Here is a 72,089-nt window from a genome sequence, read left to right as displayed (position 1 = left end):
TAAAGCTGTGAAAATGGGACATTTTTCCTATCAATGCTTTAATAATCTGCCGTGCAAGGCAGGGTTAAATTTTCTCTTTCATCACATGCCAGTCACTCCAGGTGTTGCTAATGTCTGAAATAAAATCTCAGTGTCTTCCCAGCTCAAGTGATGCTCTGGGCCTCTTTTCTCTTTGGGTTCCCATCCCCCGGAACCTGTCACCACATTAAATATGTATTGTTTAGGTTGGCCTGTGGGAGAAACAGTGACTGTGTCATGTACTAACAACTGTATTTTTAGGGGGATTACCTCCCAGGGTTGTATCTTGGCCAGTGACACATTGCCTGAGAGTGTAATGGTAATGAGCAGATTTGCACCTGACTTTGTAAAAGATTATTACTCATTTGCTATTTTTATTTGCTCTCCTTAATCCCCTCTGCCCTTCCTCCTTGTGCTGCGGGATGCTGTGAGGATGCAGGGAAGCTCACTGAGCCCCGCACTATGGCTCTGCTGTGTGCATGTACACACAAAGCAGGACCAACCTCCCCACTACAAAAAAAGCTGGGAAATAGCAACATCTTGCATTTTCCCTCCCAGACACAGGCCTTAAAGGGCCCTGATATGCCTCAGTGGCATTTTTACATCAACCTGGAAGCAGAATCCAGACTTGAATAAACAGATCTTTTTCGCCTTTGGGTTCTCAGCAGGGGTTATTTGTGCCGTCAGAGTCTAGGGAAGACAGAGGTAAATACTTGCTTAAGAGGAACCCCAGGCAGACAGAAGGAGAGGTAGACTGGTCAGACACCAAGTGGTCTGAAGTGTCCCCACAGTGGTGGAAGCACAGATCCCAGGGAGCTCCACTCTATGGCTTGGAATAGGACGTGTCCTATTTTGTTTCATTATAGTAACGCTTCCTACAGCTGGACATAGTCGAACCACAGAAAGATACAGGTTCAGCTGCTTTTTTCTTCATGAGATTTGGAGGGTCTCACCATATTTGTTGGATACCTGCTACTTTTGCCAAAGCACTGGAGGGAAAATCTGTATCTCCCAGAACAACAAGAAAGAATTTCTTAGGTTTTGGCTAAGATTTGAGTAGGTGTGCGCTACCTACAAACTCGCGCAGTTTACAGAAATGTCTGTTAGCTTCAAGAGGACCAACTAATGAGCACAAATTACAACATACCACCCAAAAGTTGTTTGACTGATGACCCACTGGGAGCTAATTTTACTTCTAGTCCTGTGAAAGAACAGTACATTCCCACTGTAAACTCACATCACCTTGCTATGACATTTGTTCAAAGCAAATGAGGTCTCAAGTTTGTTCCACTGCTTTCTCATTTTTTTTTCAAGGTTCTAGCTTCAATTCCCAGTTCTTCCAAATCTTTCTTCACCGGTTTTCATACTGTTGTGAAAATATGTGATAGTGGAAGAGTTTGCTCTAAATAAGGAGTGGAAGAAGCTGAAGCAACAGTCTGCACACTGGCTTTCTCAGCTCAAGCATGGACACAGCTAGCTGTCAGCATTTCAGTGGCCCCAGGGCCTGCTGGTCTTCTGGTGAGGATATGGGCATGAGGATGGGGAGACATGAAAGTGTGGGTAGGTCCAGGGCAGAGCAGCACATCCAGAAGGTAAGAAGGTGCTTAGGCATAATCATCATCCTGCCATGCCAGGGGTGTAAAGAAGGCCACATGGAGCCAGGGCACTTACCTCTGCCCGCTCCTTTGGGTGTTGAGGGTCAATTCATAGCCATCTATCTGCAAGCAGCACTTCACCTTCAGAGTCCCACCACCTGCTGCAATGTTTTTGGTAGGTGAGATATTTTCCTGCACAAGCGTAACACAGCCCAGCTCATCTTAGATTTTGAAGTTTCTTGGAAGTCAGCAGAAATGGAGAAGTAACCTCACCCTGGCCTTCTGTCCTTGATAAACTATAACCAAAGAGTTCAGCAAAAGTGCCCCTATGTTGTCTTTCTCTATGATTACCTTCTCTTAAAAGTCAACATTCAACTGAAGGCAACAAAAAGTTGGAAAGAATGGTCAGGTATGAAGAAGACATATATTTCCTTAGGAGGCAGAACTCTGGGGAGGGTAATGGGGGCCAGTCGATAAAGAAAATTTTTGCAGAAAACAACTTGGGTGGATGAAGGTCTATGCCATGAAGAGGTGTTTCAGATCTCAAAATGCAGCAGCCAAAGTAAATAAAAAGTCAGACCTTTGCAAAATTGTAGTTACATCTAATAAGGTCTGTTACTCGATTCTTAATCCAGTTTCAAGGGCTTGCCATCACTTGAAATCTTCTGTTGAAATACATCTGATTTTTGTTGCATTCTCTGAAATTTGAGAAGAAGCCACTTGAAAGACAAGCTAAAAACTCTGCAATAAATTAAGGAATTTTTTACATTTTTGCCTGTGTAACTGGAGAAGCCAGGATTGATAGACTGAGACCACTGCTCATAGAACTCAGTGCAGGGCATTCACAGTAAATTTAAATCAGTAAATAAATAGGGGCAATTTTGAAGAGTTCCCGTTAACATGATAGATAAATCCAAAACACAAAAGCAGATTGAAGAAGCTGAAGCCACAGTATTTCAACAAGCAAAGGACAGGTCCATTCTGACCTTACTCATTAAAAATTAGTAAAAAGGAAGAAAGAATTAGGAAAAGACACTGACAGGAAGGAAGTTAAGAAGCCAAGAGTAAAGCGCTAGAACACGCACCACCATATCATTTATGGAGGGGAAGATTTATGAATCACAGAGGACTGCAGTAGGCCATTTGCAGACAAAATTAAACAACAGTCATTTCTTTCCTAAAGAACTGCCAGTCCAATGCCAACTACTGAAAATTATGAAAACCAAAATGATTAATGGGACAAGAAAGATGGATGTTTCCTGTTCCATTGGTGTACAGCCTTAAAAAATCAAAGGCAGGCTACACTGTACCCTCCAAAGCATATCCAGAGCGTTCAGTGGTTTTATTTGGATAAAACAGGCACAGAAACAAAAGGGGAAAAGCAATCTTAAACATAACCTTATCACCACACTTCCTAATCAGCAACCACCTACCAAAACATTTTGACTACTTTTCTGGTCTTCTTCCTTTTCTAATTTCTAATTTTCAGATGGGAGAGACCAAGATCATTGAAGGAGTCTCGGGATCTGGATCCTTGACTGGCCATTGCCTCTGCCTACCTCCGTCTTTCTCTGACCTCAGGGAATTGATATGTCCCTCTTTGATTCTAGTTAGTATATACTGTGAAAGAAATAACATTTATTTACTTCAGATGGGTGTCAGGACCTGTAAGAACTCTAGAGAAATGCAGGTGCTTCTGAAAGGACAGTGTGAATATAATGAAATACAATAGAAAATACCAACAATTAGGCCAACATTGTCCAACATTGGTGCTGATGCTTACATTTCTAGACATTAGTAATAAGAAATTTGTTTCACCATTGAAGTCAGTGGGCAATTAAAGTGCTCATCACATTAGTATGAGACCACTTACTTACATGCCTCACCAGAGATAAAGACTAAAGTCTCTGTGTTTCAAAATCCTGGCCTTGGTTATGAGCCAAACTGTGTTATACCTCCTTTTTTTTAGCACAGGAAGATTCTGCGCTAACTCTGACTGCAGGAGCAAGCAATTATCTATGACTGTTACTCTGTAACTTGGTGTCCTTAAGAAAAATAATTTTACAAAATAGCTGAAGAAATCAACTGTTTTTTCTTGGCAAAAAAATGGCTGAGAGGGGATGTGACTGCTGAGTGTAAATACATCAAGGAGCAGTAAACCTGAGGGAGGTGAAATGAGCTATTTAAGCTAAAAAGTAACCTTGGCACATGAACAAACAAATGCTAACTGGCCATGAATAAAATTAGGAAAAGTAGAAGCACGTTGCCAGTGATCCAAACAATGAGAGAAGGAAGGACCTTCCCAATAGAAGAAAAGCAAGCACAATACCAAAGTACTTCTTTTTAAAAAGGAGTTTTAACTAGTTCCTGAAAGGGAATAAAAGCATTCAGCTGGTTGCTGTGGCTAAGCAGACCGGCCTGGTGTCACTTCCATGTCAGGTTGATATTCAGGTTGGATAACCTCTTTCTCCCACCTCCTTGCATCCTGTTTTACATCAACAAAGAGAGCGAGGCCAGCAGCAGAAGGCAAAGTAAGAAGGGTGATGGCACAGCATGCCTCAGTTAGATCTCTTTCCTGGAAATTCAGGGAATCAAGAATTCAGTCAATGCTGCAGAGTGAACCCTCACCTAGGTCTCCCTTGTGATACTGAAGGACTGTAGTAACATGCTCACAAAGTTGCCTTTTCTGTTTCTGTCAGTTAATACTCCTGTATTTTCTATATTTAGAAGATATTTAAAGAAAACTCCCCCACATTATATATACATAAAAAAGCAAGACCTCCCACACATACTTTGTTATCATGATGCCAGACGTGCTGAGAGAGATGATCATTCCAACAGCTAAATAGCAAATCTTTAGTTAATTAAACAACTGTTGATTATTAAACTGAACACCTGACTGTGATCCTTACAAGGCTCTGTAGGACCACAGGAAAGCTCTGATCCTTTGACTGGCACACTGATGTGACTTTTCCTCTTTGAAGAATATGACTTTTATGGATGCCACATCACTGCTCAAGTGTTTGTTCTGTTTCCTGACTTGATTTTTACCCTGTCACTGTAAAAGCTCCTTAATTACATGTACTGGTTTGTTATATATAACGAACACAGCAACAGCTTCTACCCTGTCAAGTGAAATTGCACCAGGTAAAAAAAGATCGTCTAAAAAGTAGAGTTTGACGATTGATGTTTAATGTGACACACGTCTTATTCAGCTGCAGGCAATGTTACTCTATTCTTTCTAAAATGATGAACCTGTCTGCTTGTACTGATAAAATAATTAGAGCTAAAGTGTGATGATCAAATTGAGTTTACAAAGCTATTTTCTAGCTTTTTCCAAAACTGCCAGACAGACTACTAAGCCTCAAATGTCTCACATACCATACCATCATTTACTTTACCATCAAACTTCTAGCTGGAAAGGTCATTCATTTTCTCACCAAGAGGTCCCATGACTTGAAGTTTCTACCATGAGAATATTGTCTGCAACTTTTATGTGATGTTGTCACTTTTTTTGCCTTGCTTCTGTCCCTTGGCTAACTGACAAGCCAGTTTTGTATCGAGCAATACAAGGCTAAAGTCCTCATTCCTTGGACGAGCAGCTCTCCCACATTCAGACAAAGCCTTGTGGAGACAGTTACCCATCACATTGCTTGGGCACTGGTGCCCAGCCACTTACCTCAGGAAACGAAAGCAAAGACTCCAGTCTCACCATCATCATGAGGAGGATCTTTTCACTGTCCCTGTGAGCAGGTGTTGATTAACCTCATTTCCTGGGTGCAGGGTGTGCAGACAGCCTTTGTGTCCTTGGGAAGTGATCCATGCACAACTCTGTCACTTCTCAGGTCCATTATCATCAACTCTTCCTCTTTGCTGATCCTTTGGAAAGGGGATAATTTTTTTCCCAGGCTGTTCATTACTGTGAACAAGAGGAGGAGGGGCAGAAACAGCAGCCACAGTTTGACAAATGACCCTTAGTAACAGATTAAACAAATGGTAAAAATTAGCTGTGCTACAAACTCCCTTAACTCCCGCTCCTTTCACTTCTGCACAAGCCCCTTCCTTCCCACCTGCATCCATATAATAGGCTGAAAGAGATCTTCTCAGGGTCCTTAATTAGCAAGAACACATTAATGGAGAGGAAGGATGACCAAAGCACACACAATTAGTCACTGAATATAATTGTAATTCAGGACAGATTCAGTGACTAATTGATTCTCAAATCCAGTATCACCCAGGCACCAATAAGAATGCCCGGCATGGGAGTGCTCTGCCTCTAGTAATCACTTTCATACCAAAAACTGTGTCACAATGACTTATACCAACAAAAACAATCAGTATATTTGCAGCTGAGTCAATTGTTAACCTACCCCATGCAATGGATCTTCTCACTCCCTGGAAAAGAAAAGGTATGGCATTGGTTCAGACCTTCTAGCTCCCACCTGGAGCTGAGGAGGCAGCTGGAGTTTCATCATCATCAGTCAGTTTAGGAGCACAGGACTGGCCCAGTTCCTCCTAACTCTGTCAGACAGTTTTGAAACACCTCCTCTTGCAGGAATATATTTACACCTAGAGCTTGAACACAAAAATAGCGGCTCTGCATCTGGAAATCTCTAAGGTCAAGATTAGTAGAGGCTGAGAAAATAGACCTCTGGCCTTACCCAGATTGGTCATTCTTATGATCTCATAGCGGAGGCTGTGCGGGCACACCTGCCTTGCTGCTCAGCCTGCCCCATCACGTCTCTGCATACAACCAGCCAGCTGGTAGGGGAACCTAGCACTGGGGCACACCTCTTATCCTGTGCATGATCATGCTGACTTCTCATCTTTTTCTAAGCTTCATCTGACAAGAGCCCTTTTATCTCCTGCTGTTGCTTTATATTTGTCTTCTAGTGCATTTAATGGTAGTATTTGAGTGGAAGTAGTCAATGAGGTCAAGCTCTCTTCTGTTGCCTTTTCATTTTTTATTAAGGTGCACAAGTTCTGCCCTGTTGTTAAACAGGTGCATCTTTTAACCTCACTAGGGATTATTCTGTTTCTTTCAGCAAGTTTGAGGGCAAATCCTTTGAATGATACTCTCCTTGAATCCCTTGAATGAAAACAAAGACCAAGCCCATCAGTGATGGTGGTAGATCCTCTGGGATAATGTATTTAAGAAGGGGAAAAGAACCTGTGCAATAAATTGCAGCTAGAGACAGGAAGGAGTGAGAGTAGGCGAGAGCAACAACTCTGTAGACACCAAGGTCAGTGAAGGAGCGGCAGGAGGAGGCAGGTTTGCTGGCAGGACCTGTGGCCCCATGGGGGACCCACGCTGGAGCAGTGTGTTCCTGAAGGGCTGCACCCTGTGGGAGGGACCCACACTGGGGCAGTTCATGGAGGACTGCCTCCCATGAGAGGGACCCCACACTGGAGCAGGGGAAGAGTGTGAGGAGGAAGGAGCGGCAGAGACAGTGTGTGAGGGACTGATCGCAGCTCCCATTCCCCATCCCCCTGCGCCACTCAGGGGGAGGAGGTAGAGAAATTGGGAGTGAAGGTGAGCCTGGGAAGAAGGGAGAGGTGGAAGGAAGGTGGTTTTAAGTTTTGGTTTAATTTCTCATTATCCTGCTCTGATTTGATTGGTAATAAATTAATTTCCCCAAGTCAAGTCTGCCTGTGACGGTAATTGGTGAGCGATCTCTCCCTGCCCTTGTCTCAGCCCACAGATTTTTGCACAGTATCCAGAAAGGTCTGAGGGTTTTGGGGTGCAAAGGAAAGACCAGGACAATGTCTGAGCTCCCATCGCAGACCATGGCCAATGCCAGCACACCTCTAGGAATGGGACCATCCTCGGGCCACTTGCCCTCTGTCCTTTGCTGCCAAGTCAGGGAAGGAGAAAGGTCTACAGGAGATCTCAGCAGATCTCTGAGATTTCCTTTCAGCTCATGGAAATAGCTCTGCAGAGAGCGCACACAATCATCTTGTAAATAACTACTCTACCGAATCTGGGTCTGTTAGGAGTGATGAAGGCTTGACTCCTGACAAAAGCATGAGGGGAACATTTTGGGGTGAAGAGTGAAAATCTGCCAACTCACTTCAAGTGAAATCCCTGAAAGATGGCCTTGTTGGACTAAGTGTCTGTGCAACCCAGCTTATCTATTTTCTTATCCAAAGTCATAAAGTAGGATTTTAATAGACCACCTACCCCCTCATCCTCCTGGATAAAGGCTTGATTCGGAGCTGACAAATAGTTAATTTCAATGTAAACCTGTTCAAGGAACACTGCTGCTTACACAGGGCTCTATTTTTGTTCAGACAGATGATTAAATCCTCAGTTTTGTTTGCCATTAGCAATGCAAATAACAGTGTGTGGCTGAGTCATCGCTAACCCAACACTGTTTCAGGAAAACTGTAGTCAAGCCTGTCATGAGTGCTTACCTCCATGTGATGTTCCTGTACACCCCTATTGTCCCCAGACATTCAGCCCTGCTGGAGGCTGTGGGTATCATCACAGTCACCATGGTGGAAGCATTTAGCCTCTGCAGCCTGCAGTGCTCCAGAGGAGACTGCTTTTCTCAGGCATGGCCTTTTGCTCACTTACATCAAGAGTATAACACTGACTTGGCATAATGGGTCAACTGCTCAGCTGTATAAATCACTTCAGCTCCCTTTATTTGCTGTACCAGCTAACTCCAAGGATGGGTCATCTACCACCTCTCTGAGCAACTTGTTCCAGTGTTGCACCACCCTCATTGTAAAAAATTTCTTCCTTGTATCTAGTTTAAATCTACCCTCTTTTTGTTTAAAACCATTACCCCTTATTCTATAGCAACAGGCCCTGCTAAAATGTCCTCATCTTTCTTACAGGGATGTTCGACAGGAGTACAGAAATCACTCTGAAGTGCTGTGTTCAGCATCTGGGTCTTGGGATCCCCTAAGGTGGCCAGCATTCATGCTCACACTATTCACAATTGTTGTGTGCAAGGCAAGTACTTTTAGTGTGAAGTCTGGGGCTCTCCACAGGTTGCAAATAGCCAGGAAAGTTTGCTATAGTTGTGGTCTGATATTTCTACTGCTCTTCTGAGGCCAGGTCCACCCTTAGTAAAGTGTTCCACGGAAAGGAATTGCCTCACAAAGGGCCAAGTTTCTAAAGAAGCAAGAAACCGAGAACTGAGTCATTGCCCATTACAAAGTCAGGTAACATCACTCCAAAGTTTTATCAGAAGAAGCACATAGAATCACAAAATCATTTAAGTTGGAAAAGACCCTTAAGATCATTGAGTCCAAACACACACCACCTTCTTTTTTTCCTCTGAAGGATTAAGCTGACACAAAAACATTTATTTCATAGACCTAGCATAAATTACAATCTTATCTGACTGTGCAAGCCAGGAATCTCACAATAATGTTTCCCAGTAAGATTTCCAAAACATTGCTTTTAGGTTTGAATTTTGTGAGAATAACCCTTTTTTCCTGGTATTTTGGTGCTCTTTCTTCAAGTCAAAAGCAGAAGCACAGAATGCTAAAAATGAGAGGGAGAATTCCAGCAAAATGGGAGTCAAATGGGAACTTGCTAAAAGGCTCAGTTTGGTATGATTTGGCGATGAAATGGGCAGAACTAGCTTGGTCTTCACAGAACCCTGTCCCAGCTGGGTCTGTGTTCATGCTGGTCCGTATCCCATCAGCGAGGATGGCCTACAGGGTTCAGTCCTGCCTGTTTGCAGAGTCTTGTAAAGGCAGCCTTCTTTTGCACAGAGAGAAGCTGTTAACAGCTCTGTTGAGATCCGAGCTTCAGCGAGTTGACTCACAGCTCACCTCTGAATTTGGCCCTGTGAACTAACTCTGGTATCTCTTTGATGAAAATGTTTTAAAACAACATATCAGCAAAAAAGTACGGTAAAAGCTAAGTGGTTTGCAGAAAGTTTTGTCTACCCCTTCAAAGCTAGAAACTCTAAGCAAATATTTACAGTCTGCCTATTAAGAGTTTAGATACAAACCTACCAGACCTATTTACAGTCTGCTCGTTAGGAGTTTAGATACACACTGATATCAGCCCTCGAGAATTAGTCACTCTTCCTTTTCCCATTCTGCAATGGATTCAAGAGAAAAGCTTCCTCCTCTGATGTTTGCTGTGGGGAAGGTACATTTAACCATGAGGGGTAACTTGGTCAGTGATGCAGAGGTCCCACCTCACTAGCATCCTAGGCAGTGTTATGTGAACAGTGGGAATCCTTCAAAGTAAGTGTCTGGCTGTGGCAGGACTTCCACACACCCCAGCAAGATGCCTTGATTCCCTTTTTATGGGGTTATTCTTGAAAGTGGTTGAATTGAGAGTAGTTTGACAGCAGAAGAAACCAGTCGGAGGCCTCCCACATGAACACCAGCTCTGTCCATGGCTCTGTTTTCCATGTCACCTGTGCATGCACCAAATGCTCGCAGCTGCCCACTCTCCACACTGCTCAGTAACTGCAAAGAAATTAAGCAAGCAAGCCAGAAGCCACAGGCAGGCTCTCTTTGCCCCTGTCCCATAAACCAGTACCGTATATCACAGTATATCACAGCTCGTACTTCACTCCTGCACATGTGCTTACCACTTCACATTAACCCCTGCAGACTTTGCATGTGTTCACCATGCGCATGTTGGGAAAAAGCCTTTGGGAAACACAGCTCTATAATAGAAAAGATTCTGAAATACAGTTGTAAGAATAGTTAGCTTTTTTATTTTCCTCACAGTGTTACTTATATTCATCTTTAACAAGGCAAAAAGCTTCTACAGGAATCACTCCATTAGAGGACAAAGAAGAGTGAGCTTGAAACGCAGCCCAAGCAGGTGCATGTTGCCCTCCTGAATGCTGTTTCCCTTCTTCCCCAGCTCCTTTTTCCTCCGACATAAGCTGTTTTCTTAGCAAACTGGAATGTAAGAGTGTTGTGGTCTGAAGCAGGATAATTTTGGGCAGCCATGAGTTAAGAATTAGTTAATATTACTTAAAGTAAACAGCGCTATTAGTTTTACCTTTCCAAAATGTGATAATAAAACAATAATGTAAGCCACCGATTCCTGGCCTTTCTCCAGTATTCTGAAGTTTTGTTATGATTTACTGGATACAACAATGTCAGGCAAATCTATTACCTTTCAGATGGCTGTTTATCTCAAGCCTGGTCTCCAGACCTGGCTGTTTTTTTCAAGGCATGCAGCTTTATCTTGAATTCACAGAGATTGACCTGTCTGACTCCTGCTAGAATATGCTATGGTTACTTTCCAAACTATACACAAATATATACATGAAAAGCAAAAAAGAAGCATATAGTGATGCCAGAATTTTGTGTTGGGGCAAGTTTGATTTTATTGTTTTTAATGTCTTTGGTGGAATGAAACCGGTGGTATACAATTGCATGCCTACATCAAAACATTGACAGATATATTAAGTGATAACATTGTAGTTCCTAATTCCACTGACATAAACTCCAGTGTGGATCACCTTCTTCTCTTGTTACTCATTACAAGTTCCACTTTTGCTTTTTGTTTTGTTGGTTTTGTGTGTTTGGTTGGTTGTTTTTTTTTTAAAATCTGGGATTTGAACCTATTGCATTGAAAGAAATGAGACATCAGTAAGATTAGCTTCAGGCCCCAATGTCTTAAAGGTGGGGTAACTGCAGTGTGCAATTACTTTACACAAGGTAGGTAATTACAGTGTGTGGTTCCAGGCCTGGTTTAGAGCTGTCTGCAGGTGTCTAACTGAAGAGGACTCATAGCTAGGTCTGAAAACATTTATTGGAGGCTATCTGGCTCCCAAACTTGCTATGAGATCCATCTACTCAGGTGGCGTGCTTTCTCCTTCCCACTGCAGTGGTTCAGTAAGTCCTTTCTGTCCATCACGTTAGTTTATCAAGCAATTTATCGCAGGGTTGACTGTTCTGTAAAAAAAGCATCACCCCACAAGCTATAGCATGGGAGCACACCTGTTTGGAAGCATGGGGTGTAGAGAACATAGATTTTGCATTCTGTGGTATAATTGCTTAGATATAAGCATTTTCATAGTTAAGCAAAAAGGTGATATTAAATAGGAGAGCACTTAAAACACTGGGTTCATGTTATTCTTTGATGCCCAGCATACAGAGAGGATTTTTTGTTATTTATTAAGTGTTGATTAACTCTGCCAAAGGGTAGAGTTTCCTGGGGCTCAGAAGAACATTTTCTGCTTCCAGAACCAGGACCACAACATCAAATGGGCACCAGAGGGCAATAACCCACCTGACGTCTTCCTGCTTCTTTACAACACCTCAGCAAACTTTTCAGTCTAAAGCTGTGGCCCTACCTTTTTGTCTCCTTTGATATACGCCAGTAGCACATATTTGCAAAAAAAAATGAGCTATTGCAAAATTGCAATTATATTTTTATTTCATGACAACACACTGGGAACTGAGGACATGTCTTTGGCGATGACAACCTAATTGTCTCATCCTTGACAATGCAACTGTGGAGGAGGATGCTGAAAGGACATCTCCTTTGGGTTTATATTTGCAACAGTACAATGGAGAGATGAATTGTCCTGGAGAAGTTCTTGTGCTGTCTCTCTGTTACAGTCACATGCAGAAGAACCACATTGCGTATGAACCTTGAATGTGTATGATGACTTCTTCTTAGGCTTACAGCTGATTTCTCCTTCAGAGAGCTAAAGTAAACAGAGTGTTGATGAATTTTTAACTTGGTTATCTAAGAGATATGTCAAACCATGCTTAGTAGTTTGGGAGGAGCAAAGGGTGCCCACAGCTGTGGGAGGCATAACCCAGGAGCTGACCGTAGGTACATCTATTGCTGGTCTTGCTTTTCGCAAGAACATCTGTCCTTCCCCAGCTTCTTCAGTGGGGCTTCCCCTGAGCTCTGACCTGGACAGTGAATGAGGAAATAGCCAGCCTGCAGCCACATTGCCCAGCCATTTGTCCCACCATCTCTGTTGAGCAGGAAATGTGATGGAAAATGGCAATGCCATTGCCTGTTTTGCTCACCAGGCTCCTCTGGCTTGAAAGATGCAAGTCATCAGATGCCCCGGACTGAGGCTGAAGGCAGGATGTGAAACCTTTATGTCTCCTCAACTACTGTGTCCAAGGCAAAGTTAAAATCATTGTTTCTTCGGTAGACTGACGAAGCCATGTCAAGGCTATATATACTTCTGCCTGTATTTTTTCCCAAACAGCGAAGAGTTTAACCATGGAGCTTGTGGCTAGTATCCTGCGTACTGACAGAGGTCAGGCACTGGCTGTATTATGTCCTGGTTTTTTTCACGCAACACCTGTTTTCTTTTGGAAAGAGCATACTGGATGTGTCACATAGCATATTTTCTTTCTTCTTTTAAGCCATCATCTTTCTAATAGCAGCAGCTGCAGAGGTTTTGTGTGTGATCTGAGTGAAATCCTAGTAGCCCCACACTTTCGTCCTGTGCCTAAAACTCAGGGAACAGGAATCTTTACAGAGGGCAGTGGCCAACTGCATTTTCATAATTGGTATTTTACTATTAGCAAAAACCAGCAACAAGGCTACCCCTCTTGTGTCTATGAACTGCTGTGATAAGCTGTAGCTGCTCTCCTCCAGCAGCAGAGAGCAGAGGAAAGGCTTGTGAGCAAACTTGTCCTGGCGAACCAGCTTTGCCAGGTGTAGGCATTTTCCAACTGGATGTTGCAAGGCATGTACTGACTGAAAGGTTTGGTGTGATTGGGAAGCAGCTTGTGCCATAGATGCTGAGGAACAGCAGCCCGCTTCATGGTTCTTGTATAGGACTAATGGTTTGATCCTTTTTGATCAGGAGCTGGTTTGATCAGGAGCTACTGAAAGGAGCTGGACAGAAAACCTTTTCCCTAAGGTGCTGGGGGAAGGTTGAATATATTCCACTAAAACCAGCAGTAGATTCAAGACAAAATATTATAATTGGGGTGGGAAGGAATCACAAAGAGATTGTGTTATTTCCATTGAGGCAGTCTTCCTTCAGTTCCTGAGCCCTAATGCTAAGGCTGGATGTCAGCCTGTCATGCTTTCATTGGGTTATTCCTGGAGAATGACACCAAGTATTGCCTCTAGAAATGGAAAAGAGCCAGAAATGGTGGTTTTACACAGCTTGCTTTAAAATACTGCTAGTAGATTCTAAATGTAAAGCAGGAAAATGCAAATACTTGCCAGGCAATTAAGCTGGAGTTAAAATTTACCTTCTGTTGTCATTACAGAGATAATTTTCTCCATCTTTCAGTGAAGTCTCTGCTACCAACCTAGCAGTTTCCTGGCTTGCCTGTTAGATGCAAATGGCTGCCCTTGAACTCCCATCTGACTCCCCAGGGCTAGATATCATGCTGCCATGTGCCTTTGCAAGACAGTTGTCCCAGATTTGCAATGATATCCTTCTTTGAATGCTGCACTCCTGATCACAAGGTTTGGGGGGCATTCCTACTTTTGCTCCTTGAAGGACATTAAAATCTGACCAGTTTATCCACAGAAAAATACCCCTGGTTGAACTGCATTTGGTGTGTCTTATTCTTTTTTTTTTTTTTTTTTTGGAGGGGGGGGCGTTAATTGTGATTCTCTAAACCAGTCAACATCATCTGGGAACGGCTGCAAACACCAACATTTTTTAATTATATGCACACATAATAGTGAACAAAGATTTGTCAGTGATCCTCCCGTTGGCACATCTCTGCTCAAAAGAAACGTCTGTCTTTTAACCATACCCCTCTAAGCCTTTCTTTTATGAGGCATCCTGTTATGCAAGACCTTGGCTGCGATCCAAACCATATTGGGCCCCTTTTAAGCATCCCTTTTACAACCTATCTTTTACAGTAACACACCAGTCCCTTGTTTCCCAACAACAACTTTCTGTACAGAAAGCTTTCAGTCCCAAAGAAGCCTTTAGACCCAGCGGTCGTGCGATTTTCACCATAAATAACAGCTCTTATTAATCAGCAGCATTAATCTATAAAGGCATTATTCCCCAAACTTGCAGCTTTTCAGAATTTGCTGAGAACGCTGCTAGAACAGTAACACCTAGAAAATCCCTTGGATTTGATTAGTGTTGACTTTCTTTTGGGTTGTAATGTTCAGTGCTGTTAAGATATCCTCAGTCGCCACTTTGGTTGACCTAGAGGACACAGTGTATACATTAGCCATCTACTGATCTCCAGAGAAATTCTCCTGAACTAATCACTGAGCCCGTTATGGGCTTATTTCACAAAGACTTAAGAACTGAGAATGTGGAGATCTCGATATCCCGTTACACACCCGCCTTGCGCTGCCAGCTGGTTAACAAGCCACTACCCAGGAAAGTAATTCGTCAATCCATAGGTCTCCATGAAGAAGGCAAAGAGAATGAATTTCTGAATGAAATTCAAAATCAGATCATTATTTAGGATATGGAAGAAATCAGAAAAAAAGAAGGCACCACCCAAGACTTGTATCTCTTGCAGTAGATGGAAATGTAAAATTTAGCAGCCTAGTTAAGAAACATTTCTGTCCTGTAGACAGAATACCACCTGTTCATTACAGTGGCCCACCTCTAAATAGCATGAATGAGTTTTAAACTGTTAATATCTTGATTTTTCAAGTATTTTGATTTTGCAAACGTAATAGGTACATATGGATGCTTTGCTAGGGAAATTACAGTTGCTGCCTTGCAGATTATGACTCAGACATAGGCCTGGAGGAGATGGTATTTTGGCAGGAGGGTAAAATATCACTGGATGTTTTCATTATCATTGAGTATAAAGGTAAAATGAGCACATTTTATGCCTGGGCTGGTAAATTTTCAGGCCAAATTAAAAGCTGAATTACAATACCTAGTACAGAAATTGCTTATTGGACCATGCTAGCCATAGTCTCTAGTGGGAATTTGGAGAAGTCTGCCTTTGAAAGACTGGGAAATAAACCATAATGGATTATTAGCAGCAACTGTGTTACAGTGACAAGCAAAATGGTGATCTGCTATCATGTTCTTGGTCCTGTGACACACCCAAAAAATCCTTTGGTCTGACTTTTCTTAGAGTTATGGTGGTGTAATTTAGAGATGATGAGTTGGATGGGAAAGGAGAATCAGAATCCAAATCTGGCATTCCTGCCACTTACATGGACATCTATAGAAGGATGTTATGGATCACATCAATGTATGTACACCTTTGTTGTATGTTCAGTATTGTCCAGATCAGACTGTCTCAGGTTTGCTACTCCTCACTGACCTTAGAACCTGGTCTCTCCACACACTGAGCCAAGGGCAGCTGGTGAAGGGGAACCTCACTTTCTTTTTTAATATGCACATCTTACCGCTATATCCAGTCGGGGTCGCTGATTCTGCTTTGGGGGTAGCCTCAGGAGAGTGACGCTCACAGCTCTGTGTAATGGAAAAAATCAGCCACTGTTTGTATCTGCATTGTGCAACTTCAGGACCTCTTGCAGTCCTCTCCAGGCTCTCTCCAGCCTCACCAAAAACATTTTAATTAATTTGTGAGGCTAGCCTGGTCTTGCTAATGTATTTGGGAGCAGTTTTCAAGCTAGATTATTAAATATATTTTTGGAAGGGAGTGGGAATAGAAACAGGGGAAGGGCATTTTTCCTATTAGTTCTTCAACTGAAGCTATCATTGTACAAACATGATTGGAAAAAAACCAAGAATAAGCAAATACATGACTTCAGCAGGGCTTTAATTTCTTTGGTGTCAGGTATTAATTTAAGCTGCAACTAAAACAATGGGCAGTTGGGTGCTATTGGTGCAGCCGAAAGCCTGGTGCACATGACTTTTCCACTGGAATGCTTTCAAGGTCTTTTTCCTCTTCCTATCCTAGCTTCAAAACCTTTATGCAAACGGTCTTAGTCACAATTAGATTACATCAAAGAATGTTTGTCTTGGTTTCAAGCCTGCTTGGGCTAAAACCAAGATAAATTGCAAATTGGCTAAAACCACCAAAAAACACCCACTTTTTCTGGTCATTACAGATGAGGAATGTACAGTGCCTTTAGGTCTTATATTTCCACCGCCCTATCCTGTCCTTAGTCAGCAATTTGTTAGGTAATTGGAAAACAAAGTTCAATAGACTGTCTCAGAGCGGGTGGGGATTTTTTCTTTCCTCTTTTGGCTTTTGTGCGTCACAGAGTACTTACAAAGGAATCAGCTTATAACTGGACACATGTAAAAGCAGCCACATGTGAAGCACAAAGAGAGGAGGCATCCCTCAGTGCATAATCCTTGAAGGCAAGTAAAACTTAATATGACAAACGACAAGGGAAGGCAACCCTTTTCTGCCTCCTCCTCTCCCTCCGCAGTCACAACTGAGGAAGGTAAAGAGTTACCGAGCGAGTTTGTTTTCCCTTGCTAATGTAAAGCTGCCACCCTCAAAATTGTCTGCAGGCTACAAAACTAGATCGGGATCCTTTCAGCAGCCACTAAAAGAGAGATGCCTCTGGAGGGACACACCACACCATGGCACAGCAAAGCTCCAGGTGGGAGCCGCAGAAAGGCTGGTGAGGGTGGAATTAAACACCCTGCAATCAGCCAAGCAGGGATGTGAAGAATGCATTAACACAACTATTTTTTGCGGGCCTTGCCATGAGATAGGTAGTGAAGTTGAGAGCCAGGACTGACTTCACAGCCCATGGACTGGAAATGAAAAGTCACTGTTGGTGTAAATGGAGTTTTGCTTCTGGAGGCTGAAGGGGGCCATGCAATCCCACCCTGTTAGGGCTGTGCTGTTCACCTCTCTCTGCCCCATGCCAATTTCACTACTTAAGTTTTAAATCTGTGTAGCTCAGTAGACACTCGAAGAGTTATTCTAGACTTATACCATTAGTTTTTAATAGAGGTGGCCAGAAAAAATAAATATGATCCATGAAAAAAGTTTAAAGTACAAAAATACCCTTGGCTAGATATTTACCATGAGGAATATTTGCTCCTTGATATTTACGTTGGCCAATCAGCCCAAAATAGAAAATTTTCCAAGAAAAAAATCCATGAAGGTACATTTTCAGAGACATTTTTTTCAGACTTTTTCCCTTAAGTATTCCTGCCAGAGCTCAAGGTGGCTGCCACGGCTGCTAGTGCCATGCTGAAATCTCTGCCATTTAATCACAGGGTGGCATAAAGGCTGTGCAGAAAATCCTAACAGCTGGAAATTCAGGATGTCAGACAGTAGTTTCAGCTGTGTGCTGCTGCATGCAGTCAATTAATACACTCCTCTGGAATGCAGAACAACCATAATTATCACTTAGCCCAAACTGAATGAGAGAAGTGGGACTGATCATCTTCCCAGGTATGTGCAACTGTCTGCTTCCTCACTTTTCCTTTCCAAGCCTTTATCCACCTCAGTTCCACGTCCTTCACACCAGAAGTTCCCCTGGGTTTTGGTATTTTCACCCACCACCATTCTTTTAAAAGCATCAAGCTTATTCTAAAGAGTAATGTAATCCTCTGCAGTCAGAGCAGAGGCACGAAAACTGGTCCCTGAGCTAGGATGGAAATCACAGTTTTAAACATGAAATAGATCCAGCTTTTAGCAAGTAAATGTGTTAGTACATTTTCATTTTACATGAATGGTAACTGGTAAGCTAAAGGTCACTTTGAACATTTCATGGTGGATTTTCTCTAAGAGGTTCTGGTTTACATGGCGAACTGATGCTGAGTTCAGTGGGGTAGAAAATGGCTCATACTGCTCCCAAGAGTAACTCTTCCAGTAACTGTGCTGATATTGGTACACAGCATGGCCTGGTCTGGAACAGTAACAAGGACTGCAAATGGATGTTTTCATCTTCATAGTCACTGAAGCTGTCACCAGAGACTAAGCAAAAATGTGATCTGTCAGAAAATACCCCGAAACACTTTTTGAACAAATTTGTGAAATATAATCCCAGCAGATTGACTAGACATGCGAGCCTACAATGAGCATTGAATTAATCTGTATTGTCCATTTAGACCCGTGTTCAACATGCAGCACAATGTGCCCTGGCGTCTTGGCCACCTCCAGCCGTGCAGGGGGCACAGTGGCAAAAGAAACCTGACAGAGGAGGACAGCTAGTGCCCAAATCTCAATCAGAGAAGAGTCCTTAGGTGGGCTCGGTGCTGCACCCGGACTGGGGGACTGTCTCCCAGCTGTGAAAACACAGATGTAGCCTAGGTTATAATGGATACCTCTACTTGACATAATGTGAAAGTTAGGTACAAGCTGATAGGTAACCAATCCCAGTGCATTATTTTCTGATGGAAGAAAAGGTTTTAAAATTAATTTAGCGCCTTCCACAGGCTTTGAAAGCCCTCATGATTTACTAACCATATAGGCATTTTCTCCAAAAACTTGAAAAAGCAAAGTAGCACTCTAAAAAGTACAACTGACATTAAAGAGAACAGTTGTTGCTATTATGAAGTGTTCGGTTTCTAAGGAGTTGGCAAATGCTTCTTCCCTGATGCTTTGATAATGAAGTAGAAATTAAGACTTTCAAAAAGTATGGGTGGTTGGGGGTGAGTTGTGTCTGTGTGTCAAACTGGTGTCTCATTTCAGGCCTGATTTTCAGAAATGCTCAGAAATGCCTCTCTGAAAAACGACCCATCTAACACTGTTGAAAATCTCAGAGTTCGGATCCAAACATAGTTACAAATTTCAGGAGTGATTAAGTCAGTGGTCTGGTTTTTATCCTTTACAATTATTGTGATGACTTATGAGGCTGGGATCTGATTCCAGATTTCCCGAAAGTGTGTGACAGTTTTGATCTGGCATGTCCTAAGGCCATGTGCCCATTTAAATTACTTGACTGAAAAGCGTGGATTAAAATAACATACTAGCTTTTAAAGATAAAGCATCAGCAAGCTACTGCAGCCTACGTACATATGTGATTGCCAACCAGCAAAATGTTTGCAGATTCAAAGACAAGGCAATGAGAAGGGTTCGTTACAATCATTGAGTAAGAAATTTTACAGAGCTTTCCAGAGTGAAAAGTTTTCACATTAATTTCTGCTTTGGATCCATAGCTTCTGTTGCACAAATGTTTTTCTGATGAATTTGAGGCCAGAATGGGGACCCTGTGGACAAGGGTTTTATGGCTCTCTGTTGTGCCCTGCCTATGCTTACCTGCTACGTGCTCTGTAGCAGGGTATGCCTTCCCGTTCCATGCCTGCAGCACACAGCAGTTTCATTCTGCCATCATATGCTTATTTAGGGTAAAAAGACAGAAAAATGCATGCCTGGTATTAACTAACATTATCAGATGCTCACGGATCGTGCTTTGACCTCATCTGATAGAACAGCTCTGGTCAGGTCACATAGAGCATTCTCCCGTTTTGTAACCGTTCAGCTAAGCTGATTAAGGCTGGTGGGTCATAGGAAGGTTGGTGGTGGCTGGGTCTCCTGCAGGTAGCAAGGGCAGCTGGTCAGCCCCCCGTCTCCTCCTTGTGACTGAGTCTGGGAGTTTCTGGACATTACTTTTGCCTAGAAATGCCTTGATGGAGACAAAAGAAATTCTCCTTGTCCTCTCTTTAGGGCATAATTCAAAGCTCGCTGCAGTGGGAAGGTTTCTTCTAAGCTTTACATCGGTCAAGGGTTAAACTACATATATAAACCACAAGCTGTTTGGAGACTTCTTGTGAAAGTCTCTGAAGTCTGGGGTGTCCCTGCCTGCAGTAACAAATCCAGCCTCACTAAGAGATGGATATGCTCAATAAGACAAAGAAAACAAAGCAGATCTGGTGAACAAAGAACACATCGTATCAGAAACAAAAGCATAAGCCAGAAAATAATTCAGTTCAAAAAGTTGAACCAGAAAATCATACTTTTAATGCACCTGATTTCTCCCTCACCCTGAAACAGACCAGTGAAGCAAAGAACAAATCTGATCTTCCAGGGAAGAAAGAAATGTTGTCATGGATCAAGTTTTGAGGGAAGGATTTTCAGCAGAGTTGAAAACTAAGTTCAGAGTGCGCAACTACAGTCAGATTTAAGCATCAAGCACAGTCAGTGATGGCACCGGGATGGTTCAGAACAACCAGCAGCGATTCAGTGCTGTGTTTGAGGACATTGTGGGAGAATTCTGCATTATTTGTTTTCATAAGGAAACATTAATCTTTCTTACGTCCAGCTAAAACCATTTGTTGTTGGAAGGAGCATGTTTACCAGGGAATGTCTGCAGGACTCCTGGGTCCTCTATACACTGCAAATGTGACCTGCATGTGCAGGCACAGCCCAGGGAGGAGAAGACAATGATCCAGGCACTTTCCCTCCCACCTCTGCGTTACATCCAGCAGGGCTGTAACAGCAGCAGAAGAGGCAGCAACTGTTAATACTACGTGGAATGGTCCAATCAGAAAGGGAGAAGTGATGGGGAAATGCCAGTCAGCAGCGGTCGTAGGAAGGCATCCAGGGCTGAATTCCTGGCAGACTTGGGCTGTTTTTATAATTTTCTTGCAGGTTGCCAAGGGTTTTGTTTTTTCTTCCTTTCCTTCTTTCTTTTTTTTTTTTTTTTTTAGGCAGTGTGCACATTCCTTAGAGTGATTTTTTGTTCCTCTCCCTCACTTCTCTGCACACTCATGCGTCGCTGCACAATTTTTCTGCCTTGCTTGGTGGTGTGATGGGGAGGGAAGGTGTGGGGGGCAGACGAGTCACTGCTCATGACCCGACAGCGTGGCAGCCGTTGCAGCTGGCAGGGAGCAGAGGGAAGGTTCTCAACGGAGCCATTGCTGAAGTTGGTTTTAATCAATTTAATTGTTAACGTTTGGGGGAGAGAGGGAGGAAGCAGACCACAGACTAACGTGGTGGGGTTAATGGAAAGAGAAGTGATAAAATATAACCTTACAGCCTGCTGTGCAGCAAGTCTCTGAGAGATTAAAAAGTTATCAAGCGAGAGAACAATTAAACTGATTTGTAATTAACTCTGCAGAGAGTAAAACCAGCGAGTTAATGGAAGGCAAAATACTGCTTGCTGCGTTTGTCCCTAAAAACTGTTTTGGTGCCTGACCCTTTTTGTCTGTGCCCTTTTGCAATCCCAAAGAGCTGGCAAGAGGGTCGGCGGCGAGCTCACCCTGGGTGGGTGCACGCTGGTGCTGCTGGGCTTGCTGCAAGCCCACAGTAGTGCTAGCCCTGGGTGCTAGCCCTGCCGCCAGTGCTCAGCGCTGAAGAGGAACAGTGGGGAAAGGGAGGCAATTATCCCTGATGCTTTAGGCAGCTGCACAAATACTCGCCACAGGGCTGGCAGGCGTGTGGCCACCGCCAGTGGACCAGGGCAGGGGGGAGGTGGTGAGCCCCTGCCCCACACCAGTGCGCGCAGGCAGGGCTGTTTGGGCACCCTTGCTCTGGGCAGCTGCCACGCGGAGGTGGGGTGACAAACCGCAAAGCCCTGCTAGTGACCCAGCAGGGCCGTGTGGACGTGGGTAGTGTAACACGGATGGTGGCAACTGCCCTGGAAAGGCTCCTTGCTGCTCCTGTGTCTTCGTGGTCACGCTCCCCAGGCCTTGCGCTCGTGGCTGAGTTTGTCAGAGCAGCAATGTCCTGCTTGCTTGTGAAAACATTAGTTTCTCTGGCTTAATGTGGATTTGAGAATAACCCTGCTCAGAGAGCAATGTCTCCTCTTGGACGGGATCTGTGTTTCAGGACGAACCCTGGCTCACTTTAACCCAGCTCCCATTGGCTCCGACAAGCCCCTAACTCAAGGCTACCAGTGCGTTTAACTAAGCCATTCACCCTGTCTTTGGTTATAAACTAAAACATCACTCGCAGCCTGTTTACTTTGTAGTGTGGATATAACCTAAACCCCTAAATGCTACCAGTGTGTTCCTGTCTTGCCGTAATTAGCAGGATGAAGTCACTGCAACCACACGGCAGCTCTGCAGCGTGACTCTTCTCCCCGGGGCACACACCATGTGTGTGGTGCTAACCACCACCACCGTCTGCGGGGAAGATGTGCTGTTAATTTCAAGCTTCCCACTTATCTGTGCTCATGGCTCACATGGCTACTTGGGCCACAGAGGTGGAGGAAAGTCCCCAGGCAAGGGGACAGGCAGGAGCAACGGGCTTACCTCCAATGATTTGGATGGATGAGAGAGAAACCTCACCCAACCAAGAGTTTTGCTCAGCTGCCTTCTATTTCTGCAGGTTGTTTGCCTGTGTTTTGCTGCCTTTTGGGGACACAATGTTTTTTAGTTGCAGGTTGTTGTTCTAAAGCTGCTGGTAGGCTGAGAAAATACAGGGTGAAGTTTTTTTTCCTTTTTGCAATAATAATGTAACATGGAAGGAAGCAAGGGAAGAAACAGGAGAAGAGAGGGAAGTAAGGAGACAGTTAAAATAAATACAGAGGGGAAGAGGGAAGTTAATGAACTTGTTCCGTCTAATAAACAGTTTCCTTCTCTCCCCCCTGTGAATGCTGTTGTTTCACCAGCCCGCGCCAGTGGCTTTTTCCTGGTGCTCCCTGCCCAGGCTGCTGGGGAGCGAGGGCCATCCACCACGCACCGCTTGAGCGATGGGGTCAGGGTTTTCCGCAGCAACTCCAGAGGCAGAGGGGCTGCCCTGAGGAGGGAGCGGGGAAGCTGGTCTCCATGGCCCAGACAAGCCCTGGTCTCTTTTCTCAGCATGCCAATAGGGACAGCAATTAATGCCAAGGGGGGTGGTGGCTTTAATGATGTGGACACCTGTTCCCCGAGAAATGGCCTCAGCTCTATTTGGCACGAGTTGCTGCCGAGGCTCCTCAGACACAAATTGCTTTTCCATAAAGGCAAAGCAGCTTTGTTTATAAACTGCTGTAGATAGGCTGGAGTTTTCATGATGAGAGCACAGAAGCAACAGTCATTACAGCCATATAAATGAGTTTATTTATTCAGCGAGAGCACATCTGCCAGGCTGTCGTGAGGTAATCTGCTGCTGCTACAGCCCACAATTAATGGCTGCTGGGGGATGAGCGAGATGAGAAAGCGACTCGCCGGTGGGGAGGGGATTGCTCCACCGGCTTCACAGGGGACCCAGTGCTGCCTGTACTGGCACCAGTGCCCTCGCGGCAGCGAGGCTTTGGCCAGGGACCACCGGAGGAGTGGGGCTGGCAGACCTGGCCCCGACCTTACCTCGGGCATGGAGCTTGCTGGAAAGACGAAGGGGCTGGAAATGCAGCTGTAGCAGCTCCACCCCAAAATGAGCAGCCTGGAGGGTAGAGCTGTCCCTGCTTATTCTGCTGGACGCTGAAACAAGAAGAATAAATCTGGGCTGGAAACAGAGGGTGGATTCAAGGCTCAGATTTCAGATCCAGGCTGTTAAAAATGGTACCCTTCAGAGACTGTTTGGATCCAGAGCTTTGACTTGATTCACCAAAGAAGTTGGAACCGTTTCTTGACTCTGTATCGGTTTCTTGGCTCTGATTTTGGGGTGGGGGTGAGTGCAAAAGAGGTGTTAATCCAAGGGTTTGGTTTGGACTTTTGCTTAGCTGGAAATGAATATCTTGCCTGTGGCACAGCTCCTGCGGGCAAGTTGCAGATGATTAGTCGGCTGTCATATATTTGACCCAATGAGGCCTGAAGAATTTGCTTGCAATGCCACTAAACTGGTCAAATGCTGAAACATGAAGGACAGATGGAAATAACCGTAAAATGCTGTAACCTGGCATGTCACCAACACTTCACAGCTTTCATAATGACTGCCAGCAGTAGCAGAAACAGGCATTAACAGGAAAAGTGAAAACCTAGAAGATGACCTCAGTTATAGGAGGCAATGCTGAGAGAGGTTGTGAGTTGTTCCGCACAACCGAGTGTAATCATTCAGATGGCTGGAGAAATATGGCAAAATAAGAGGATGTCACAGGCAAAGACAAGATGAAATCCCCCCCATCCTTCCCCTTCCACCTCCAGGGTGAGGTAGACGTGACTGGCAGGCCCAGCTGATACTACTGCTGCTGCTTGTCTGGTCCCATCCAATGGTCCTGACAGATGTTTTAATCTACTGTTTGAAGAATGACTTCTGCACAGCTCTGCTGTTCAAACATCTGTTTCTGTTTAGATAGACAGAGGCATTTCAAACTGCACTGGCCATGCCACACACTGGGAATTGTTTAAACGGCAACCCAAGTTGCTTACATTACTCAGTTACAGCATGAGGAGGATTTACTGCAGCAAACCTTGACATATTTTTAAGCCCTGTAAAACAGATCATTCACTAAAAAGGAACCGTTTTGCTTCCTAAATACATCCTTTAAAAAAAGGGGTATTTAAAGTTATAAAACCATAAAGGCATCTCTGAAAAGCCAGGGCTTTTCTACTTGCATCCGGGTTCCCACGTCAAGGGAAGAAATACTTGCTTAATCATGATTTCACTGTCCTTGGCTTTCCTGGCTTTTGTAGTTGAGTGTGTGTGTGTTTTTGCTGTACCACTTCTCGCCCTGCTGTTGTCAACACCCTCCGATTACTCCTGCTCCAAACAGCCCATGACACATTTCATGTCAGATGATTTCTATGCCAGCCTTCTCAGTTTCTCAACAGAGAGGAACAAGAAGCAGATACATTCCTGATGACTATGGTGAAAGGTCAGTATCACTAAGCCAGTAGAATTCAAAGGACTTTCTGCGTACCTACCATCCTACCCATGAAATTAAAGAAGATGCTATCATCTCCCTGCTTTTCCTCTGACTTGCCTAGTTGTTCAAGCCTCGAACTACAAAGCACATGGCAAGATTGGATTTTCCGTTGGTCAATAATTGCTGTTTATCACATGTAAGAAATATCCTGATTGCTGGCCATCAAGTGGGAGCTGCCATCATCCAGCCCCTTGCCTGCATTCTTGTAACAGGTGGAGCACTTCGTTAATGCATTTGGCTTTTCATTTTCAGTGGTGAAATATTCCCCTGGGGTTCTGGTTTTAAAAATAGCAGAAATCAGAGCTTGTCTACAAAGTGATAGAAGGAGCACAGTGAGCTTTTGCTTCTTTTGTCCTACTGGGAATTACCAGGATAAAAACACACGCTGAAGGATCATGCTGCTTGTTTTCTTTAGCATCCTTCCCCCTTCTCTGTGACTTTTCAGATTTGTAAGCCAAGGAGCTGGGGTACAAGTCTCCCTGGTAAGCTTTTCTTTTCCAGTTGCAGGCTCCATTAACAAGCACCTCTCAAAATCAAACATGCAACAATACTTTTGTCCTTATACACTGTTTCTATTCTCTATGAAAAAAATAATAGGTTAAAAGGAAGCCCTTACATAAACATGAACACGCTGGTTTGTGGCTGGCTGTGTCTCTGTGCACGAACGGTATTTCTGCGCTATGCAATACTCAAGGGATTAATTTTCCTTTATGGGTTTGGTTATACGGCTCAGCTTCATCAAAGTCCTTAACTACTTGTGTAACTCTAAGCCTGTAAATAATCCCAAATTGGACGAACAGCTCACCTTCTTTAAATTAGATGTGTTTGAATACGCTCCTCGTTTGGGTCCTGCAGTAATTAGCCTGGAAACAACAGATAGCCAGTTGCATTGAGCTGAACTTTTCTTTCAAAGAAATGCCAAAAATTGAAAGAGACTAATGATATTTCCTGAGATCCACCTGTTGCTCAGTTTCCCTTCAATTAAGCGACAAAGGGGAGGTGCAGGAACTGCTTCTTGTTATAAACACAAATTAGTATTCGGACAAATGAAGCTGGGAAGAGAAAGGTGAAAGCAAGGCGAAACAATGAGAGAAAAGCCGCCTCTGCTTTATCATGGGCTGGCCATGCGCAGGGGCGCTCAGGAAGAGGCACATTCCGATGCAGCACGAAGGCTGAAAGAACAATGCAGTCCTTCCTCAATAAGGCATTTGAACAGGCTAAATGATCCCTCTGGAGATTATATGGAAGTGAAATACATCAAAATAAGAAAGGAGAAAGAAACACATTTCTGCCTTGATGAGGCACAGCCCACGTTTTTCTGAGACACGACAATGGACTTCTAGTAAATAAACCAAGCAGCAGATGAAGATTTTTCAGGGGGTAGTCGCCAGCCTGTACTCTGTGGCTGTGTGAATGTCCCTTGGGGGCACCAAGCACTTAGCCAGCTGTCTTTGCTTGTGCCGTACTCCCGGCTACCCCCATGTCCTTTTCCTCCATCCTGCAGTTCCTTGACAGCACTCTCTTCTGCATGCTTTATTCTAGGTGTCTTTGACATCTCTGATCAAAATGTGGGTTTAAGGAGCTACAGCTCCACTGCAGCACTATTACTTTAATGCCTGTAGGCACAAAGCAGAGGAGGAGATGACTTATTCATTAGTCTTCAGGAATTACCCAGCATCCGGAAGCACCTGCACAGTGTCATGGCCTTGAAGTCACCCCCCTGTGGAGTCACTGCTTCATGAAGCAGTGGCCATGCCTCTTCTCACTGCACGTTGGTCCCCATGGCATGAGTACTGTGGTGCCTGTCAGGCAATTAGGCCCACCTGCTAGGGCAAATGAGGAACTGGGTATTTACTGATGATGGCCAGTGAGGGTTAAAGGCCCTGTTTCAGCCAGGACATGCCCCAGGGCTGCCCTGCCAACTCCCTTTGTCCTGCTTGTGACTGAGGACAATGGTTATGGAGGTGCTTCTCAGCCCTTGGTGCTCGGCAGCCCTTGTTTTGTCATGGTACGATGCCCAGCTCTGGTCTTAAGCCCTGTTAGGAAAGGGACCCCTTGTTGTCTTCCCTGTTGCCACGTGGGATGTCCCCAGGACCCTCCAAGCATAAGCTGGGAATCAGAAGGGATTTTGCAGGTATTCAGGTTGCCGGCAAAGAAGCAGAAATCCTTAAACAGGCCATCCTGTACCTCTTCTATTGCTGAACAGCACCCGGGCTTTCACTACAGACTAATTTCCTCAGTCTCCCTGAAATCTTCCACAATGCTGCAGGCAGCCTCACAGAGGAGCATCACAAATTCATCCTGAACCACAGGAAACCTGCGTCTGCAGAGTAGTGCAGGTTGCTCTGCAGTTCCCCCCACCAGGTGCCACATGCAGCATTCTTGCATCCCTGCCCCTGCATGTCCTTATCTACTCTGCAGGGAAACTCAGGTGTACAGTCCCTCCTGCCTGGCGACTGAGGGACCACCCCTCTGCTGTGCTCCAAAAAGCACATTAGCCCCATGCTGTCAGCACAGCCGGGAAAAGCCATCCTGACACTTGTCCAAAGGTGTTACAGCATATTCCATACCCTATGGTCACATGAATTTCAGACCCAGGTGACATATAGGCCTTGTTATGGAAAATCAGTAGGGGCTGTTGGAAAGACTACTTATGACCTTTGTCTGGGAACCCATGCCAGCATTTGTTAGTGGTCTCCTCAAGAAGCTCACCTACTCCTGAGTGTTTTGTAACTTCAGGTAATCCATGTGTTGTTCAAAATATCCCTTTCTTCACTCCAGAGATCTCATTGTCCCACCACTGGGAAATACCACAGCCAGGTACTTTCCCAACAGATCAGGTAAGAGCAAGTAAACGACTCTTCAGGAGGAGGCTATTCTACTTTCAATTAAGTTAATTTCTGATGAGATTATACTGGCGCCTATACTTGCGGACCATTCAGCATTATTTAGCAGATGATTTTCCTGGTGATGTCCATTTAGGCAACTTTATCCTTGCTTTGACATGAAACAAGTTGCTGTCCAGGTGTATATTCATTCAATGTTCAATTCAACAATCAGAAGGAAAGCAAAAAACCCAACCGTGTCTTGAAAATCACTAAGGAGCACGCAGGCCAGTATAATTTGAGTATATTGATACAGGTCTCAGCTGGGGTGAGCATGGAGGTGACAGGGACCTGGTGGCGTTACCGTGAGCTGGGATAAAGTCATGTGGAACAAAATCTGCTGACAACCACTGCTCTGGCACCATGCTGCCTGGGGAGTAAGTTTTTCTTATGTATAATGTTTGTGTATTTACATCCATTTGCATCTTCAGACTGCACAAGAACTGTTCTCACCACTCTTTGAGCCTGCTGGTATCGTGTTTTCACAAGTCTTCATAGAATGGGCCAACTTCTACTCTGACCTTGAAGCAATTTGTGAAGTTCTTTCTTCAGAAGCAAAGCTTCATTTAAAAACTGTGGTTTCTTGAAGAAATGCTCTTCAGGGCAATTCCCTATTTTACATGAAAGTAGAAGACCACAGAACTATTGCTACAGAAAATAGGTAAAGCTTCAGACTGGATCACATTCATAAGTGTATGAAAAAATGTCTGCCTTTATAGATAATGTAAATACCTTTGACAAATACCCATTGCTTCAACTATCACGTTTGAGGGTTTTTTGTGTACACATGCACTAATAGCATTTTACTTAGGGAGGAAAAGCTTCTGAGATAGATGATTCATTCTGTCAATCATTCCTTGAATGATTTATATAGTATTAGCATGTAATTAGGAACTGTCTTTAAAGTCACAGTGTAACATGTTCAATTCTTTTAGCTGTTTTGTAGTCTGTGGCAGTGAATTGTGAGCACTGGGTTGGGTTTGTATGAGGCCGGGTACCTGTTGTCCAGAATAAAGGTCTCCATGTAAAGGTTGGCCTGTGTTTTCAGCAAGATATCCTGCTGACCTTTGCTGGGGAACAATGCGTATCTTTTGCCTAGATACACATATACATGTTTATTTGATGGTGTGGTGGAAGATGTTTATTCCAGCAACTGGTTGCTGGAGGCAAAGGAGCTACCTTCTAGGGGAGACCTCATGAGACCAGTGAGATTCACAGTCCTTCGTGGGGCTGGAGCAGGAAGCGCTTAGCTGTGCCTCACACAGTCTTAAATCCTATACGTACTTGCAAAAGCCAAAAAGGTGTGTATGTCTGGGACTGGGGAAATGGAAACCTTCCAACCTTCCCGTCTTACCTTGGCTCAGTTTGATATTATTTCGACCCAAGTAAAAGCAACAGCTGATAATATATAATAAAGATAAATGCTACATTGCAGTACTGTGTTTATTAAATCACTGCATTTGTAGGGGAGTTCCTTGGTATTGTTTGTCCATGATATAAATATTTTAAGTCTCTGTTGCTAAGTGAGGCTGGTGTGTGTATATTACATAGTGTACTCTCTTATCCGGTTAAGAAAAGCAACAGATGCAAATTGTCCAAACAAACATTTTGTTTCTCCCCACAGCTGGCCTGATTGTCATTATTCCTTCCAGCCTCGGGCTCCTTCTCTGCTTTGGGTCAAACGTTTTACAGGTGTGGACTGCACTGGTGAGGACAATCTGAGCCGTGGATTTCCCCCTTTCTCCACTGCTCAGATCATCTCCTGTAAATTCAGCCCACCGCTCGCTCCACCAGAAAGCCAAGGCTGCATCCATCTGCAGTCCTCCAGCACAGCCCATTTTTCTTACCCTGTCCACAGTGAATATAGAGAAGAGTTTATTTCCTTCCTCTTTGCAGCAGCCACTTACATAACTACATTTATGTTATTGAGCCTCCTCTCAGTCCTGTCCTTATTCTAAACAACCTCAGTTCTTTCAGCCCTCCCTCATAGGTTATGTTTTTGAGCTCTCTCATCACTATTCCCCGGACTGTTTCCAGTTGGTCCACATCCCTCTTGAATTGTGGTGCCCCGGCTGGGACACAGCACTCCAGATGAGACCTTCAAGCACAGAGGAGTTACGTTGCTTGCCTTAGGATGTTCAGCAATCCCATCGTACTTCATACTTCACATTGCAAGAACACAGCAAAATTACCCACTACCAAGGGGAAAGCAGGCTTTCTCTGTGTCAGAAATGACTGGTTCCTTACAGAAAGCCAGAAGATCACACCAGTTGCATCTGAGCTAAACTGTAGTGTTCTGCTATGGCTTAATTTAGGGTGCTAAGCACTTCACAACTCTTACAAGCCACTTTCTGATGAAACCAAGATGTGAGTTTGGCAGTTGGGTCTTATCCTGCTCTACAATGACCTGGTAGCATGCCTGAGTCCCTCCTCAGTTTAGACAGAGGCACCAATGGTAAAGCTCAGAAGAAAAATCAAGGCTGCCAAATGACTGGCAAGCTCCGCAGGGGGGAGGGAGGTGGCTGAGGGCAGTGAACGGTGGAGTCATAGCAGCTACCAGCACAGGACATCCTATTCCTGAAATGGATGAGGGAAAAAAAAGGACTTGAGGAAGGGTAAATTTCACTCAACATCAAAAGAAATGCCTGAAAAAGGGTTATTTCTGATCTTGGCCACTATTGCACAGAAATAATCACAGGAAATAAACATGGTAGAGCTAGAGAAACCCCCCACCAGAGACTAATGTAGAGTCCAGCAGCACTGATGGATGGATCCCTGTGCTTTCACATCCCAGTTGTGTCCAGACCCTTAGAACACACTTCACATTATAAACAGAGGAAAAAATTACTGGGTCTGGATGAATTTAAAGGTCTGAATGAAGTGCATGCATGAACAGCCAAGAAAAGTGGGATGGAACCACATTTTTAATGGATCAGTAAAGATGAGTGTAAATAGATGATTGACAGGTGATACTGAAAAAAAATTTTGGTGTGAGCGTTCTTTGTGTGAAATACAAAGCTAACATGGGGGCTGTAAGAGCAGGAGTGTTCCTGGGGCAGAGCGGCTGGGGTCTCAGGGTTTGGAGTGCAGGTGTCCACAGCCGGGTCAGTTCTTCATCTCAGAATCAGCTCCTGCAGCATCCCCAGCACTGCTGTATCCCCAGTGCATGTGGTCTTGCGTTGTTTTAACAGCGCCATTTGTTTAACAAACTAAAAGACACCCAAAGAATTTGGTGCAAAGATGAGGAAGTGAACATGATTTCAACTGCAAAAGGTAGCTTCTTCTCTAACTGCTGAAAACATACTTTCTTCTTTATTATCCAAGCAATTGAGAGTGCCTCTTATCAAAATGTAAAACTTTAAATGCATCGTTTTTCACCATCTTACGTTATTAGAAAGCAAGTTATTTTGGTAAAAAGACAGATGTCACGCTTACATGCAGTTATAAACCATAACTATTTCTGTTGCAGGAGTGATTAAGAAAGATATTTGGCAGTGGTTACTACAGTTAGAAGCCCAGAAGGATTCAAGAGCTGTCAAAGGAGTGGCCCAGAATCATTCATTCTGATTTTTATAAAATAAATCTTGATGCCCAAGAGACAGTCTGGTGTATTGGGAAAGATCTTCATGCTGCCTCCATACTAAAGATCTGAATTGGATAACCTGGTGCAAGATAAAGGAATAGTTCATGTAAGATGCAAGCAAGAGCTGAAACTTCATTACTGTCATTAACACAGTCAACATGGGCTGACAGACAGGTTTTACCTAACTAGTCAACTTTTAGACATCAAAGTTAAGGCAGCTACATATCTTTTAAACTACGTATCTTTTAAACTACCATTCAGATTTAACCAACAAGGGTGAAAGTGTTGATGAAATTACCAATTAATTTCCCTCTTTTTATGATGTCATTTTGACTGAAGATACTGAGGAATGTACTAAGGGATTTAAGTCTGTTTTCTTTTTCATGTTACCAACTCATCAGATTCTGAGGGGAATGTTTACAACCAGCAGGAAACGCTGCTTTGTTTCTTCGGCTAGGTTATAGTCTTCAAAGCCCAGGTGGGGTATAGATGCTCAAACTTTTCTTCCTACCTCATGAGGACATTAAAATTGGAATGTACCTTTAAAGTTTTCTGATTAACAGTCTCCAAAGTGCACTTACCAACTGGCATCTCCAACCAGTCTCAAATCCTTGAAGGCAGCAGTCTGGACGAGTATCCTGCACATACAACAGTGCCTGCTAAACTCCTGGGGCCAGTATCCTAGAAACAAAGAATTAAAAAAACCCAAAACAAACCATAAAACTCTAGCAAAATCAGGATGCTGCACTGATCACCCATTCCCAGAGTATTTTCCAGGAGGTGCACTGCTCAGTAGGTTGAAGAAAGCAAGTCTAAAAATCAACTTGAAAAGAAATATTTCCTTGGAAGGTATAAATAAGCTAATCCATCACCTTACGCTTCCTTTTGAGAGTGACAAAACCACCAGTGATTAATATCCCAGCACAAGATCACATGACAGCATCTCTACAGTAGGACTTACCATATGTATAATAACATCTTGTCATTTGTCAACCCCTGAGGTAACCTGATGGCTTTTGTTACGCATGCTTTTGGCAGTGACTGTGCTTCCTCTGAATTTTTGCCGTTAAAAAAGTGAGGAAAAAATCAGAATGTGACATTAAAAATATAGAGATATGTTAGAAATTGATATTCTGACACTTTAATTGTGCTCACTGTCCCAAGTATTAAAAGCACTTTGGATATAGTGGCTGAGTTCAGCATTTGCTCAACGGTGGCTTGCTGTGCAAAGCTGCAGGAGGCAGCATGACTGCATTGCTGAGAAGTGAGTGACCATTTTAGGGAAAAACTCTATGAAATGTGTACTTGTGTGTTATCACACTGGACCTGAACGATGCACAGTACTAATGCACAAGCTCGATACACCATAAGTCACAATGGCTGCACTATATTAGCAATCTAAATGGTGCTAGGGCCCATTCCCTGGTCCTGAGGCCAGCTAATGTGGTGTAGTTAAGTCCATGCAGCTGAACTCCCCAATTGCCAAAGGCTGCCAGTTGCACCTGAGCTGCCTGTTGGGGATGGCCGGCGTCCCCCGCCAAGCCCTGGGCTGTGCCCAGGATCTGTCTGTCGCTCCCGTCTGTGTGGGGCCAACACCTTGCCAGGAGATACGCAAAATATTTACCAGTGTAGGTGGACTTCCACCCTGAGGTGTTTAATTTACTGGTATCGGTACAGCCAGCAAATGTTAAACCCTAATTTAGTTACCATTGTGACTCGGCAGCGCTGGGCGTACGCAGGGATGGACAGCCCAGGAGGGAACGCAGCGCTGGTCCGCAGGAACGGGCTGGCACGAGGCACCACCCTGCCAGCCCTTCCCTGTGGGAACAGCCGTGGGAGCAGATGCTGAGAGGAAACGTTAGGAAGGGAGAAAGAAAAATGGGGGAGACTAGAAAGAGAACAGGGAAGGATTGGGCAGAGTGGGCAGTCTAGGGCAATGGGGATGTGGGGGGAGAGCAGAGAGGGCACCGAGACACGCCATGCCGTGATGCTGGAGCATGGTAGGAAAGTGGAACAACAAAGCCGAAGAGAACAAAGAGAACAAATACACAGTAAAAGGCCAGGAGACTTCAGGTTGTTAATACCTGCTCCATTAATTTCAACGGCCTTCTGCAAAGGTCTAACTCACTTTGACTTTTAGCGGGATCCAGTCAGAAGTGTGTTACTAGAACCATTTTAACAGGCCGCAGCTACTCCTCCATGTTGTTTTCAGGCAAGTATGCCATTGTACCAAGCCCCATGGAGAGACAGGAGCTGAGGCTGAAGGAGGGAAGGGTCATAAGGCAGTGCTGGGAAGTCAGCCCCATGTGTGGGAATATAGCTGCAGTCCTCTTGTTTAGTAAATAATTCAGTAGCAAATAAGTCAGTTTAGTCTTACGATGACTGAACTCTCTGGTGTTGTTTCTCAGTCCATGACACATTTCCTACTGATATTGATGGTAAAAATGTTCTTTACTTGACAGAAAACACAATGTTTAAAAAACACTCTGCATTTTGTGTATTCATTCCTGTTCTTCAGCTGATTTTACCCCTAGCCTATGTTGAGTTAAAAGAGATAGCTGCGCCTAGGTCCATAGCTGACATTTGGATGTCCAGAGTGAATTCCCATATGTTGTTCTTGGCTGCTAGCACAACCCCTGTGGAGAGTGCTGGAAGAGGGAGCCCAGCCCATGCCCGTGGCACAGGGATGGAAGGTTTGCTCTCAGCCTCACCTTGAGCAGGATTTGGCGTGATCGATGCTGTGGGCATTTGTCAGCAGGCCAGAGGAGGGGCGTCTCACCTGCAGCCTGGCAGGGGTGTGAGGGCAGCCCGACGCATCTCTCAGCCCTCCAGTGTTTCACTTAAGCTCTTTAGAGCAGGGATGGTGCTGAACAGGAACGTTCCACTCTTGAACAAGAACTCTAGCAGGCAATATAATTAAGCTCTTTTTAAATGTACACTGTATACATTTTTTGCATACATTACGGTAGTTCCTGGCACAGCCTTCAATATGTGCAAATGCTGATTGTAGAAGATTTGCATAGCCTTTCACTTTGTCAGCTGTATCAAGCCAGCCATGGTTCCTGCACCCATTCGAACACCTCCTTTACCTGCCTCATATGGAAATCTTCAAGCTTTTAGCTGAAAAAGAAAGATGGAGCAAAGGTGTGATATGATCAGGCCTCCACACGGAGCTGTAATAGTTGGAAATGTAAATAATCTGCTTCTAGTCTGTTCCTCTGAGCCGTATTGGTATTACTCAAGCAGGTTGTGTATGCTGGAAATGTCTTAGAGTTTTATTCTGTTCTGTTCTTATAGTTTTATTCTGATTTGGGTCTCCCTGAACTGCCTACCTTGGGAAAGTTAAATACCGGGCACAATTGCTTCCTCAAAGGGAAGTGAGTATTATGCACAAACACTGCTTTTCTTATTCCCAGGAAAGTTTAGCATTAGAGGTATCCAGTGTAGCAAGCAATGCACATCTTATTGGGCATTTTCCAGGAATGAATGTTGTTCTCAGAGGATGGCTTATTAACAAGGGAAAGCAGCCCAACAAATTTTGTATTCACATAAATCGACATAGGATTGTAACAGATGGGGTCTGTTTAGGTTTGGCTTTTTTTAACAGCACAGGGAAGGGTTCTCAACTAAACTACATTAGATGATCCATCAGCAAGAGGGTTCAGTCGAAAGGACTGAAAGGAGAAAAAAAAAATCCCATTCATTTACAGCTACAGCCATCCAAGTTAAAGCCTCTCTCGCCTGACAGCAGCAAGTGGCAAACTTAGGGAAGCAATGGGTCATGGGAAAGGTCCCATTAGATCAGTGGGAGCACACACTAAACAAATACAGCCACATGGATGCACACATTTAAATACTGCCCAAGGGAATATGTGGACATATGTTCAGTGTGGCTGAGAGAGGCAGGCTCTAGGCCTTGAGAAAGCTATGTTAAAAAAAAAAAAAAAAAAAAAAAAAAAAGAATTCCATCAATCAGTCCTTGGGCCCTGTGAAGTATGAAGATGAAAACTGCAAAGGAAACATGTGCTCAGCTCTCTCCACCAGCTGCCCCATTAAACAGCACTGTTCCGCAATACTGCCCTGGAGACCCTGCAACTTCAGTTCCAGCCTCCCTTTAAGCCCGGATGAGAGAGGGAGGGAGGGAAAAAAGAAAGAATTAAAAAGATAGACTAGCATCGTTTAGCTTTTTCTGTGACCTGGTTTTTTTGCTAGTGATAATGAAATTTACTTTTTATGTTGGTCTCTGTCCTTTTGAGAGGGCTGATTGAGGCTTATATGGTAATAGAAATGCTATTAGCACAGCAAAGCAGGGAAAAAAGAAAAGACAGACACAAACTCGAACATGATAATCTGACAGTGCCAACTCAGCTGCTGCCAGCCGGGGCTTTGTGATGCCATCTGCAGTGATGCTGTCACTGGGGCATTTCCCTGCTTCGGAAATAAGATCAAATCAAAGTAAAAGAAATGGGTCTTCAACCCATAGCACTGTGCCACTTGCAGATGTTATTTTTAACAGTCGGGTGTGCTCCCTTGCTTCACATTGCTCAGGCACATTGCCCCAGTGCGTGCACAAAGCCTCCTCCGGGCTCTGCCCATGGGGCAGGCAGGGTGGCTGTGCCTGGGGGCAGAGGGACAGGGTGGCAGTGTCCATGGGTGGGTGCTGGCCTCGGCTGGAGGCACCTTGCTCATTCCCATGTCAAGGTGTCAGGGTGGCTTTGTTGGGAATATCCCTAAACAACTGGCCTGTCATCCAGTTCTCTGTCCTCCCTGGTGTCTTTAGAAAAGCCATAGAAAGGACCTGGGACATACTAGCATCAGCTGTTAGCAGTATTTTCGAGAACTGCCTTGCAGCCAGGAGACCTGGTTCTAACCTAGCCATGCTTCCCAAACCTGGCCCAGGATTTGGTTTTTTAGCTTATGCCAGGCAGGAGCACCAGCACTGCAGGAGATTTGCAGGATGATGTCTGGGGATGCAGGATGCTTCAGCCACCAGGCAGCCACCAGAGAGCAATGGGGCACTTTGAAGGCTGTCCTTTTGCTTAAGGGAGCACCTACTCCTGTGTGCCTGGGGGTATCTTCCCTAGGAAAAGGAGCACCCTGCCCTCTCTTTCCAGACCAGCCTTCCTGGTGGCTGGTGCTTCTTTCAAAAGTAATTCTCCGCATCAGAGCAGGGTCCGGGTACCAGCAAAGCTGGTTCTTGGGACAGTGCAATGTTAGAAGCAGCAAAGTAACTACAGACCTGCTGCCTCATTTGTCCCTGCTAGAGCCTGCTGGCCCTGAGGGCACGGAAGAAGCAGGATACCTGCTGCGGCAGCACTGCAGGAAGATTTCCTTTTTATGGCATGTAGGAAGAGAAAAACCTAACTTTACATGGATATCCTGCAACTCTTCAGCCCCCTCAGAAAGTTGTGGGGAGCTATTTGTTAGGGTTTTCCACCAGGTTCAGCCCACGGTGTGCAATGCTGCCATGGGCACTGACAAAGTTGCACTTAGCCTCCGCAGGACCTGTCCTTGCTGAAAGAACATGCCCTGTACTGTGGGATCATCAGGTACAAAGGCTAGATTTCTAGCTTTATCGTGTAGGAGCCTGTAAGGGACATGGCAGATTTCCAATGACAGAAAAAAACCCTAGACTATGGCAAGCGATGGAGTTTCCCCCTCCACGTGCTTGGTGCTCCCTGCCAGAGAGACCCCCATAAGTTCCCTCCCAGGAATGGCATCTGGGAGCTGGTTAGAGGGTGGGGAAAAGAGGCGTGTTGTAAGCGAGGCTTGGGCAGGTTAAAATTTGACACTCAGCTTTATATTGATATCCCAAAAGATTTCCTCCACTCCTTCCCCCACCACAGCCCCAGCTACTCAGAGGCAGGGAACCTCCAGAAGTGTGGCCACCCCAGGGGCCTCGTGCTGGAGGGACACAGAGTGAGAGACAGCCCCAGTCCCTCCTACGGTGCTGGGTACCCATCTGCTCACTTCAGGAGGATCTAAACTCCTTGTCTAAGATTTCTCACTATTTGACATTTTCCCTCTGAAAGAGAAGAAGACCTTATATATTGAGAAGAAGAAATACACAGGCATCCTTACATAGACTGTAAGCTGGAATACGCAGCTGACCACCACTACCGACTTACGAAAAAATTAAAATAAATAAATTAATTAAAATATATCTAGCTATCTCAATATATGCTTAGGAAACTGCTCACAGGTAATTATCGCTCCCATTACACACACAAGAGCACTCCCCCCCTCCCTCTCTCCCCATGCACAGAGCCCTTCACACACAACAAAGAGGGAGGCAGAAGCCTGCATTTTATGTCCCTTTTGACCTACAACATGGATCTGTTCCAATCTAGCAGGTAATTAAGTGATGAGGCATCTTTTTAATCCACATTTTATGTTCACAATCAGGTCTTTGGGGTATTGATATAATTAAATCATGTGATCCCCTATAATGAAATCCTTAATTAGGGAAAATATAATTAAACTGGGTTTCTTAAAAACTGAATGTCACAGTGCTTAAGTGTGTTTTTCTTTTAAACATGTGCAGCAATCAGGCTAAATCTGCTGATGCTTTGCTCAATCTTCTGTTTGAAATGCCACTATCTATATTTATAAGTTTAAATAGAACAAAAAGATTTGAAACTAATTTTTAAATATAGCTTTTTAAATTAGCTCTTAATGCAAGATTACCAGATTCCAGATATTTTACTCTGCAGAACAGGAAAAAACCTACCCAAGCTGAGGAGTGTGTTTGGCAAATCTCATGCTTATAATGTTTAAGCTTTCAATCATTAAATACTGAAAATGAGACATGTTTTTGGCTGCTTTGTTTGCTTTTTAGCATGAAACCATTTCTTCATAAAAGTTGCCACGCAGAGAGCTGCTGGAGACCCCAGGAGCAGTTCCTTCCCCCGTCCCTAACCTCACGCTGTAACATCTTTCAGCAAGCTTGCTAGGTGGAGGCAGAGGTGGCAGGGGTCTGAGGCTGGGAGGTAGCCCACCTTTCCCCCCTGTCTGTCTGCCCCTGTAAGCTACTGCTTTTTAGTATCAGGTTTTTGGGGAGATGGATGGCCTTTTTGTCCTGTATTGGTACAGCCCATGGCACAGCACCGCCCTGCTTTGTACTGAGGTTTTGTGGTTTCTCAGGCTGTGGGACGCGTGACATCCAGACGGCATGGAGGGGCATCGGTCCCGGCCACAGGCCAGGTTTTGCGGTGGGTGCACACCTGATGCACAACAGACATGTACTAGTGGGCACTGAGGGGACCTGAGCATGAGGTTTCCAGGCTAAGCTTGCGAGTACCCTGACATGAGAGTACAGAGACATCCCTTCATGCTATCTGGCACATTCATCTACCATGCTTTCCTGAGAGGACAGTGGGAAGAGATCCTGGTTTTTTTCCATTTATGCTAATACATGGCAGACTGGTGACAAACAAGATTTGAGTTCAATGTTTGCTAAAAGGATGAAGACCCCAAGCTGACCACCATCAGCATCTGCTAGCTGCTCAGGGCTGCAGGGCTTTCTCTGGGGCCATTGGTGTCAGCGACAGGTTTGGTACCACCTAAGCAACAGGCAAACAAAAAACCTGGCTGTGCTTTTTGCATCCTACCGTGGATGCCATCAGGCTTCTGCTCCTGCAGTGACTCTGGGCTGGTGGTGACACCGTGGCTCCCGCTGCATCGAGCAATACATCTTATGCTGGTTTAGGCAGGAAGGAAGAAGGACTGGAGGAATGGAGAAGGCAGTGTGTCTGAAACTGGTGGAAAACAGTGTTTGAAATAAGAACCATAATTTTATGTGTGGTTGTCCAGAAAGCAAAGAAAGTTTTCTCAGTTTCTAGTGCAGCAAAATCAGCAGTAGCACGTTTGGTAATGAACAATACAAAAAAATCTATTCTGTTTTATAACCAGTGAAATGCACTCTATTTTAAAATAATTTGTTTATAACTGCAAATGCTTTACTACTTTAAGGCAGCGTTTGCCTGGTTGTTTGGGTGCAAGTCAATCTGTTGAGAGGATAAACACCACATCTTAGACTTGTGATTGACGTTCCTCAAGGAACCGATTTTGTCAGAAGCTCTTCATCACCAATAGGTTTTCAGGGCCCACATTAATCTTGACTCCTGAAGACAAGTATATAAAAAGTTTGCATTATTTCTGGAAATAAATAACTCCTTAAGAGAGAGTACAAGCTTCTGACCAGTCTCCTGAAGGAAGCAGGTGAATCTGAAGCCAGGGGCTGATGTTGATACTCCAAGCATTTGTATTTTAAGATTCATTTCATAAGGAAAGTATTAATGGGTCTGGAAAATAACAGACTTCACCAGACACATGATATTACCTGTAATCACTTTCTGACTGAAACTGGCAATGAGATTGGCATTTCATCTACGGCTCATCCGTGTCACCCTTCCCACACAGATGGGACACCTGGTTTTCCACTGATCTTGTCCAAAACTCCTGTACTGCCCACTGCCTGCTGTGTGGGTGGTCACCGTTAGTGTTTCTTACAGTGCATTTGCTAACGGGTGGTGTTGAAGCACACTCCTAACACCTAATAACCCTTGCAAGGTAGCTGTAATAAGTCAAGTTTCCCAGCCATTTCTCTGAACTTGAAGCTGAAGTTGATGAAGAAAATATATAACAGTACCAATCTAAAGTGCTTTCATGTTCGTGTTTCAGTTCAGATCTGTACTGCAATTCTGAAGTGAATTTTGTGGTAGTCCCCACCTACCACACTTCAGTTTACACCAGAGAGCAGTGCCAGAGATCCCAAATTGGATTTCTTTTGTGCAAAACTAAGCCAGAAGACATGCTGCAAGAGCACAACCTAATTTGCTCTGGCCATTAGTGGACATTCAGTTCCTGAAATTGGAAGAGGGCAAGAGAAACCCCTCAGAACCAGCCAGTTTTGTCTGCTGGTGCACTTGAGGAGGTGCCTCCGGGATTCCTCAGAAGGCTGAAACTGCAGCCAGTGCTTCCTCCCAGCCCTGAAACACCATCCCATGGCTGCAGCGGGACTGCCTGGGTGGGACAGGGCTGGCACCGAATCTCCCGCAGTAATCACAGACGTGGGAAGAGCATGCCCAGGAATGGGGAGTGAGCCCCACTTGTGGGAACTTGGCAATAGGTACCTAGAAAGTGAGAATGAAGGGGCAGGAGTTCAAGCCCAGCATCACAGTGTAACCTCCTGCCTGGCAACTGCAGCACTTGCAGCAAAACCGCTGGCAGATGTGGTTTAGTCTTTGGACCACAGGGGAAAAAAGAACCCAATCCTGTTGTGGTTAGATCCGCTTTTTACCACATTACATCATGACTGTGGTGCAGTACGGGAGAGAAAAGCAGCTTCTCCGCATAGATGCATGGAAACAGGCCAGTGATGCCAGCCTTACCTTAGCAGCGGCTTTGAACGGAGGCAAACAGCACAAAGCAACACGATGAGGAGAAAGCCAGGCATCACAGGGCCAGCCCAGCCAAGTGCTGGCCGTGCACAGAGCCTTCCAGCTTCAGGACGTGGGCTTGGGTCAGGGAGGTGCAGGGGGCTGAAACCCCGCTCCAGTGCTACAAGGCAGCCGAGGCTTTTCCACATCTTACGGCTTCTGCGGCGCTAAATGTCAGCAAGAGAAACCACAGGCACAGGCCAGGCACACAGCCCACACAGCCCTTCCTGCATGGCAGCCCTGAGCTCCCAGTAACACCGGAGCCCTAGTGGGTCATTGCTACCAGTGTCATTGTAAATCAGGACGCAAAATGTGGAGAGTAAGAGGAAGTGAGAGCCTGCCTGCTTTGCCTCATGCAATCAAAAGGTGGGTCTCTCCCATAATGGTCTCGTCATGTTGTCTGGCTGGAAACAAAAGAGAAAAAAATTCAAGTGCACAAACTAAGTAAACAGTAGCATGGCTGAAAATATGTGGCCGTTACAGTGCACCTCCAACCGAGCAAGCAGTCGCTTTTCAGATTTTTTTTCTCCGAAAGTGAAAAACCACATCCTTGACTGGTCCACGCACTCCTGCTATGACAGTCGTTGAAAATACTTACTTCAAATGCCCCTGAGGTCTCAGCTGGGGTAGTGAGTCTGGCTTTGGGGTCTGAAGGCAGATACTGGAAGGCAAGCCAAAAATACAGAGCTGAGAAACCACAAAAGGCTGCAGGGAGAGGCTGGCAGAGATGGGTCTGCCTCACCAGGGAGGAGGGAGAATAAAACAGGCTGCAAGGAGAATATCCCAGTATTTAAAGTGATGTTGTTTTAGTGAGTATGATCCACTATTCTTCATCCCCTCTGGCGATGTGACAAGATTAACTGTGTTATGAAGTAACAAAGGAGATGTAAGTAATGCAGAGGGAAAACATAATAACTAAAAAGGTATAATAGACTCTTTGGTTTGGTGCAGTCATTGGTTACATCAATGGAGCAGGGTAGCTTGTAGGACTGAAAACCTCCTCACTAGTGTTTAAGCACAGGACCAGGCAAACCCGTGGTCTCAGGGGAGCAGAAGCGGTCCCCTGCCAGGGGCCACACCACCACGGGTCACGGGGGTCCCTCCAGCCACCCATTCCTCTGGGTCTTTGTGAGAGACACCTGGAAAGAAATAGGAAGTCTGTTCGGGTTTTTAGCATAAGATTCTTATTTTCCTGCTGATTAAGAAAGCAGCAGTCAGGAATGGCGGTAGTTATTAACAAATTTAATGAAAAATAACAGCCAAAGGTCACATATTTGGGTTATTGTTATTTTTTATCAGTACTGTATTTTAGTAAATATCAAAATGTACAATTTTTTGTTGTCATGGAAAATGGTGTTGGGACAGCCACCTTTGATAGATTATATATACCATCACATATGAAATTGAACTACTTTCATGCATACACTGTTATTTGTTTCACTGTAATTGTTTGGCAATTGGAAGGCTGTTTATCTTCAGCTCTGATTCTCAGCCTGAAAAGAAAAAGGAAGCCTTCCCATGGCTTTGTATCAGCTTAGGCAGTCAAGTATAAAATACAGTAAGTTAATTAAATGATTCAGCATGTTTCTCTGCTCCAAAGTGAGCATTTTTAGCTGATGTGACCAAAGAGAAATTGTTGCAGTGCTTCTCTTTGCATTCTACTTTCCCTAGAAAATGAGTTTGCCTCAGTATTGGGGAAAAATATTTTCACACAGCAATGCTGTTCCCTGCAGTTTCGCTAAGGTGCTCTGTCTGCAGATGAACCTAGTGGCTGCTAGTATGTTTTGGGGTTTAGTAGATAACATCTCTATTAACACCTTTTTTTTTTTTTTTTCCTGTTGACTGCTTTATGATTTCTCTCATTTCTGAGGAGGATTTTAAGCTTCAGCACTTTTCACGTTTTACATAATACTCCCAAAGTAAGAAAATCAACTTTATTGTCCTCTTCGTTGTGTACACATCATGCTGATTTCAGCTTAATGAAACACCATGTCAGAGCAATGCTTGGACTGCATGCAAGTTTCACAACAGCATCCTCCACACAAAGATCAAAATAGAGCCTCTTGTTTGCACATTTGAAGATCACAGAGAAATGACCCATATTTTTTTTCTCCCAGTCAACATTGTCTTTAGTACCATGACATGAAAAGTACATGAAACACCCAACAAGCTCAAATGAACATGGTCTCTAACATTAGCTTTTATGACACTGAATTGCTGCTGATGCACAGAGTTTTCCCAGAGAACGTATATCCCCCCAGATTGCTGTTTAACAGCAGGCCCCAAACTTTGCTTCCATTGAATCAACTTCTGATGTTTGAACACAGTTTTTGCACTTAACAAATTTTGTGCATATACTTTAACTGCTAAAGCACCCCCAATGCCAAGCTTCCCATTGCACCCTCGAGCTTCTTCAGCAACCAGAGAATAACTGAAACTTTGCAAACTGTCAGCTATTTGTTTGATAACTGTCATATGCTTCAGGAAGATATATTGTCAATAGTTGTCATCTCAGGAGAAATGTTTAACAAGAATGCGTGTTTGCTTAGTAAAACTAACGAAGGCTTGAAAATTGAGCCCTATCATAATACACGGCACGCACCGAGTCCCACAGGACCTCATCCACCAGATTTGATTCTCTATATGTATGCCCCAAGCACAGCACTCTAAAGTTTTATGAAGTTTTTTCTCAGGCCTTAATTTGATGCAACTAGCAGATTCATTTTTTTTTAACTACCCAGAAATTGCTTTCTTTACCATTTGCTTCACTGCTACAATGTTTGTGGCTTGAAATCATAATATCCACACTGTTCCTTTTCTTCAAACATTTGCTTCCAGCTCTTTACACTCTGTGTGACGCTCTTTAGTGGCTTCTCCACACGTTCCATTCTCACAAACCAGCTTCGCATTCAATTAAATGTACATCTTTTTTGCATCTAAACATCAGGCTTTTATTGACAAGTTTGTTTTGGCAGGGAGGGAGCATGGCAGAGGAAAGCCAATTACAAATTGCTTCTTAAGAAAAAAAAAAAAACCAAAAAAACACACAAACACAAAAAGTCACCATAGTCCACCACCAAGTCTTTTAGTGAGGAACACCAAATTGGAAGGGGATTGCTTCAATCCAAAATACAAAAAAAGCTTTATACTGGGTAGTGCTTATACTTGTCTCTCTCCCAGTCTCCTGGAGCACCCAGTGTGACAGATATCAAGGTACACTCACTCATCTCTTCTTATCAATAGCCTTCTCCTAAGGAGTGAGGAAACTTTAAGGTGTCCATAGCTAAACAGAGAATATAGGGGCTCACCACCTCTGGCTATGGAGAAGAGAAAGCACATTATTCAAAAGCTTTGGGCAACATGACCCTTTCTCTTCTCCTCTCATTTTCTAAATGTACCCTCTTTTCCACTGCATTGCTTGTATCTCATGCACTTTTCCATTCCAGGCAACAAACATCAGTTAATTTGGTGGGCTCAGAGCTATCCCTGTCAAAAGAGCTCCTGCCATACATCCCCAAATCATCTTCCAGCATCCAAACAGCTCTACCTTTAAGACTCACTTAACCTCACCCCACCCCTACAAATAACTCATATTCCTTGGCAAGCTCTGGTCCCACATCCTCTGCCCTCCCATCTTGTCTCCCAACACCTTCATTACCCAATATGCTGCTCCAGCACACAGACCTCTTTCCATATTGCTAGAGCCAGCAACCTTGCGTTCTGCTGATTACACAAAGATAACATTACAGATAAAAACAAATAAATCTTTCTTTCAGCTGCAACATTACCCTCCCCAGCACAGAATCCTCTTTACTCCCCAAGACTGGAGAGACCCTCCTGTCCCCTATTTATCTGCACCTGTCCAATTAGCACCTCATTAAGAAACACACCTGCAGTGGCTTTACTTCCACCCACTGCACTGTAACCATTAACTCTCTATGGTACGTTACATGAATAGCATCCTCTGCTTCAGAACCACTGAGACTCTCTCTATCTGTTTTTTCAGCTGTTAATTGAGCATTAATTTAGCCTGAGACTTGGACGGTAATAAATACAATGTAATGCAAATTCACACCTGAGTAACACTGGGAATTTATGCTGGTGTCAGTGAGGTGTCAGTCTAGTACTATGGGCTGTTCTGTGATTTCTGTATATCTAGGACACAACCCATCCTAGCACTGTGTTGCTGGAAAGGAGGGGGTTATACAGTGTGGAGGACAAAGACAATGGCACATCTAGGTGGAACAACATGAAATTACTTTTCCTTTGAATTATTTTCTACAAGACAGCACTGTTTTAAATTCACAGGCAATTGGAAAGGACAACAGTCCTGTATGATTAATCTCACAGGCAAAAATTAATGAAGATATTCTCTCTGTACTGCTAAGGACACATAAGTAGACTTGTCTCTGATCTTCATTTTGTTTTATGTTTTTGCTAGTATAGCCTGTGAGAGGCAACAGCTGAGGGAATTTGTAGCAGTAAAACCTGAGCCAGATCACATCACAGCTGACATCGTACCTCCAGCAGCAGCCTCCCGCTCCATGCTCCAGGCAAAGACAACAACAAAAAGCTCCAGCCCAAACCTTGTTCCCAGTGGGCAGTCCCACATCCTTTAGCCGCAAAAAAAACCCAGAATCATAAAGAAATCAAGGGCGCCACTACATTAAACTGTATCAGGACTCAGCTGATTTAAATTCTTAATAAAACTCCAGGTGTGTTTTGTGAAGCAGGCTTAGGCAAAGCTCCAGTGAACTGAGGTGGGCTTCTCCTCCATCTCGAGGCATTCATGGAGCGCAGGTCACTCTTTCTAAGCTACCTGCAGGAGAAATTTCTTCTTATACCTTCTAGCAATTGATCTGTGCCCTACAGCAAATTCAGCTTATTGTGCAGATGAACACAGGATCTCCTGCTCTTCTTTTATTCAGATCTGTTCCCCAAAAATTAACTGCGTATTTGATTATTTTCCCCCCAATGTAGAGAATTTCACAGGCTGACCATCACTACACAAACCAACCTTTTCTTATTCTGGACCCAAATTTTCTCCCCATTTATTTAATATGATGTCGTAATTGCCCCAAAAATATCTCCAAAAGGTATAAAGTAGCCTTCCCTCCACATTTCTTGACTATCCCACAAATATTCTTTGATAAATGAAACTGAAATAAGCCCAAGATTTTCATGAGTTTGTCTTCTGTTGAAATTGTTTTCTGATCAAAAATATTCATCAGTTATAAAGCCAGCACCACTGTAATCATGCTGTAACACAGCGTGTAAAAGTCTTTTGAATCAAGTAAAACATCTCTTTTTTGGTTGGGGAAGAGATGAGGAAATTCTGAGGTGATTTGAAAGTCTCCAGTGACAGGGAGTCCATCACAGCCCTCAGAAAGTAACGTCAGTGGTTCATTATCCTCTCTTAACGAATCCTTTCTTTAGGATTTAGCTTTAGCTTGCACCTGCCTAATTTCAACTTCTTGCTCTAGATTTTGTTATACCTCAGCAGACTGAGGACTGATGCTTTGCCAGATTTCCTTTCCCAGAGCAGATGCTTGGGGTGGGGAGCCCTTGCTGTTACACTGGAGCCGGACACATGTCCCCATTTTTCACTCGAGCTTATAGCTCTGCCCAGCACCCTTCCCTGAAGCCTGCTCTGCCTTCCTCACCTCCCTTGCAAACTTTGCTCTCTGCCAGCCTTTGTACATAACATGGCTTTTATTTTATTTCCAGATCACTGATAAAAGTGTTAAAGAACTTGGTTCAAGAACACATCCTTTGAAAGCCACTAGAAACATATTTTTTGCTTTCTATTAACTTTGGAGATGTATCAGCTGTTTCCTGTGCAATCCATTTAGTGCATTTTATATCTTTCTAGCCTCTTCATTAATAAATCTTGCAAAATCAAGCAAAACGTCCTTACACAGCCCAAGTGCCTTAGTGACCCAAATACACAAATTCACACACACACAAAGAGAAATCACATTACTCGGATAAAAGCAGTTTTCCTTACTTCCTAAGTTACTGGCACAAACTATACAAGTCCCTTTTAATTCCCCATTAAGTAAATCTCACATTAGCTATTGACTCAATATTATTTGTTTGTTGTCACAAGAAAACAACCTGAAAAAAATTTAAAGGTCAAATGTAGGTAGGAGGCTACATGGAAGAAGAACATCTGTTCTCATTAAAAGGATGGGTTTATTGCCTAGCATTGATTGCTGGTATCAGGACCATACAGCAGCACTTCAGGGTGTAACCACCCAACACTCCAACGTTTTAACATCAGCGCAGGCCTTTTAAACAGCTGTGAGCAAAATGAATGTGCTCATGCTTCTCTTTGCCTGTGTGAATAACCTTTCCCAGCAATGCAACCAACATGGAAAGCAAGGGTTGCTTCTCTGAGAAATCAGAGGAAAAATAAGCCCTGTCCAAAAAACACCCAGCACAGCCTTTTTCTCTTCATCTTCTTCTCTTTTTTTGTTTTCTTTTAAGGGGAGGGGGGAGCTGGGAGGAGGCTCAGGCAGAGACAAAAGACTAGATTTGTCTTCAAATAGCAGCACTTAAATGCTAAGCCCCGACCACGGCAGGTGTTTCAATCCCTGATGAGCAGGTGCAACAAACTGGCTATTGGGCCTTGCAATGCCCTCCAGCCAGATTAGACCATTCATTCAGGGAAAGAAAAGGAATGTGCAAAGCCATCGGGGATCTGGCCAAACGCTGGGTGACTCTCAAGAAGGCCACCGCTCCTAAAGTGCCCAAGGCCAGAATAATGGGAGCCTCCACTCTTGGTGCCTGCCTTGCATCTGTCACCCTGTCTCCCCCAGAGAGAGGGGGACGGGGTGAGCCCAGCAGAGCTGCCGCCAGCCACCCTGAGCCTGCAGCATGTGGGGCCTCATCCTGCACGCTGTCCCTCGCCAGCACCAGGGGAGGCAAGCCTGGCCAGGAGGCAAGTGAAGCGGGCATCGTTGGGATGTCCCCCCTTCCCCCTTTGGGGATGAAGAGATGGGAGCTGGGGGGCCCGGGGAGCAGCCTGCATCCCCTGCCCCATGGATGGGGCATGTGGGGCAGGGAGAGGAGCTGTGCCATTGGTACAGGGGACAGGGGGGAGTGTAGCACTGTACCCACAGCATAGGCTCTGCTACTGCAACCTGCACATCCGAGTTCACCCCAAATTTTGCTGAGAGTTCCTCTTGGTTTGCTTCAAGCCTACAGTTTGTACTGGAAAAGCATCCCACTGGTGAGCAGAGCCCTGAAGGTGCCCCTCGGATGCACGGGAAGCCCAGCTGGTGTGCACACGGGGAGAGGGGCTTCCCAGCATCACCCCCTCCTTGGGCAGCTGGGACCGGTGTCCCACATGGTTGTGTCTGCGTGGGACAACGGTGATGGGGGAGACACATGTTTCTCCTAAGAACACTCTGCAAAATGCAGAGCAGCTGAGTGCCATCTGCTCAGGGTGGCTGTGCCACCAGCAGCCATACACCACGCAAGCCTACAGCTGCCAGTGCCGGGCAACATGCCACACGCATTCCTGGGGACACGGTGCCCCCATGCAGGCTTGGAAGCTGCTGGGTGAGCATCACACTGTGCAGGGCAGGTTGCTCTTGGCCATGTCCACGGGTGGCACCCTTTTGTCCTTTCATGTCCTCCTCAGCTGCTGGCCCCCACACAGCCCCCTGCTTCCCTGTACCCTGCCAAAATGAGGTGACCACAGACATGCCAGAGGCTGACCCCACGATCCTGCTGCCTTGTCATTTGTGGACAGGATATGTGGTTGCCCAAAAGCCAGTAAAGAAATCAAATCTGTTGGCAAAGGGCAGGATCCTTCCACCTCCTGCTTATTAGCTCCATGGCTGCCATTAAAACAGACAGCTCATTAACAGCTTGTAATGAACATCAATAAAGCATGTGCTGGTAAATAATAAATATATGTGGTTATCCGATCCGGCAATTACAAGCATAGATGATGTTGTTGGATGACTCAGTTCTGGAATATTATGGTTGAGCAGGATTTCACTAGCTAGGCGCAGCTCGGTAAGGAGGAACCAGCAGTTTTTCCAGACCTTCCTTGCCCATGGAGGGTGCTGAGTGCTCTTCTTCCATCCTCGCTGGCTGCACAAGCTGGGCTCAGTGGGTGTGATAAGGAGCACGTCCTCTGCTGCATATTTGCACAGAAAATATCTCACTGTCTGTAATCTCAACCATGCCAACATATAACTGTACCTATAAATCATTTCTGCAAAGAGTCAAGCAAGCTATGAGGTCAGGATCTGGGAAAGCTCCTGGCAGTAAGCTGAACTTCAAGCATCAGTTGCCTCATTGGGATGGGTATAGAAGTAGGCACAGTGTGTTTGCAGGACAGGGTCTGAGAGTCTAGAAATGCTTTGCAAAGCACGAATTAAGGTCCTGAGCCCATAGGTATGTAAGAACGGTGCTACTCGTTCAGAAAAACAAACCCAGGCTTAAGGAAGGTATCTCAGCAGGGCTGAGTGTGGCAGGGGGTGATGGGCAAGGGGTGGGCAGCCAGCTGAGGTTGTCCACTCCCTGCTTGTTGCTTGTTCGTATGGTATAGATCCTGGAGGATGTAAAAAATTCAACCCGAACTCCTACAGTGGAAAGTGCAAAGGGTTGTTCTGAGTGTAACTACACAGGAAACTGAAATGGAAAGATGAGTCTGTCGTTGTGGTACAGGCACTCTCATGAGCCATTTGAGAAACCATCACCAGCTGGGTGAGTGGCTGCCCTGGTGTCACGCGTTTCAGGTCCATTAGCTTTACTGGGGACCAGAGCATCCTGCCTGGCCTGCGCAGCTGGAGAGGTGCTGAGCACACGCAGGACAAGGCAAGCTCAGAGGCAGCCCTGGATGGACGGATGCTTTTACCTGGGTTTTGGGTAATGGCAGAGAGAGCCTGGGAAGACTATTACAAACCCCTGTCTGGACCCATCATGACCCATCAGGCTTCCTAGGGGCACCTCCATGAAGAAACGTCTTGCTCAGATCCCACTGCCTCCCAGTGTGTGCTGTGAAGGCTGCGCATGGATGAGGCTTGGCATGGAAGAGATGCCCCACATGCAGTCTTCAATTTACCAAGCTCTTGCCACCACCTGATTAAATTACACCCCTTCTGCCACACACAAGCTTAGTGGCCTAGAAAAGAAGGCTGAATTTGTCCCAGCTGGTCAAAATACTATGAAAAAGTCTATTTCCATAATCTGCCAAACAAGTCAGTGCTAGAAAGCCCTTAAAGGATCCTGATGGCTGCAGTTTTGTGAAGCTGGCTCATCAAAGGGAAAGGGCTTAAAAAATGATTCAAAAAGCAACCTGCCTTATTCCCCCACATGCAGGGGCAAGAGAAAAAGAAAACTGCTTATCCTTGCAGCTGCCTACTAAACCAACCCCCGAGGCTGGACGGCAGCCCCTGGAAGGGTGAGAGGGCACAGGACAGGGACAGTTCAGATCAGCACACATGGGACAGCAGTGATTTTGCTCTGCAATCATAATAAGCATTTGGGAAGAGGGGAAAGGGAAGATCAACAAGCTTTCATAGGGCAAACACACATCCCAGTCTGGCAGCAATGCATCACAGCCATCCTCTCTCAGGCTCTTTGGGTGGGCATGTTTACAGCATAGAGCACAGAGCACTAGCAGGGGCATGAGGAAAACATCACAGCTGCAGCAAAGAAAAGTTTGGTTAGACCTCCTGAGTTCATCAGAGCATTCCTGATCTTGGGAGTCAGATGACACCTCCTATCGACAGCAGTCAAAACCTCGTACACACAGCATTTAGCAGAGTGTGGTCCTCCCCGAGCCCTGCACACACCAGCATCACCAAGTATGCAGCCCTGATCTGCTGGCTCTTCATCTGCCTTGGTACATGGTTTAATGCACCTCTCAAAACACTTTTCAAACAAGCTGCCTTGTGCATCCTGAACTTCTGATGCAGTAATGAATGAAAGGTGTAAAGTAGCTTGTTTTGCTTTGATTTCTTATGTTCTGTAGATATCTCATGGTTTACATTTTGGAGGCATCTTTTACACATTTCGCATCCCTTTCATCTACGCAGCCTTTCATCTCTGAAAAATCATTGTTCAAAACTTCAAGAGTTTGGGTAGCTATCCTCATCCAACCAAGCTGTGCTGGGAGCAGGACAAGGCTGGGGAGGGAAGGGAAGAGGGGCAAACTCCTGTTACATCAAGTCACTCTACCCCACTCAGGACCATGGCAGGGATGAGCGCTGTCTTGCATGTCTACAACATTGTGGCAGGCTGCAGGTCCAAGAGCACAATGCTACGGGTTATTTTGCTCAATCAAAATGTGGCTGCCAAGGGTGAGCTCAGGTTCCTACTGGGATGGCTTGCATGCTTCCAGGCTGCTTCCTTGTAAGTGTTTTTTTTTAATCTCCAAAGCAGAGTGTCTAGAAAGTGGGACCAAAGAAACCTAGGGCTTGAAAATTCCTAACACACTATCAATTTCACTGCCAGTGCTGCAAACGGCTCCTTTGATACACTGCAGACGGATGCTTTATTTGTGCTGTAATTTGGCATGGATTTTATTCACCTTTTTGTATATGTGCCAGGTGCCTTGCTGTTCATGAACCCCAACCCTGCTGCTTCTAAGGAGCCAGGAAAGCAAACAAGCAGTGGTGACATGCCAGTGGCACAAAATGCTCTCATCTCCGAAGGCCAGCAGCGAGGGCAGGGGCGTGCGGCATGAGCTAATACGCGAACGGCAGCCAAGAGGTTGAATGTGCCTTCTCATTTCCTCTGCTTCAGGAGGTTAAAGGTGGGCCTTTCATGTTCCTTAAGTGTAGCTTTGGTTTTGATGACTCTAACTAATCATACATGGTTGGACACCTATATTTATAGTAGATTGTGCCTCCTGGTAGCTCTCTCACCACCGCGGAGCTCCTACCCTTTTAAGGAGGGGCCGGGAGCTATCAGCTAGTTGATATTCATTTTGAATTGTATACTCGTTTCAAAAGCTTCATCCTCTTTTCTCCATGGCTGCTTGCTGCCAAGAGCCCCTGACCGCTTGTTTCCTTATCTTGCGTGCCCCCCTCAGTCGCACGCTGTCCCCAGCTTTTTTGGCAGTGAGCTCTGCAGACGCAGGACTTGTCCAAGTCCTCCTCCCAGCTCTCCCAGTAACCTTTGCAGGAAGAAGTGTCCCATTAAATGTGAGGTGTTAACTGCTCTCCTGCCTACATATTCCAAGATGTTTCCTGCTCATATTTCAGGAGCGGTCTGCAATGTTGCAACCCCCACTGGGGCCGTTCTGTCAGTCCAAGCATTTAATTAGCTAATTACAACCTGCTGACATGAATACACAGAATATGGTGTTCGAAGAGCAATTTTTTTTTCAATTCATTTATTATTAACCCCCAGTAAACATCTGATATGCTCTTCCCCGAGGGGACAGAGTGGTAATTGGTCCCTTGAACACTGAGTTCCCTTTCTAATCTGCCTGAGCTGGAGCCGAGTGTCACCATCTGTCAGTGTTTGCATATACAGCCCACCGCGCGTTTCACGTGGTGAAAGGGGAGAAAGAGAAAAAGGAAGCAGGAAAATCTCAGGGAAGGACTTTGAATGTAGTCAGGTCCCAGATCCTCTGCCTGTCACTCACTGCTTGCACATCTGCACCCGGCCCGGCGGGCGGTACGCAGGGACCAGCTGAAACGCCCTGCCCAGGGTGCTGCGCTAATTGGGCTGGTTCCCCTCAGCCTTGCTTTCTTCCGTGCTTCATCAGGCATCTGCACAAAGTCTGAGGTAGCAGTGGAAATGACTCTCCCCTCCAGTGCCCTGACCAAAGTGCTACAAAGCAGCAATAGCTGGGTTATGTTTCTGAAGGGAGCAAGGATGCCTTATAAATGTAAAATGTTATGGACATCTGATCCTGGGTGAAGCACCGTAGCTGGAGACTCTCTGGTGAGCACAAGATCTACCAGATGAGGCTTGGCTGGTCCACTCAGTGCTTCTGGAAGAAAAGAAAATTATGTTTGCATCAAAATAGCTCCTACAAGCCCCTTGGTGCTGTTATGTTTGGAACCATGGCAGTGCAAATCTCACATGGACAGAAACAAACCCTGCCCCATGGAGCCGGGAAGGGCACAGGCAGCAGCGGGTGGGCAGGCAGGGGGAGCAGGGAGCAGGGGGGTGTCCCAGCAGGGCACGGTGGCTGCTGCAGCATGCCCAGTGTGCACAGCCCAGCTTTTCCCTCTGCCTTGGCCACCTTGCTCCCACAGCACCAGGCTGCACCCCCAGAGGTGTTAGAAAGACTTAAACCAAACTCCTAAGTATTGACATTAAGAAAACTCAGAAAAACTGCTAGAAGACTTGTTTATGATATTTTAAAGCACCTGGATTTCAACTGTATCCACGCTGCTCTGGTATTTGCTTTCTATGAATGCAACAGATTGCCAAAACACAGTAAATGCTGAGAAATGCATGGAAAAAGCAAAATTCTAGACTGATTTTACCAGTAGAGACATTTCTGCTTAATGTGATGAGAAGTCTCTCGAATGGGTACGTTGTCTGCAGTGTTTTCACAGTGGTACACGTCAGGGTCCCACAGTCCAACAGCAAAGTCAAGGTGGAGACATGGAAAAAGGCAGGTGAATCTGGGAAACCACAGCAGTCAGGGATCTTTGGTTACAAGTAACAAAACCTAGCTTATAGTCTCATCAAATATTTTCAAGATTTCAACAAAAAAAAAATAACACACATCTATCTCTGGGCTTATAAAAATGTGATTTTCCCACATCTGCCTTGGAGGAAAAAGCAGCAGAATCCAGAGGAAACAGAAAAATAAATAAATAAATGAGAAAAAGAAATACAAATGTGTGTCAGAGGGTGGATGGGGGAAGACTGAGTACCTTGAGCTAGGTAATTGAAAGGCAGATGTCTGACTGTAAACAGCTTGTCTTGGTGCCATCCTGCACAGATGGGAGAAGCTGGTGGTTATCCAGAACTTGTCCTATACAGGGTGAATCAAGCACAGGCAGGTGCAGTTATCATTGCTGAGCTTGACTAAGACCCACGCGTTTAGCTCTGGGAGCAGAAAAAAAATTACAGTGCAGTGGCTGGGTGGTTTAAACAGAGACTAACTTGTGGCTAGACTTCTCTGGCTCCAAATGTTGACTATATCAGTGCTGACTCTGAGCCCAGCATGGCTTTTTTTGCTGACGGGCTATGAGCACATAGCGCAGAATCCGTCACAAAGCCAGTTAACAGCATTTTCTACTCCCATGTATTAATTTCTAATTATTTCTAATGTAAAGTCTATGAAAAAGTTTCTGCTTTGGGAGACCTTGCTCTTTAGAAAGCCTTGGGCTGCAGTTCAGGCACAAACTAGTGACATTTTGGCATCCTGAGAGATCATTCAAAGCTGCTAAGGAAAAAACTTGTGCTATGCACAGTGCTCAGGAGGAAAACCTTAGGTCTAAAGCAGAGGGCTTTAAAAATGTTGCTTTTACCCCACATAAGAGCAGAGTCCAGCCTTCGGATCTGGGAACCAAGCACGAACTTCATCTTACTTCAGGCATATTTGGGGGTTGGATCTGGTCCATCTCCTCCTGCAAAAGAAAGGTTCCATTCTGATATGATTTTTCGCATGTGGTCCAGTAGAGCAAAGGGGCGTGCATGTCTCCTTGTGGGAAATGCTTTCCCTTCAGGTCCCTGTGGATGGATGGCGTGAGCCTCTGCGAGCAGGCTGTCAGCTGCAAGGAACCCTGTAAAAGGTGTCATTTTGGCTTTGGGGCATCCCCTTGCACGTGACCACTGGTGTCCCGTTTTGCCCTCCAGTGGAGCCTATGGACACCATGCATTGGGAAGGGGACGAGCGGTGTTTCTGCCCTGGGGGCGGTGGCACGGACGCAGCAGTGGGTGAGGGCAGAGGGCTGCCAGTGGCAGCGAGCGACAAAGCGGCTGTTCTTGGCGATTCAGCTAAAGCTGCCCAGGGTGCTGAGGCATCCCTGACATGGCTCCACAGCCACACAGCTGCTCTCTTCCACCTCCAGCTGCCCTGGGGCTAAAGCAAAGGGACCTCTGCTGCCCTTCAGAGCAAGGCTCAGGCAGGCACCAGGCACTCCCAGCTCACATTTTTAGGCCTTCCTTCTGTGGATTACAGATTTCCATGCACAACCCTGTTCTTTCTGGATGAGCAAAGGACAGGGCCATTGTCGTGGGCCTTGGCGCATTTGTGTTAAGCAGGTTTTGGGTAGGTGCCATGCACAGATGGATACAAAACATTTCAGCTGTTCCCTTGTTGTTTGCTGCAACAAAGGGACGCGATAATTTCACTGAACCTTGCTGATAGTGTAGAAAATGTTTCTCTTCTCTTTTAGCTGCCCTGGCCTTTTTTTCTTTCTTTTTGTTTTTTTTTTTTAATATTTTTAATGCAGCATTATTCAAACAGGTTGGCTACCGACAACTGAGATCATGATGGCAAAGACAGTTTAAAAAAATATCATGAATTAATTATTTTCTCCCATGGCCGGCTGTATCACTTATCAGGCCTTCAATGGGAGCACTGGCCCAGCTCTTACCATGTGCACACTAATGGCTTGCTCCTCTATTATCCCTTTTGATCAGACACAGGTGGACAACAAGGCTTCCTCCTTGTCTGTTGAAAAAGGTGCACACTGTTGTCAGGGTGATTATATCTAATTACATCCTGGTTAATTATCAGACATGAATAATTATAGCAGAGCTAGTCTCCTCCAGAGATAGGTGCATCTTCCAGATGTCACACTGCAGTCTCCACAGGGCAATTTCCCGAGACCTTTTGTTGGGATGTGCCGGCTGCAGAAGGGGCTGCGGGGGAACCGCTGAGACCCACTGATGACCAAACAGCCCAGTGGCCTCTGCTTGCCCTCCCTGACCTTACAGTTAACTGGGCTGGGTCACTTTCTGTTATTTATACTGGTAATAGGGTCACGCATCCCTACAGCCAGGTTCAGTGCTTGTGTGGGGGCAGATGGATGAAGGAAAATACCCCTCCTGCTGCCACACAAACACTGGCACGTTGCTGGCCTGGCTACCGCCCAGCGCTTGAGCACAGCCATGTGCCACCACTGTCCCCTGTCCCCACGGCACTGTCCACCTCAGCCCAGCACAGGAGGTCCCAGGCCCTCTTCACAAAGTAGAAATCTGTTGTCTCCTGGCAGAGTCCAAACACGGCTCTAAACCCCCCCAACAAGAGTTCTTGTCACCTGAATTATTGTGCTGGCTTGGCTATCACAGCTAAGGTACTCCTTGTGTCTCTTCGTCTCATTTACTGGTTGACAGCTGATAGTTGGTAGATAGTTTCAGAGTATCATTTAGGCAAAACCTAAGTAAGGAACAAATACATAACATTTACCATTTACGTTAATAATAGCAACGCCTGTCTCCAAGTCCAAAGTTGGGAGGGCTGTTGGTGCATGAGCTTGTGAGGTTAATCGAAATGCGACCAGATCTCCTTCAAACACAATCCTGTCTTCAAATGTGTTAGAGAGCCACCTATGGTGCAGATACTGAGGTGCCCGTTGTGCTGTGGGTATGTCAGTACGTGGCATTGCTCCCACTCTAGTGACATTTGCAAGATGTTTGGGTTTGCATGGCAAGGTTTTGGTGGCTGTGAGCTACAGGGGTGGCTTCTGTGAGAAGCTGCTAGAAGCTTCCCCTATGTCTAATGGAGCTCATGCCAGCCAGCTCCAAGATGGATCCGCCACTGGCCAAGTCCAAGCCCATCAGCCACGGTGGTGGCGCCTCTGGGATAATGTATTTAAGAAGGGGGGAAAGTTGCAGCGTGACTGGGTGACTGTAGCTGGGGAGAGGAGAGGGACTGTGTGAGAGCAGCAGCCCTGCAGCCCCCAGGCCAGGGCAGGAGCAGCAGGAGGGGCTCCAGGCCTGGAGCAGAGGTTCCCCCCCAGCCCGTGGTGAAGCCTACACTGAGGCAGGCTGTCCCCTCAGCCCCTGGAGCCCACGGAGGAGCAGATCCCACCCGCAGCCCGTGGGGACCCCACGCCGGAGCAGGGGGATGCCCGCAGGAGGCTGTGACCCCGTGGGCAGCCCGTGCTGGAGCAGCTCCTGGCAGGGCCTGTGGCCCGGCAGGGACCCACGCTGGAGCGGCGTGTTCATGAGGGGCTGCACCCTGTGGGGGGACCCGCGCTGTGAGTGTGAGGGGGCAGGAGCGGCAGGGACAGCGTGTGGGGGACTGACCCCAGCCCCATGCCCCATGTCCCTGCACTGCTGGGGGGAGCAGGGAGAGAAACCAGGAGGAAAGCTGAGCCCGGGAAGAAGGAAGGGGTGGGGGAAGGTGTTTTTGAGAGGTGGTTTTATTTCCCATTATCCTACTCTGATCTGGTTGGTAATAAATTAAATTAATTTTTCTCCAAGTTGAGTCTGTTTTGCCCATGATGGTAATTGGTGCGTGATCCCCCTGTCCTTATCTCAGCCCATGAGCTTTTCATTATATTTTCTCTCGCCTGACCAGCTGAGGAGGGGAGTGATAGATAGACAGGGTATCTGGTGTCCAGCCAGGGACAGAAACCTGTGTCCCCAACCCTGCCCCCGTCCCATCCCAGAGTAATCCTCATACTGTGTCTTGGTGGGCTAGATCAGGTATCAGCAATTATCTCACACCCCATGTGTTCATATAGCCCATGCCGATGCCCTACTCCTCACCTGCAGCTGGTTCTGTAAGGTCTCCTCAGCCTGGCTCTAGCTGTTCTCTGAAAGATGTGACTATCTTTGATAACCTGAAAATAGCAGAATAATTTTTTAAAAACTTTATCTATTGGATTTGGTGTAACACGACTGCTTTCACTTCACAGGCTACTCCAGAGTCTGCACTGTGAACAAGAGCAATAAAGAAACCTGGCACAAGAAAGACCCTAGAAATTTACCTAAATAAATGCATGTTAAGCTTGCACAAGCTTATCAAATAACTTATATTAAAAACACTGAAATAGCTCATTTAATGCCATGATTGACTGGCTGTGAAGAGACATCAGAGACTTCTGTCATGTTTTCCTTGGTTCTTAACCCAAAATGTTACATCCTCATTGTCAAATAATGAAAAAAAAATGGAAGTAAAATAAAATAAAAAAAAAGTTATCAGCTTCCTTCTGCTAATTCTGATATTCTTTTAACAATATAAATGTCAGGCCTTACTTTGAGCCTTAGTATATCCTTGGGCTCAAAAGATCACCCACATTAACGTTTGAGTTTGGATCTGAGGTGTGTTTTTTACCCATTTCTCCCTGTTTCCCATGTACCATGTTTGGTTCACAGTGCGGAGTGTTCATGTCGATCAGCTGGTGCACTTCCACCGGGTGAAAAGAAACCACAGGACACCCCCAGGGAGTGTGACTGACCAGCTGCTGCTGCTGAAGGTCTGGTCTGTGAGATCAGGGCAGGTCTAGTCCTGTGTTAGAGCCCCAGAGGCACGTAGCGTGGGTGGTGGGTCCCCTGCAACCGCCGCTCGCTCCACCAGCCCGCTCCCATCATGACAAATCGCTTGCTGCTACAGGCTTAGCAACCAGTGTCTGATGGCATTGAGGCCAATGATATGTGTGCAAAATATTTTCTGTTCTTAATCATCTCTGAAATTGCTACTTTTTCAGTTAATTCACTCCTCTCTTACTCCTGATTTGTAACACAGGCCAAACAGGCTTTGTATTTGCTAGCTGCATATCACAACCTACCTTTACAATATTTATACCATATTACCTCTTCTTCACCATGTTTTAAAAAGTAAACAATCCAGTCTTTCCAGTCTCTTCTCACATGGGAAATTTCACATGTCCTTTTCCATTCCTGTCACCTTTCTCTGAACTCTGTCTTGCTTTGGTGCAGGCTTCTTGTGAAGCTTCAGAGTGTTGGGTGACCAGTTCTGCATATGTTATTCCAAATGTGAATGCATCATCGACTTACATTATTAATTGCTTGTATTTTACACATTATTCTCTATCCTGTTCCCTTTTGCAGTCTAACGTCTTGCCTGACCAATAAATTAGAGCTGTGCTTTGCATCCAAATGATCATTGAGCCATCCATGGTGACACTCAGCTGCCTTTCCCAAGCCACTGCAGGTAATTGAGAGCCCTGTAAGGCATACGAGCACATCCATTTTTTTCTCCCCTTCAGTGTGCAACACTTTGTCTGAACAGAGCTGAACTTTGCCTGACACCGTGTTACCCATTCATCTATTTGGATTAGGTGCCTCTGAAGCTTCTCACAGCCTTTTCAGAATTCAACTAATTCTGTATTCTTTGCAGATTTGGTGGATTTACAGCCACCTTTTCCAGATCTTTCCTGAATATCTTGAGCAACCCAGGAGGCAGTAGAACCTTAAATAACCTGAAAGGCAAATTTTTGCCATGATGAAACATAGATATGTAAACCCACATTCTGTTTCCTACATCGGAGGTAATTAAAACACTTCTATGAGCAAACGTTATATGGGACTTTCCCCCCCCCCCCTTTTTTTTTTTTTACCTCACTCCTCCCTCAGTATCCAGGGCTGTCCTACCCCTATAGATGCAAGCAGAGAAAACAAGAATCCATTAAGGTCGGCAAGAGGAGGAATCTTGCCCCAAGATCACTCCAAAAAACTGTGGTTCCCAGTGGTATTCACTAACAAACAGCCCTATGCCTCCTAGGGGCAATTTTCTTTTATTCTATTGTAATTAAAACATCACCATTTTCCTTTATTCTTCTGTCAGCCCACATTTGCCTGAGGTTTCAGGAGCACGGTGTGTCTGTCCCTATTTTTTACTTCTGTTTTATTTTGAGGGAAGAACAGTGCATGAGATGGTGTTGCCCAAGAGTCGCAGACTCAAATGTGGCAAAGAGAAGAGGGACAGGAAAGGTGCCAAGCATGAATTAAGTCTGCATTCTGCCAGAACAATGCTGCATCGTACAGACGTGTCCTGGAGCACACAGCACCCTAGTGATAATTTCACAGAATTAATTTTCCCAAAATGAAAAAAAAAAAAGGCAACAGCACAGAAAGGATGAGGCAAATTACCAACACTAATCAGTCTCCCTCTCTCTCTTCCCTTTCCCCTTGTATGATAATTATGATAATTAACAAGCTAACAAGCTTCTAGTAAAAACAGTTCCAGAATCTCAATGTATAATTAATATTTACATCCATAACAAGTTGTCATTTATGGTGCATGTTGATTTTCTTTTTTCAAAAGAAACTGCGCTTTACACTCAGAAAAGAAAAATCCTTTGAGAACATGCACTAAAAGGCATCCTAAATTCAGAAACCTTGTCCTCATTTGCTATTTATTTATGCAGGGATATGGAAGTGTTTTAACATCTGGGTTTCTTACAAATTATGAGTGCACATATGTAAACAGATGCAGTTTCCTTATTTTTGTTCACAGAAGAGAAGGCCACAAATCCACCACCATACTCAAAACCAGAAAAAAGATGCATCCACAATGGAGTTGTGTTTCAGGTGGGTCCACGCACGTAAACGCGCATCATTATTTAGCGACCTGTAAAGCCAAGTTCAGATGACCAGTCATTTGCAGAAATAATGGGTCCTTAGTATGCAAAATTCTGCTGCTTGTTATTGCATGTTTTCTCCAGTATTCCACCTGATGGGGAATATGGAGCAGGAGGCAAATACTTCACTAAAATAGGATCAAATTTCTGTGCTCATGTAGGGTGGGAGCTGTGCTCCGATACCACAGTGATGATGGAGAAGAGTTGCACAGAGAAGTAACAGTCAACAGCCACTTCTCTTTGAGTATAAAAGCATCACCCGTGGGCAGCTGGGTAAACTGGCTGCAACAAACACCTTAAAATAGCGGGTTTTGTTTTACAGTAATAATGTTTTATAACCTGAGAAATAAGAATGGTACTATCTTAAGGCCAGGTGCCAACTGAGTTCTTCTGAATCCATCCATATGCAATGGCTCTCGGCTCACCCTATGGCAAATTGCTGTCCTCAGACTCTCACAACACAACGGAACACGATAGCACTTCAAAGCAGAAACTGGAGACAGGACAATGATTTACGTGGCATCAATAGGTTAAACGATGAAGCAAATCTCTACAGAGATACAGAGAAGAGAAGCAATGGGAGATACAGCCAAGAAAATTTCTGGGAAGACTTACTGTGCTTATTCATTAATATTTGATCCAACAACATATGTTCTTTGGCCAGCTGGTTTTCAGGTTTTGTCTTTCCCACAAGTGCAATCATCAAAGGAAGCATGGGCGGTGGGGTGAAGGGCTTGTTCCACCAGCCCAGCCCTAGGGCAGGGACAATGCTGCTGCAGGGCAGGAGCCCAGTCATCCGCTAGGTCCCTTCGATGGAGACCACAGCCCGTGCTCCTGGGGCATCTGCTTGGCAGAAGGATTGGGAGCTGGGAACAAGGGGAAGAAAAAGGGAGGGAATACACACCTGGTAAACTAGGGTGGCTTTGATTCTTTCTAAGATGCAAGTATTCAAGAAAAGGAAAGGCACTATAAATATCCACAGCTGAGAGAGAAACTCATAGAAGCATCCAACTTCAGAAGGCAGTCAACACTTTTTATTTAAGTCGGAACTGAAGGTAGATTTCTATGAAAGTGAAGTTGGACCTGAATTCTGGCATTACTTCTTTGCTAGATGAGACAAAACATGTGGTCTAGATACAGAGTCAAGTCCACAGAACCTGAACTAATTAAAATAATTCATTAAATCAGCTGCTTACATCCCAGCTCTGGAGGTGTGCTTAAGCAGTCATCTACACCAAGTCATTATTTTTTACAATATCTCATGGGAAGAAATGAAAGAGTCATGAACTTGTGCTTCTTCCAAAGTGCTGTGCAGACAGATCCCTGCCAAATGTTGACAGCGGAGTCATCTTGCAGTGGTTTCGCAAGTGACTGGCAAACTTTGAATGAATTCTCTACATATGGATTCCACCCATCTTGGTTAGATACTTGCACAAAAATGATTAAACATGCACAAAAAGTCAGAACAGAAATAGGTCTTGTGTACAAACCTAGAAGACTCCTCCTAAGCTCCGACTCCTGTGGTTATTTCAAGCCTGAAGGAGGGTACTTTGCCATGATGAAATGTAAAAGAAGTATTGTACAGAGGATGCTCAGCAGCTGTTGGACCACAGGTTTGATTAATAAGGGCAAAATAATGACACAGGAGATTTAGATTTCTTCCACAGAGCATTTCACCTGGTAGCATGTGGCATTTTAATTAAGAAACTAGGACACTACAAGATAAAAGCTCTTAGATTAAATTTATTAAAAATTAACTGATAGTTCTCAAAAGTTTAATTTGAAATGGGAAATCTTTATCATGGGCGGCAATCTTCAGTAAGTGGGTGTGACTTTTATTTGTATAATGTATATTTATATCTATTTTTATCAATAGGGAAAAATTAGTTTTAACATTGCAGGTGGCACATGATAACACTCTTCTATTTATCTATGTGCAATTTAAGAAGTACGGTAGAAGTTAGGCAGTTCAAGCCATAAAATATTGTGATGTACTGGAATCCCCCTTTTACTGTGGAAACTGAAATATTTCTCTGCTGGAGAGTCAGTCATTTACCAACTGTTCACTGATCCAATAGTGGGAATATTTAGAGGTTTCTTAGGCAAGGAAATGGTTCAACAGGGTACATCTATACAGAGGCAAATTAATAGCACTAAAGCAAAGAAACCTGCTGTCAGTAAGGAGAAGGATGCAAAATTGCTTTAACACTAAAAAATAATGACTAAATAATAAGCTTCAGATGAAAAAGGAAATACAGGCACACTTTCTTGCAGGAATTTCAGTCGAATCAGGGAACCCTCTAAGGACAGAGAGAACAAGTCTACCTAGACATGATTCTGAAGGAAAATTAACAACTGCAAAAAAGAAGTTGAATAATTTAGAGAGTTTCACCCTTTTCTAGCTCTTCAGAAGGATGACAAATCAAAACAGGACAAAGATATATAAATGTGCTTATTATTTCTTCAGATCTTGGTCTCTCGTGTTCTGCTAAGCGGTTTTCAACACTACGTGAGGAGTCTGGTGCAAAGCCTGTCTGTGCCTCTGTACGCTCGCACTGGGTCTGTCTGCAGTCCCCACGTGCCCCTAAGGATGCAGCTTTGGAACGGGCTGGGTGTGCAGTAGTGGGCAGCCTGCAGCTCACAGTGCAAAGGCGAGACCCCTTCCTGAGATCCCAGAGCCAGTGGGCTGTGAGATCCCATTATGAGAAAATTCTGGTTAGAGGGGATTTTGGTTTGCTTTGGACCGACACCAAATCCCAAACACACAAAAATTTCTCACAGGTGGGAAACTTTGCTCCTTACTCAGTGGTAAAGTAAAAGTTTGGCCATGGTTTTTGCCACATCCTTAGAGGATGCCTCAACAAAGCTTCACCTACTGCATTTGCAAACTTTATTCTTAGCACAGGCAACTCAGTTTTACCAGAAGAAAGATGACCACTGGCTGCTTTATTCATCCTGTACAGTTAAGGTCTTTTTGATAGCCTGGGTTCAGGCCATGGGGACTTGGGAAACAATGACTCAGATCTTAAAATTAAAAGCCATTGCTGTGCTGCACATCCAGATTTTCAAAGGGTCCCTGCTTGAGAAAATGTGTTTTAAATTAGAATAGAGAAGGAAACAAATCTGTTCACACAATAAATAAATAAATATTCCATTTCTGGTGCACAGTGCAAGACTTGGAGAACAAAGAAGCTGTTCTCATCTCAGAACACGGCTGCAAATAGGGACACAGCCCGGAGTGGCTGCACTGTATTAACTTCCATCTTGGACATGCTAATTTTCTTCTGAGTGCTGCCTACACTTAGGCAGTTCTGCAGGTGGGTTAAGTGGAGTGACCAAAAGACATTCTTTGTGACGAGTAAAGGCATCCATTCAAGGAGCAGATCCAGAGCATTGTATTAAATTCACCCCCTCACACGCACTCAGCTTGAAATAGCCTCCCCGTGAGGACAGGTGCTGAGCCTAGAGAAATGTAGGTGCTATAGGAGATACGTTTGCTGGGGGAAAACAGAGAATCATAGAATCATTTAGGTTGGAAAAGACCTTTAAGATCATCAAGTCCAACTGTTAATCAAGTCCACCACTAAACCATGTTGCTTAGCACCACATCCATGCATTTTTTAAACACCTCCGAGGATGGTGGTTCTACCATGTCTCCGGGCAGCCTGTTCCAATGCTTGACCACCTTTCAGCAAAGAAATCTTTCCTGATGTAGCTTGTCATCATGATAGATGCACTGACGTCCTGTATTTTGCCCTTCTACTGATGCAATTTTAACGGATGTGCCCTCAGTAATAGGTGTGTTTCTGTTAGTCCTCAGGACTTCTCCTCCCTTTATGTCACTCTATAAAAACACCCAAGCATGAGGTGGTGCAAGCCCCCTGTGACTGCCAGGGCATGGCTCTGCAGACTGGAAGGAGGTGGGTGCACTCCAGCGTGCCATCCTTTAGCCCCCAGAGAGGTTACAGCATGTAACGCAGGGCTCCCAGCTGACACCCGGGCAATCCATTGCCCCATAGCTACGCAGGCTGAGGCAGGTTGGAAGCTGCAATAAGGTTTGCTCAGCCGTGCCGAAGGGTGAGTTGGGCAGGCGCTGTTGGCAGTGAGGAAGAGTGAATGGGCTTGATCTGCAGTCAATCTCAAACGCTTCTGAATGAATGGGACACGCTCTTGTGCCTGCTCAGGGATGGCAACGCATCATCAGGCAATTCTCCCTCCAGACATGATAATACAGTCTCCTCCGTAGACAATTCCCGGCACCTACAGAGAGCTGGGAAGAGACGGTAGCTCTTAATAATCTTGCTCTGGGTGGGATTTCCAAGGCAATGGCTCCCTGGAATGTCCCTTTTGTTCCCAGGAGGAGCAGCCATCTACCCCTCCCCTGACTCAGCCCAAGACTAACAGCTGTCCCTTATTCTCTGCCAGTGCTACCCCAAACAGAGCTTTTAAGAGCGCCTCATTGCTAACACATGTAAATCTCAAAAGATTCCTTAAGAATCAATATAAGTTTTTCATGTAAGTATCGGGACCGTACACAGTGAAAGAGGTAGACAGAACAAAGGAAATGGTTTAGCAGCAACTACTTTTAAGGAACCCTACAACAAAATATGTATGCTTGTACATTCATGCTACTGTATTTTACTTTATGTCAAATAAGACTCTGAATTTATGAATACCATGACCTGTGCATGTGCCTCACTGGGAATTTGCACTTCAGGCTGCGTGTTTGCTATTCTCAGTCTCAGAGTCCTAAATGTGTAGGCACCATTTGAATGAGTCTCCCCAAACCTGCTCCATTTTTGCACTGAGCGTACACGTGGCTCTTAGTCACATGCAAAAAGCTCCACACATCACAAGCAAGCTCTCTCTAGAAAGGGAGCACAGGGAGGTGAGGGGTGCAGCTGCAGCCCCCAGCCCCCTGGCCGTGTTCCCCTGGCTGCAGGCATGGGCCTGCTGCCCATCTTTCCGTCTGCAGCAGGTTGTGCTTACTGGCCTGTTCTCTGCCCCTGCATGGAAGGAAAATGCCCATTGCCTTGCCTTCTTACAGGCCATTCACATAAGGGAAATTCAGGAGCTTTGCCTTAGCTGGGACGTGTCAGCATTTGAGTCCATGGCAAACCTGATTTATTTTTTCTCCCAGTAGGTAAGAATGTGCTTCTGTGCACCGCAACAGAAGATATCCTCCACCGCCCCCTCCTTGCTGCCTATTTGTTTTCTCCCAGTTAAGTCTGTGAGGAAATCCTCTTGGTAAAGCCAGTTAATAAGATTAGATAAATGTCTTTGAAACCGAAATGCTGATATAAAAATCAGAACAACAGAGCACCAGCTGGCTTTTCTTTTGCTCATTCAAATGCAGCTGGAACGCCACAGCCAGTAACGTGCAAACTGGGAGTGATAATCAATAAGGAGTGAAACAAGAGCAAGATGCCTCTGGAGGAATTTTCCCTTGGTGAGAAAGATGGATTAACTCTAATTCTCAAGGCAACTGAACAAAAAACATTTGCCTAAATTCAGACATAATTTAAATACTGCTCCAGAGAAACGTGACAGCCTGAAATAGCAGTGAAACAAGATCCTCCAGTCACAGCCAATGATGTTATTTAATGTTGGCACTGGCCCTTTTTTAATGCAAGGTAGCTGCTGCACTGTACAATAAGGAATGCATATTAATGATGTATAATGATTAAAGGCTGTTTAGTTAAGGACACCAGGTGAGAGAATGATATTGCTGACTATTATAGCTCTGAGCATACAGAGGCACACAGTTCTGGGCAGCTTATCCAGCAGGGCGCTGTGTACACAGCAGGCTAAAGACTGAAACATTAACTAAATCACAAGATTCGGATCATTTATCTTATCATCACATGGGGGAAGAGTTTATCTTTCAAGCAGGCACACCTGCTCTCCTTGTAAAACTTTACTCATGCCATTACCAAGCATGTTATTGTTTCTTGTTCAAACACGCCGCTGCAGGAGTAGGATGGAGCCAAGGGTGGGTGCCTGCCCCTCTGTGAGCAAGCACCCAGCCCTGCATCTGCACATCCCACTGGGGCACCGGTGCATGGCCGCAGCAGACAAGCTCCATTACCCATTCGCATTACCCGCAAGAAGGGTGCTGGGCTAAAATCAAAGATGCTTTAGAGGATTTTACAGAAGCAACACAAACTTCTTGTTTGTGCTTCTGCCCTGTGGGATAAAGTGATGAGAATGAAATTTGGGGATTTAATTAAATTTGAGAATTTAATCAGCTGTGTTAGTGTAGTGAACTGAGTTGAAAATCTCATTGACCTGGATTTCAGAAGAAACCTGGAATGTCTTCAAGACAAAATTTAATTGAAATGTCAAACTTCTGACCAAAGGGAGAACTCTGTAAGGGTGGCATCACACCCATGTGGATGAATGACCACCTCAATAAGTGTATTGAATTAAGCAAAGATCACAGAAATATTGGAAACTAGGATTGGACTCAGAAGAAATCACATTGGAGACAAGAAAGGGTGCCACCAAAGTCGAAATTTTTCTGGTTGATCTGACCTCAACCTTACCCAACAAAACAAAGTAAAAAACTAATCAGGCATTAAGCATAATGAAAACTACAGAAAAATGAGGCTTTTCTGAAGTTAAAGACATCACAAATGTTCTAGCATGGCCTGAAACCTAGATGAAGGCTTCATCACCAGGTCTTGTGAGGGAGGACAATGTAAAAGGTGGAAGCAAAGGTAAGATGGCTAAGGGGAAAGAGGCTTTGGAGAGGGAAGCCACCACATCCTAAAAAGCTGTAAACGAAGAAAGAGCCTGAGTAGAAGCTTGAAAAAAACATGCATCATGGGAAGCTGTAAGATCAGTAGCAATATTTTTAAGAAATATTTCAAGTGAGGAAGGGGCAAAGGAGATCTAAGTAAGTGCATGGCATTGTTTCAGATTAAAAAAAAAAAAAAAAAAAAACCACCAAAAAAACACCTGCATGCCTAATTAAGGAAGACCAAGAGGAAAAAGACCTTTCTTTATTAGATGATCAAGAATGACCAGGACCTATCAACAGGAGATGCTGCAAAGGCAGATGTGGTCCCAGTGCATAGCATGTGAAGGAAAGCCACTGCAGGCAGGCAGGCGGGTATTTGTGCTGCTGTGCTAGATGGCAGTGCAACCTCCTCTGCAAGACTGGGAGGGCTGTTCAAGTCTGGTCCCATGGATAAGGAGCTGAAACCAGAACAGGTGCAGGGAAAGGCTACTGAGTATATCCCGGAAATAACAAACCTATTTTATGAGTTGACACTAAAAAAGCTGGGCTTGTCTACCCTAAAATATCAAGACTGAGAAATTATATGGTTCCTTATTATAAATACATCGAAGTGATGTGTAAACATTAGATAGAGACAAGAGCTACCTAACCAGGGGACAATACTGGCACAAGAACAAATGAATATTAACGGGACGTGAAAAAAAATGGATACTAAAAGAGGGTTTCTAAGCAACCTGAAGAAGGTTCTGATAAGCAGTACAGCAAACAGAAGAGTAGGAGACAAATTATTTCTGGTATTTGATACAGCTGAAAAAGAGCGTGTGCAATCTGGCTGGCTGTAACAGCAGCACACAGCCCCTAGGAGGCCCCTTCTGGTCCCATCCTTGACATTTCTAAATGCTTTTCACTAATTGGAGGGGAAACTACATATACAAAGGTCAAACTCAGGATCTTTGGAAAATTTGTATAAAAACACCTGAGTAAACAGCACTTATATTAGGCCAGTTTGTAAAAGTCAAAAGGAAACGATAGCTTCCTCTTGATTGCTAACAGCTGCAATCCCTGCCATCCAGCAAGGGTGTTGGCAAGTGAATCCCCACCGTCACAGACCCACGACGTACAGGGCCAGTGCACTTGTGCTCACACCCTATTTACTATGAGCCTGCAGAAGCCACAGCTACACATCATCATGCTGCAGGGGCAGGGATGCAGGGCTCCCTCCATCATGCGTCCTGTCTTTCCCACAGACAGGACTACACCTTGCTTGAATGTTAATGCAAATAAACTGTCAAAATAGCCACAGCATAGCTTTGACACAGTCCGTGATAAATTAATCTCCATGAATCAAGTACGTGTATTGCAGAGGTGGTTGCTTACTCCTGATCTGTACATAGCATCAGACAATGAAACTGAGAAATCTAGTTCAGTTCAGATGATTTATAATGTCACTTAGGACATCCAGTCACAGCTACAGTGCAAATAATAAACAAAATGCAGTTGTATTCCCTGATGAAAGGTCCCTTTTCTGAGATTGGTAATGCCTCCCTGGCTTCAGTACATTAAACAAAAAAAAAAACCCAAAAAAACCACAAAAACCAGAGCTAAGAATCTCTGTTGGGCACTATCTCATATTACCTGGTACTGATAATCAACCAAAAAAGCCCCAAATCAACAATACCACCACACACACACACCCAACTTTATATATACGCAAATCACATGGGAGACTTCAGCCAAAAAAAAAGGAAGATTACAGATCAGGTTAAATTGGCCAGTATTTCTAGCATGAATAATAAACTGTAAATAAACAAACAACAATGGTGTGTGGTAAAGCTTTAAAGCTCACAATGTGATTCCTCATGTCAAGCAACTACTGATTAATCTGAATAGAAATTAACAGGAAACTGAAAGATAATTGTGTAGCAGCTCTGTCTATCTGAGATCCAGAGCGCAGGTGCTGGGCCACATCTGCCCCTGAGGATAGCACAGAGACAATTATTCTTAACCAGAAAATGCCCTGTCCCACTTTTACAGCAGAAGACTCAGGAGGACAGAGAAACGCCATCAATTTGATGGCCATCAGTTCTGTAATCATCCCACAGCCATCTCCCCAGAGATGTATTTAGTATCAGATGCATTTTTCAACCAAATAAATATTCCAGACTTCAGTGTTAATACACCATTAAAATGACACCATCATGCTACATGGAACACTATAAATTAGACCTTGAATATAACAGGCCAGACAGAAATAGCTATTACTCTTTCCCCTGCCCCACTTTACTCATCTCCGCCTACCCTCCCAAAGAAAAATATTTGTAAAGGAAGCAGAAAAATTGCTTCCTTGTAACAATGCCTGTCGACTTTGAGGTAGACACTCTTTCTCTGCTGATGCAGGTCCCTAAATATCAAGAAACGACTGCCAAGATGGTCAGCCACAGGACATTGTCAGTTCAGTGTGGTGTTGAAGGGGTCAGCTAGGTTTGCTTTATCGTCCCTCCAGCCTCTTCTTCCCCTCCCTCTTCCCTCACCTCATCTTTCCCTACCCCTTCCCCTTGGCACTATATAAACCAGAGGGCAGGGCATCCAGCTGCTTCCACAGCAGAACAATGTTTGGGCAGAGTCCATGTTGACACAAGTGCATTATATCCTGAAGGGTCAACTGCAGCTTTTTTTTTTTTTTGTTACTTTACCAACTGCATTGAATTAACCTTCCACTTCTGCACAGATGCCATTGGTCCAAAATTTATGAGCTCATCTAATTGTCATCTCCTGCTGGTTTAAGAGTATTATTATTTTCCTATTATAACAGTTAGAAACCCTCCCCTTCCTTAACATTTAACAAAAGTTACACCTACAAGGTGCACGTAGGACAGGTTAGCCAACCAAGACTCCCTTCTCCCCTCATGGGCTTTTCTGAGCAAGGATTATTTCAGCTACAGGTCAAACACAAACCCACAATATACTACTCCATGGTCCAAATGCTGGCTACCTTGCTATCTACCCCCTTGGGCAGTGCAGAGCTGTCCAAGGGCTTGGTATGCTGTACATAACCCCTCTCCACAGCACACCCATGCTACTTGGTCCTGTGGTCCTTAGGACTTTACATGGGAAGGCCAACAGCGTAGAGCCAGTTTGAGAAGTGCCTTGGTAGATGCACCATCCTACAACTCTGAAGGGGCAAAACAGCTTCAGTCACCTAGAGGCAACGGCCCTCCCAAAACACTTTGCTGCTTCTGGGAAGCAGAAATGTTCCTCACCTTTTCAGAAAATGTCCCACTCCACAAAAAGTACTTAAGGTGGAGTTCAGCTAGTGGAGTTGCTTGCAGAGAGGTTTATCAGACGCAATTCCACCTATTACACAAGGAAGTAACATTACTTGGGAAGCTCCTCCCAAATCTGAGACTGACATTCTCAGGACGAGGTCAGTGATTTTCCTAGTTATTTTAGGCACATTTTCTCCACATTGTACATTTTTTTTTCCAGTGGCAATATACTCCACAGTCTATTCAAAATAGACTATCTGATAGTGCTTGAATTTTCCTTCTCTAATGGGATTTCTACTAAAATCAGCGCAAGGAACTTCAGAAATATACCCCATCCACTCCACTTCTAAATATTGATTGCACATCAGTAGTTCAGTGTCCAGACATTTCAGATACAACACAATCAAACCAATTAAAGGAAAGATTTTAATTTCTTAAAAGAAATTTTCACCATTCATTTCTCCAGGCAAAGTCTTTGTGTGTTTGCTCTTCCAAAACACAATGCTGTGGTATCTCAGTTTCTGAAGTGGCAGTGTAGGCACTGTACTCTAATGTTTCATTGAGTGCTCGTTCAAAACAGCTGTATGTTCTATATAAAACATGTTTACATAGTAAATGTACTTCCTGTAGACACAAAGAAATGTTAATGAATAACCATTCCTGCATTTCAAATTTTGCAGGGCTGTGGGAAGGATCAGTGCATGACAAAATAGTTAATGTTCACCCACTTTCTGGCACATGAAATCTGTTACTACAACTAATCCCTTACAGAGAAAAGAAAACATGGAAAACAAACTGGTGCTGGCTGGTTCTACTGTGCTTCCCTCCCCCCCCCCCCCCTTTTTTTTTTTGGTAGCGAAACTGTGAGATGCATATACATGGGAGAGGAACAGAGGAGGTATTCAGTGGAGAATGCCAGAAGGCATGGACTCCTTTTGGTAGGCGAGGCTGTTGGCTTTAATTGTATATATTGTCTTGGATTCTCACCTTCAGAAAAAATGCCAGTTTGATCTCACACAGTATTCACTACCCATATTTACATCCTATTGCCTGGGGCCCAGGGAAGGCAAACAACAGGCATTTTCCTTTCAGTCAATTTATGTCTGGAAGTCTATATGGCTTAAAAGACTTAAATAACCGATCTGCATTTATCCTCGAAGATTTTTACAATGCAAAAGCAGGTGATCTAACCTACAACATTGCCCCTGAAAGAGCCTCAAAAAGAAAACTGATTTATACTCTAGCTGAAGTTCCTTCTGAACCATAAAAATATTAAAGAATTAAGCATTTGTTATAGAGTTGTGAAGTCCCACACATGATCCCACTTCCCTGCAAAGTAAGCCACTAAATTAATTAGGATTTGTTATACAGCAACTTTACCTGAAATACATCGCTCTTTTTTCCAGTCCCTTAAAAATATGCAAGCCTGCAAAAGATGCACAAATAGGAACCAACCTACTTCAAGGGAAACCCAAACAGCATGGGGCAGATCCTTAGTGGAGTAAAGGATCTGCACTGAAGTAGATGGGCCAGGAAT

Source organism: Falco cherrug, chromosome 6, assembly GCF_023634085.1.
Source record: "Falco cherrug isolate bFalChe1 chromosome 6, bFalChe1.pri, whole genome shotgun sequence".
NCBI lineage: Eukaryota > Metazoa > Chordata > Aves > Falconiformes > Falconidae > Falco > Falco cherrug.
This window is presented reverse-complemented; position numbering follows the sequence as displayed.